Source organism: Asterias rubens, chromosome 9 (genome assembly GCF_902459465.1).
Source record: "Asterias rubens chromosome 9, eAstRub1.3, whole genome shotgun sequence".
NCBI classification, from domain to species: domain Eukaryota; kingdom Metazoa; phylum Echinodermata; class Asteroidea; order Forcipulatida; family Asteriidae; genus Asterias; species Asterias rubens.
The window spans coordinates 15,698,502-15,770,590 of record NC_047070.1 but is presented as its reverse complement, the minus strand read 5'-3'; the positions used below and the strand labels follow the sequence as shown (position 1 = coordinate 15,770,590).

Genomic DNA, 72,089 nt, shown 5'->3' with positions numbered 1-72,089 from the left:
GATAAGAACATAACAAAGACCTGGTGTACTGTAGTAAACCTTAGAACCAAAATAAGAAAGACAACATCACAATCGCATGAAGACAAAGGGAACAACGATAACCATTTTCATATTGATCCCCCTGCCACATTCAAAAGAGACAAGAACACACCCATGTTATAAAGGTAAGCCCTGTGGTATTATCCAACAAATTATACCCGTTCTGATTGATCTGTGAAAAGTAAGAGAGATGTTGGACACTTTATTAAAGACTCGCAAGCCATACATCGCTACTGAATGGAAATCTCATCAGAACGGTAGATGAAGCGCTGTGTTTGGCTGGTTCTTCCGGAGGAGGGGGGGGGGGCATCCAAAGTACAGGCTGCCATTGAATATCGCGGAACCTTGAGCAAACAGAAACAGAGCGACTTGAGCTGAAGACTACGCGCCCATCCCTCGTGATGGATGGTCTGCACGAACTCCGTAATGAGTTAAGAATACTACAGGATGTCTTGGGTCAATATTTCCACACTTGAGAGAATAACAAGAAGTTGGATTGCCAGTGACACAACAATCTTGCAAACTATTTCTGGTTTTAACTATCAGAGATACAAGTAAGATGCGTCATTCCAAGCCACCATTACATTAAATGAGAATTAGATTTGAGAAGTAAGATTTGATATTATTTGTTGATTTAGTATTAATTTCAATCAAACTCGAGGATCAGGAGCTAGTTCTAGATCAGGATGATTACAATCAGATACAAGAGATCAAGATCTTGGTAAGGTTCAGTGACTGACCAGTGCTGTGTTTTTAGTTGATTGGTTGTTTTTGTTTCGTGTTCGCAAATTACCTTATGTTACATACGGGTCAAGATTCGTGCTATTTTAATGTAGGGTTTTTACTTCTTATACAAATCTAGCTATCCCTTTGTTTCATTACCGGAACCAGAAATATTTGAAATGAATAAATAATTTAAATTACAATAATATGCTGATATCAGAAGTCTTTGTCTACGGTGAATACTAGATTATAATGCAAAATCACAACAAACCTGTTATCAATTGACAATAAGGACGGACAAAACATAATGTAGAATCATTTCATAAATTAAGCAAATTTATGGATAACTTTCCGTATGGCGCCACCACTTTTTCACTCATTTTTACAAAAAGGGATATATCAATCAGGTAAATAAGTTCCTATATTATTTTATATCGAATGAAAAAGTGGTGGCGCCATACGGAAACTTTTCCAAATTTATAATTAAATTCCACACAAGTACAACAAGAATGTGCCATCTGAATAGCACGCTATGGTTCAAAGCCCGGGGTTATTAAATTCACACACTCCAATGAGTGTATGCTGTAGATATAGTCTTTCATTGCATACACGTTATGGTCGCACTGAGCAAAAAAATATATTTGATTTTATTGCAGCGAAGTCTAAGTCAGTTACTTCAGGGTTCCTGAGCATTTCTGCAGGTTCATTTCTCTTTCAACCGAGCATTTCTTTTGTATACGCAATATAATGTAATTAGAGAGAATTACATGTTGGGTGATGCAAGGTCGGTCTTTACCATTGAGAAGCTTATATGCAGTTCAGTGGGACTAAAGTTAAAAACACTGAGTAGATTATTAAACCCATCGATAGTTGATTGGTTTCCTGTTAATACTTTGTACATTCCTAACAAGCCGGATGATAACCAACGTACCGTTAATCGATGGAATCAAAAACTCGTTTCTGAGTATACCTGGATGTTTGCTTAAGAATCCAGCTACAATTTGGGCATTTAAAGGCACCGTTTACCTTTGGTAATTGTCAAAGACATTTTTTTTACTTGGTTCATCCCAACAGTATGGATCAAATAACACGTCATTGACAATTTTGACTTAGTTGGTCATCGAAGTTGCAAGAGAGAATATTAAAAGAAAAGAACAGCCTCGTAGCACAAATTAATTTATGCGTTTTTCAGATGCCGAAAAAGTCGCTTTCAGATGCCGAAAAAAGGCTTCGGGTTTAAAGTTTCGATTTTCTACCACCATATCGTAACACATATGTAGGGCTACACCTGAACTTAATCCATTTCGCCAATGACGACGTCACAGACACCTCACACATGGGGCTCCAATAAGAAGTTATACAAATCTCTACGGTACAAACAAGTTCGATGAATCGGATTTAAGTTTAAACTGTTTATAATCTTGTCCTTTTATTTCGTGACGGATGACTACTATATCAACGTGGAAAGAAATTGTATCAAACAATTCAAATTTCATACCTACAGGTGAAAAACATAAATGCCTTTTGGTTATTTCTCCATAAATATTCAGCCTACATCTTGAATTCTTTTGTTTTTCTTATCGATAGAGTAACCATCTTGAACAAGTTCTTAATTGCGATTATTTAAGCAACACGTGTCAAGCTTGTCTCATCCGTGCCCCGATCGTCAGCTCCTGCCCGATATTGTAAAGTTCATCCGTACCCTCACAGCATACACATGGAAAATACCTTCTTAATAGTCCCACAAAACTAGACTATTTGCAAAGAAAAATAGCGGTTTGCAAAAACCCTGTCAGCGTTTTACTGAATTGGATCCTGATGCCCATTTACAAGCTTCTCATTCGGATGTGAAAGCAGGGACGATGTACTGCTCGAGGGGCAACCACAATACAGGTACAAACGAGCCGACGTTAGGGCAGGGCGAACCTTTAATCAGGTATCCTCATCTTATGAAGATTGCTCCCAGGGCAGACCGGCCGGAGATGGGTTCAGGATGAGTAAGATCCTCGCTCTACACAGCTGGCTTGTCCTGTATATTACACCACTAGATAGTACCCAATCCAGGTTTTTATTCGTGTTAGTTTAATTTTGACTCTATATAGCTCTAGGGTATCTGTTTTGGTCTAAAGGACCAACACAAAAACACATCATGTGGGGGATGGGGGAAGGGGCGGGGGCGTACTGCCCCCGATGGACAGCTTGATCCCCGTGGGAAATCTTGCCTCACTGTATAGCCGCAGGAGCAGAGAATTGCATCTTCTTTTTATGGATTGTTTTTTAGATTGAAATCTGAAGATGTTGTGCTCCAATCTCATATCCGATTAATGGTGCTGGGATAATTTGTGTGGTCGTTCCCCGAAAGTTGGCGAAAAGTACGTGGTATTCATGTGATTTATTTCAAGATTTCGTAAAGGGGAGCGTTATTTATTATTCACATATAATCTTAAAGGGTTAATCCATGAGTATAACTTGAACTGTTGGAAATTGACTTATCTTAGAAATGTTCGCCTTATTATCTCATCAGAGTAACGTGATGTGACGTCATCAGGGACGAGACGAAAACTCAGTTCGCGGACAGAATGATATGGATATGAAATAAAAAAATAAAAATCTGATGCCTCACTTTGTGATAACTTCCGAACAAGATAGATCAGTTTACTACAAATCAAAAGGAAGTGTGTAGTGAAGCATCATGAGATGCAATGGTAGTAGTTTTTGCTACGAAAGCTTATGCAGTTTTTTGTATGTACTTAAGTTATTTTGTTCAGTGCTCTACTACCTTTTGTTCTTATACTATCTATCATACTAATACGGCTATCAGTTACTCATCGATGAGTACTCTGTTTTGCTATTCTACCATAATAATTTCTTAAAATGAAGTTTTATTTACTACTAGTTCCATAGGGGATGATTTTTGTTGAAGCATCGACGTGTTCGAAATAATTATATGAGTAAACAAAACAAACCCCCTGCGGGTTGAGTTATTTTCGCAGACAATATTTCGTGGTAAGTGAATAGGAAAGAATTAATCAATGTACAACTTCACAATTAAATGGTACATTATGGAATCATAGCCGATGTGTTGTATTAATGAAACTTCCGCAAGTGAACAATTAAGACATTTAATTGATTTATACAGTTCGATATACGCCAATTTATAACCGATGTATTAGTCTGGACTGAAAAAACATCACCGAGAATAACTAGGATTTGTCTTTTTTTATATTAATATTTTACAGGTTTGTATCAACTTGTTTTGGTTCATAACTCTAATTGGTTCCTTTTCACAGATGGACAAGTTTGATAAAACGCATGAGTGCTCCGATTCGCCAACACGCTGTGAAATTACTCAGTTATAAAAACACGCTAGGGACGGCAGCAATCCTTGGGATTTACAGATCACTGCTCACTTCCTTGGCGATCGATGGGCAACCCCTACAGAGGTGCAACTATAAGTTATACAAAGTCTTCTTCCTCTGACTGTATGTTTGATCAAAATTGGGAAGTTTGTGAACATTTAACTGGAGAATATTTCCGGTTTGACCTTGTAGGTCTGTGTCTCAAACTAAAAGTGTTAGTTAAATATTGCCTTCTTAAGAAAATACCTATTTAAATTGTCAAATTGAAAAAAACAAAATGGAGCCCCAACATGTACAAATGAAGCAACCATAACCCCGATTCACTATCATATAGCCATAAATAGTCGCTGCGTAACAGCAACAACATCACAGCAGCAACACACCGCAGCATCCATCTAAACACTTCGCAAAGAATTGAGAAATGAGTGTTGGTAGGAAACAAGTTGGAAAGATACCTTAGAAGATGTAGAGCCCAGTTGATTCGTTGACAGAGAAATAAGGTCTTATTAGGGGGTCAACGGTAATGTCATCAAATTGTGCTGTTTTTCATGTAGTTCATGAGCTACACACCACAGTGATCTGACAAACATCAACACCATTTCATGTTCTGGATAGTCTACTCTTTATCAGTCAATGGCAGTTCTGGGTTAGTGGTCTGAGACTCATCATACCTCGCAGATCAACAAACATCGCAATAAGGCATTCTATTAAAAAACACTGAAAATGTTACCCTACGATGGAGAGTGACAATTGAACAACATGGGTGATAACTCATTGTCACGTTACCTATCCATGGTCATACTACGCAAGCATGAAGGTACTGGGCGATCTTCCTTTATCATTAAACCCAGGGGGCTGTTCAAAGCCTGCCAATATGACAAATGTCACTATTTTATATTAACCGTGGTAAACGAGGCAATAAATATGTCAACAAGGGGGGATATTATGTAGCAATGCGCGCCAACAACGGAAGAGTTGCGTCTTTGGCCGGTGGGGGCTGCGGATATAAATCTCGGCTGTTGTCTCATGATGAAGACGATCATGTAAGGAGTAAGGAAGAAACAAAGTCTCAATAAGAGTGGCCCACACGACTCCAGACATCTCTGACCTCCTTTTCCGTGCGGTGGAAATACTCAGGTATCCAATATTGAGAAATAGCAAAAGAGACGGACGTCTAAATATAGGTTATTCTTGTAAAACGCCACATAAATTTGAAAGGAACACATCACAGATGTTTATAAGAACATTTTGTTGTTTTGCTTGCTTAAATGTGTTAACCAACTAAAGAGACGTGCACGTTATTAAAACGACACAATAACATCTACTTCATGAAAAATGGAGACTTTGGTTGAACCTGTTTTAATCATAGTTTGATGAACAACCCTGAACAAGTTTCACGTGAGGGGTTAACTGTTATCTTTGAAAGGACAAGACAATTTTCATTTGTTTCATAGGGCACTCCAACGGATTTCTTGAAGTATACGGGAACATTTAAGGGGCACCAAGGCCAATACTATGGGACAACAGCCATTGTCTCTGTGTTACAGTGTTCCCAATAAGTCTGATAACTCAACATAATATTTTGGATGAACCGAGAAAAATGTACTACAGCGGGAAGTGAACCTGCCAACGTATTAATTGACGTTCCGGTGTTCTCCGCAACCGGACTCTCTAGCCCCATTGTGGCAGTCTCCGTATTCATGTACATTGTTCGAGGTGCCAGAAAAAGAAGAAGATATCACTTGACATGCGCTGCAAATAATAACGTGGCAAGAATTCCCACAGTGAGTTTGGCACAAACTTTGAAGTCTTAATCATCCAGCCAAGCCAGTTGTCACATCGACTTAATTAACTCCTCCCAACAACAATTTGTATGGCTAAGAAAAAAAACCTGCAGGGGCGAACTACCAATAGCTTCTGTGTATGCCTCGTTATTAGTTTAGGCAGAGAGAGGACTGGATTGCGAGTCCTGGTAATTACACATTTCCTTCCGGAACTATCCCAGTATTAAATATTTGGAGTTGGGATGGGGGTTGGTTTGTGGATTGGGTTGTGAAAGGGCAGCGTTGATACCGTCCAGTCAGCGCATGGGCCCCGCTGTTAATATGGCTCGGTTTGGTACTCGTCCGAATCAATAATTCGTGAAGCCAATTTCTATCGCGATACCCCCTGGTATTTATTAGCGAGGCCTTCGTCAGATTGGTGATCACCGGATTATTGATGTGGTATTTGATGGGGGAAATGGGCTTTGTTTCCATCTATGGGTTGAGAAGGGAATGCTCATGAAAGTAATTGTTAATTAGTCTTTGTTGGCCAATGACATTTGCTTGTTCTCCACGAAGGCTAAATCCACACAACATTTGGTTGAGAATATTCACACTACAACACTAGGGTGTTAAAATTGACACCACGTATAAACATGAATCAATGGCTAAAACAGAGAGTGTTGAAGTAACACTAGGTTCGGCCAATAAAATTAGCACCATTCTTTGATATTAATATAAACATGGAATTATTAAGCGGTTAGATCTTTTTAAAGAGTAGGCCTATATGGCCCTCAGAAACAATGCACTTGATTCAGATGATAATTGGTTTGCATGTTGGTCGTTACCGATCGCTTGGCGGTCTTGTTTACATATAGACTGATTATACATACAACATGCGATCCTATGATATTGGTAATAATTGCAAGTGTTATAGGGACATGAACACAATTAAATAATACCTTAGTACTACATTTCATTCAATATCTCATCTTGATTTAAAGGTGCAGCTTTTCCTCCACAATTTATAGGCCTATCCGAACAAAACTCAAAGGGCTGTTTTCAAACCTGACGATCTTTCTCATTTTCTTTCGTTTCGAGAAGTGAACGCTGACGAACGGTAAAAGGCAAAGATCTCATTCACTGATGGATGCCACGAGCAAATTTCGAGCACGAAACAACTTTGAAAATGTGAGCACCAGAATTAGAATGAAATCGCTTTAGTATTGGTTCAATGCTTTTTTTCCAACGGCAAACATCCGTGCCAAATGCTGATCCTCTAAAAACAATAAACCACGTTACATTCACATAGTCCTGCGCTAAATCCCTCCACGTGCCGCCGATATAAAGACACACAGTGTGAGTATTTTCCCGCGCGCGTGAGATGATTAAATATTGTTCAAGACAAAGTGGACTCTTGAGGTGAGGTTGATACTGCTCTGTAACGCATTAATAATCCACAGAATGAAGCTAAATTGACATGGCGTGTTCTCAAGCACTAGAAATTTATCAGAGTTGTAAGTCCTCTGTCCGTTTTTGACAATAATGGACGCGACGGAAGAGGCAAAGATCATTCGATGATAGGTTCACTGGTCCGCAAAATGTGATTCGTTCAGTAAAATCATTTTAAAAACATGGATTGAACATGATGGAGGGGCTGTCAAGCAGTACACGCAACGCACCATGGGGTGACAATATTATTTTATCACATTAGAGCATTCATGTGCGAGGGGGTGAATACCGTGAATAGGAAAATTGACCGGGCGTGAACCAGTACTTCCAGAAGAGAGAGAAAAGATGCCGCAATCTTCGTGAGTGGATTGTCATGCTTTTCCGGGTTTCCGATCGAATGGGCTGTGAAACAATAACTTCGATTATGCAAAAATTGAAATTTGCATTTCAATATAGATATAGTGCTTTTACAAGAGGCCTGGCTCTATTCAGTGTAAACAAACCACAGTAGAAATTATGACCAGATACTGCATAATGCACAATTCAAGCGCAACTGGTTTGCTCAATATATAAACACAGCTCTTGGTTGTTTTCTCTGCTTAATTTCATTTTAAAATGTTGTTCTTAATTTCATTTCAACATGTTCTTAAAACATGAATGGAGTCAAGGTGTCTCCTCTCTAAACATAGTTATCTTGCCTCAAGGAAATAATCAAATCAATGAACAGCCCGTGGCTTTTCAGATCTATTCTTTAGTCTAACTGTCAAAAAGAAGACATTACAGCAGGTGGTTCAGTCAACAACAACAATTGTAAAGGTTTTTTGCTTTCTTTTTGGTGGCCCAAATATATCTGCCAGTTGAGGCATCGTAACCTTTCACTAATATGTGCCTTTTTTTTAGTTCCTGAATGGTTAAAATCTTTTCGACAATGATTAATTCCAGTGTAGTTGTCATCAGCCACGTACACACCACAACCAAACAGACACATTGAATAATGCGTAGGAGGTCGCGATGAAAAACTAGCCCAAAACTGGCTGAAATCACATGTCATCGGTTTTGGTGGCGTCAACCGACCTCCAGTCTGCAACATCAAATAACACCCGTTGTTTGGACCAATCAGACGGTAGGGACTGGTCACTATAACACGGTGAACGATCGAACAACGGGCTCTTACAATAGAACAGTCTCACAATCATAATTCAATTTGGAGTCCATTTATAGTTTTTAAAATGGGGCTTCAAAGAGTCTCTATGATAATTTGAAAAAAGGAATATTGCATGAGAAAAGTCAAATAGAGGGTGTTGTGATAAACAACCCCTTTGAGCATTGATATGCACAGTTGGTTGTGTCTGAATGAAACACAGTTAATATAACCCCAAATTATTTCTCAGTAATTCATAAAGTGCTTCTTCAAATTAAATTTCAATCAAATTTGTCTGGATATTTCAATCAAAATTGTCTGGGTATCAAACTCAGAATATTTTCAATTAGACACATCCTCACCAAGATAATACATTGACTGCAATGCAATGGTATGGAACATCAATCTCCATTATTTTTTGTTTATGAACAACAACTAAATGTATGCATATAAATGTAACCCAGCTTTGCTGGAAATGTTGCCCATATACTGTGGCACCGAGGCCCATATCAAATACACCTGTTTTCATGATACCTACATAATGAGCCAAATAGATATTATTTAAAATCCTAACGTATAGGACATAAATGACACTAACAACATCAGTGTCGTTCAGGTTTAATGTCGCTGGCTGAGCACACTCGACTATGGGTTGAGAGGTATATGCGCCATTTACAGTAACAGTAATATCAGTAGTAAGATCTATACCTCCTTAGAAGTGACAGGTGGTGATTAATATCACTTACATCTTGTCTATAGGTTAGGTCCTTTCTCTATGGTAAGCCGTACAGAAAGTTGATCACAACATCATCACATATGGTTTTACTGAATCTATTTACTTTCTACATGGGTTTTCGTGCATGTGATTTGAGCGGTGTGTGAGCAAGGGTTCAGGTTTGTAACGCAGGGATTCAGTCGATATTTATACTAGACTACATTAAATACTGGAATCGAACGGTCATTTAACGACCTGATGGGTCTTTATTACAAGGGTTTTCTGAATGAAGTGCTGGCCTTAATTTGAGATCATTGGATGTACTGTTATCATCTGATGTGTAAGAAAGCAAGAGCGTTCATATTCAAATCCAGTTATTCCATCAAATTCATTTAAATGAGTATGTTGGATGGACTCATATCTAAATTAAATTTTTCATTCAACTTACTCATTAAGATTCAAACCCTCGATGACATGTCCCCAGTTTCTTAAAGTGCCACCACATCGTTTACAAACGCGGTTATCAAAAAGTAAAAAATGAAGCATTACTTGACGCAATCCTTTTTAGATTTTTGTCATAGATGGAGTAATTCAAAAGTAGTCTGTAAGTAAATTACATGTTTTCGTCCATCACTCCGAGGTCTGGTGTCAGATCGTTGAAAGTCGGCTATAGCATTTTGAAGGACGTTCAAACAACGGTCGAAACTTACGGTTAACCGTAGGTTACCTGTCTCTATAGCAACGCCTCTCGCTCACCTGTTTTTTGTTTTAACTGCCACAAAAACAGACCCAGTTCCCGCCAAGAATCGGAAAAAACGCGGGAGCAATCCATAAATGTGCATTCAAATACGTAACATCATTTGATTTTTATGTGGATGTTTCTTTGTTAAACCTCGTATTGTATACGCCTGGTGGAACGAGAGCACCACGCATGCTGCTGCAATTACGTTTTGTTCGCTGCACCGAATTCGATCGGGACTGGTTGCTAATAATTACTCGGTATCGTTCTATTGGGAGTCACAAAACGGGGAGTATCGACCCCCATCATTATTGAACATGTCATCACGACTGATTGGTCAAACTAAACGAATAGCAGTTTATTGCGTTGAGACCCAGTTTAGGGAGACTTTTTGGAGGCAAACTGAACAACCCTGAAAGTTACAGCCGCGACTGACGTAATATGCGACGTCATACCTGGTAGTTTTAGAAGAGTATGCAATTTTAACTTCAATAAGTTCTTAGAATATCATTGGTAAACCAATATGACCAATAAATAAATGAATGGTGCAAAAACTGAGTTTTTAGTAACGTATTACACAAAGCAATCACTATACAGTACTTAAACAAAATTGTGTTTTTATTGGTAGCATAACATTGTCTTTACAAACCCAAGTAATAAGAATCTGTACAGTCATTGTCACTGTGTGTATACAGGTAACCCGACGATGGCTGTCACACCGTGATTAAGGTATGGTTATCCACAACTGAATGACGAACATGCAGTAACTTCCACCGGATTACTTTTCAGTTCCGTGAATCGTAAATGTCCGGAACTCACCGACCTGTGATTAATAAACCAACTTTAAAATGACGTCACTGCCAAAACCAATGACGTCACCTGAAGATGCTTTACTTGCTTGAACACATCTTCACTGTCTTACAGATATAAGAAAAGAAGTGTAAAGATATCTGCTGTATCTTTAGAGAACTCGCATTTTAAGTCACCCATGAAAACAAGTCCTTTTAATCTTTGCATCATCAAGACTTTCAACCCGAATCTCGCCCCGAAAACCCTTCGTACTACGTCACCTTCTAAATTGGATCCGGTTCGTCACATTTCCTTCTTATTCGATTTTCCTGTCATTGTTTCCGCCCTTGCACCTCTTATTTTCCTCAGAAGTTTGGGTGAGGAAAAAAGGAGCCCACAACCGAGTAATTATAAAGGATTGGAATGATTTAAAGCTAGGTATGTATACAGTTCACCCCTCGGTATAGCGTATCGGCAGCGTCTCACACGCTGTTCCGAGGAGTGACAGTTAAATCGAAGGAAATCCATCAGAAGAAGTCTTTGACATAGATATGACACCTTGTCCTATATGTGATGATCGTGACATGGGTAGTTCTACTCATGAACTGCAGATCGCTCTAGCCGTCAAAGACACTCAACATCCGTCGAGGATATCATTGTCTTCAGTTTCTTTAGAAAGGTTGACAAAAACAATGGGGAGTTTTAGAAGAATACATTTTGTTCAGGTCAAATTTTATTTAAATTGAGGGTCTTGCAAAACTGTATGCTTCGTTTTTTAAAGGTCACCAAGGTATTTTCTCCTTAAAGGGAAATTGTAAATTTCTACTGGAACATCTCAAAGGCACCAAGGTAATGACATGGGGCATTGAGGCAACCGCCTTCATTGCCTCCGTGAAGTGTCAGGCCTTGTCTTGTCTTTAAGAAAACAAATGAGTTCGTGCCTAATTTGATTTATGAGGGCGACTCTTCATTTCAACTGGGATTGATTTGTTTTCGTGTCAATCCAGTTATGACACCTTAGCTGTAAAACAAATCATCAAATATAGATCGACTCCAGGAGTGAAATTTATCGACAAAAACTGCCACAGGGCTCGAGAGAATGAAGCTGTCATTGATACAGCTATCTCGAGTTATAATAGCTTTACTGACTGTATGAGGAACTGACAGGCCTAGGCTCTCATCAATGTGAAGCACGAACAGTTTACTGTGTTATATTTTATGAGCTTTGACACGTAGATCTACCTGTTTGTAATAATTGACTAGATGGTAAAGTAATTAATTATCAATTGATTCAGTGTTTCATTGGATGACAAGAGTCTGTGATGGGAATTCATCAAAGGTCACAACTTGGTTTCACGATTCATAAAGACTGAAATATTAAAGCTACGATAATAAGGTGGTTTAAATGAAGGAGAAGAATGTATCCTTTGTTTGTTTTATTTTAATGTTTAGAAAAACAAGTTGAAGCGAATTAAGGTTTGAAGTCTCGACTGATTTTGATGAAGATTTTTTTCTGTATGAGGCAAACTCTTAAATATTAATCGATATCCGAAAATATTTCTTTCAGCAGTCAGCAGTCAGCAGTCTTTATGGAGTTAATGTCAGTCGTTTTCACCATTTTGTTCGTCAACAGCTTAAGGAATTACTGTCAGTCGTGGTCGGTATTTTTGTTCACCGTCAACAACATTTAATGTCACTCATCCCAGACGAAAGTAATGGTTCCATGTTTCTTATAAAACTCCGGTATTAAGACAGGACTTTCAAACATAATTTATGTGTAATAGGCCCAAGGTCAGACAGGATACGAATCTTGGACGGTAGCTGACTATTAAACACACAGAATAAATTGAAAAGTAAGGGGGAAAAAAGATTGTGTAAAGTATAGTGTGTAAGCATAATATTATACTTTTATACAACTTTTGTCAAGTTTACTTTGATAATAAAAGTATAAATAACAGAATGATTGGGTATAGAGATAAGCCACATACGTGATAAGAAAGAGGTAAAACGCTTCACATCGAAACTGCACTCGCGCTAAGACAAGAAGTTATACTCTTAGATTCCTTTTTATTGAAGCGTCCAGGGTGTATCAACGAGAGACAATGTACACTCGCTTATGACCAATACCTTTTACTGTTTCATATTCTGTCTTTAGCTTCTTTAGGGAGCCTCATTTGACTTCGTGGCCCCCGGAGCTGGATGCATCTTAGAGATGTTTCCATTCAAAGTGTTATTTGAAGTTTGCCATGTTTAATTCTGTTGGGAAATTTGGCAAGCGGTATTTTGGATACGTAGTTGAAGTCATGGTGCCAAAGTAGAAATTCGGACGTGAAATAAACGTTTAAGAATAATTATTCACATTATGCAGATCTTAAGTGTAACTTTATACTCTACCAACAATTTGCATAATGTGAATAATTATTCTAAGACGTTTACTTCACGTTCGATTTCTGCAAACTGCTTGCATACCATGACTTCAACTACGTCCCCAAAATACCACCTTGGTCAAATATTCTGCAATAGTAATAATTCTTTATTTTGAATCGGAACATCTCAATAAGATAACTCCAATCCCCGGGAGCCACGAAGAACAAAATGGCTCTCTAAAAAAGCTAAAGATAGATGAAGAAAATGTTTACGACAGCTTATAGTAAACTAACAAGCATTTTAACCTTCTCTCGTTTAAAGCACCACACAAAAGGCAATGATAAGAAAAATACTTAGAAATAAAAAGTAAATAACTGGCTGTTTCGCATGAGAAGAAAACTTTGCTAATTAGTTGTTGCGAACTTTATCGCTTACGCTCGCTTTCGCAAGTAGTACAAACTGGGCTTTACTCGTTTGGTTCAAATTGTCAAATAATACCCTTCGCAGGGGGGTTATCCAGTAAATGCTCTAGTCTTATAGGCATATTGATGATCAGTCGATACAGTGAAGAAGTTTACCGAGACGCAATCAACGTTTTATCTAAGACAATACACTACATTCTGCCCACCTCACATTGCGTTCAACACGAGAAAAAAGATCTACATTAAGAGGACGTTAAGACCGTTACGGCCAGGCAACCCTCAGGGGGCCGGGGCCAGCTGTTCGTACCCAGGCAATTAACCAAATATTGGACCAATAAAAATAACTTGGATGCACTTTAGTTACAGTTACAAAATGTCGGTTGAAAAATGTTCGCTTAGAGTAAAATCAATATAACGACGAGATTATAGTTACGAGCGGAACATGAGAAAGATGAGGGGGAAAAAAGTAGGTGCGTTGGAGACGGATTGATTCATGTGAACGTGAGATGATAACAAGATAATTTTGTTTGATAATTCGGACAGATAAAAGTATTGGGAATATTATCCTTTATTAAGATATTTACCGAAGGGTATCTTTCTCCATCAAAGCACACGGCACGGTATCCTTTGGTTTATTTATACATGCTTGACTAACACACAAAGTGCAAAATGCGATTTGCTTGTTTTCTTAAAGGAATCTACATCCAGATACTGAGAGATACCAGTGCAGAGATGCAGCCCGAGACTTTAAGATGATCGCAGAGACAACAGGAAGGAAGGTTTTGGATTCAGTGTAGCATCAATACACCCAATGTACATCACCTAGGTATAATACCCAGCAGTAACTGAACCAAAAACACAAGATTAAATTCCCTAGAATTAATTGATTCTACCTTTGACTAATGGAGTTTTGATCTATAACTCCTACCCATGTTTTCTTACTGCGGTCTCTTCGTCCGATAGCGGCAGAGTCAATGTTTTCAAAGGGTGTAGAAACTACGAAATAAACCCACAATATGCTGCTATTTGATCAGTTATCGCAGTTTAAAACAGGTCTTATTTCCCAATCTTCAAGGTAAAAGCGCGAGTGATTTTACACCCATAGGGTTTGAGGATAGCACACAAAACCAACTGGTATCCCAAGGATGTCTACGTTACTTGATACGCGTTACGGAGTTCCAGCCCACTTTACATTAAACCATCAAATGTCAGAGAGCTCTATTTATTTTTCCTCTTTACATAAATTACAAAGCCTTCTGTTTTTTGGAAAGACTCCCTAAAGGGTGGAAATGGTAAGATTTTTATTCGTCATCTGACACCGAGAATCGAATGCAAAATATACAATAAAATGATAGCGGGAACATCTTAATTGCGTGCGGCCGCAATGCGACAATGAAGTAATTATTACCCTGCGTGTCTTGTTACTTCGTCATCTGATGTAGGAAGCGTGTAAAATAGGCCGGTAGGTTATCATGTGTTGTAGATATAAACTATCTTTTAGCGATATTATTTTCACATTTATTGCCAAAGCTACCATCGCGCTGGCTTACTTCTGCAGTGAGGTTTAAAAAAAACACGATTTAAAGGAATTCCTAATACGGTTCAATGGGTCGCGTTTGTTTTAAAAAGGAATAACAAAATGGCGACCGTGAGTGAAGCGTGTGAGATGAGGTCACTGAATTAGGCTGGCGCCCATGAGCTTTGCGGTCTAATCTAAGCATCAGAGAGGCTAGGTACCGATTGCTCTGATGGGGTGGAAGGACACCTGCAATGTACGTCATAATTTATGTAGATCTTTAAGAAGGTTCTCACTGGATTAACGCTACGTGATTTAGATACCATCCAACATCTACATTCAAATATTTACATGTTCAGTGGAATACATTCTTTAAAACCTACAGAAAAATGTTTTTAAAACAGTATACGACTTAATATTCAAAATGACTACGTTAATACCGCGATCGATGCACAAAAGCTCTACTCAGGAAAGATATAATTTAACTGAGGACGCAACTGGGTTCAAAATTATGGTTCTGCTTGCCGTGGAATTCTTCTGTTTATCTTTGCGCAGAAGAAAATTAATCAACAACATTCTTACAAAAAGCGTAGTACACAGATTTGAAAATAATAAAACACGACAAACCTAGGAAACGAAAACCAAACAACATAATATCTAAATATTTTAGATCACATTGACACATTTAAAAATGTCACATGTGACCCTTTTTATAAGTTGAAAGTGTAAAATATGGGTAAAATATCTTACCATAAACGAATAAACTGAGTACAACCATTTGTTACCTACAAATCTATTCCTCATTACTGGGTAGCAATTGTGCGCATTTCTCCATTACGGTGATGGAAAATGCGGGAAGTTTCTTCCAGAGGGTTAACTTAATTTATTCATCTAAAATTGTCCGTCGCATTTGACATGCCCTCGGTACAGAGCCAACCGGGCATGGTATTATGGAAGATATTGGTAAAGCAGCATCTATATCAATAACTGGAAAACCGAAATTATTGCAGTTTCACGACGACATAAATCTCAATAAAAATACAATTTTGTGTATGCCTTTGTGCTGCGAGGACTCTTTTTGATAGACCATTTTATCTATATAGAATGAATGTACAATTATTTGTCTCTCATTCGTGTTCAAGTTCCGTTTGATCTGAAAGTTATCTTGAAACTTTTCTAGCAATTGCCAAGAGCAACTTATCAGACAAAAGACATTTATCTAAAAGGGGCTGACACAGTTTCATAGTGTTGTCAATGACGTCCTTTGACGGACCCCCTCGAAGATGTTCACAACGAGTGGGCCCCCTCAGGTAACCCATCTTGTTTCATTCTACCAATTACCCATGATGCTTCGCGCTGTCAGGCAACATTAATCCTCGGTGTACAACACAGATCTCAGATGAGGCTACCTTAACGTGTCCCTAGGGACAAAGTGCATTAAAATGGCCAACGATGATGTTTGCCTTTAAGTCCCCATCGCGTGAAATATAGAAAGAATCAATTGCATTTTGGTCGTCTTAGGGTGTTTGGTGTATCGACCTGGTGTGGCTAATGCAATGGCGTAATGGTCTCTCTTAATGCATTTAACTCTAATTGAAACATCAATTATAATAACGTTAACACCAAATGTAACTGACAATTTGGGACGTGACATAGAAACCCAACGGCTATTCCGTGCACGGCTTGTATACTGTGAAGAGCAATGAGAGAGGTGAGTTGTAGGCTACGTTAACAGTAAACAGCAGTTGGCTTGAACGCTCCTTAGGGATTGAGGTATTCTTTGTGACAATCTCCCTCCCTCTGGTGATGGTATATCTTTCTTTCTAAAGCAGGTGAGGCACTTAGATGCATCTCGTGTTAATGGTTGTTAATTCATATCACATACTAAGCGAACCTAAAGGCCTACACAATAACCGTGAATAGTAGAAACAGCCAGTTGTCATGTATTGTTGGTTATTGGTAATCATGTCACATACAATAAAGATACCGCCATACTTAGTGCCCAAACAAGAAGTTGATATTAAAGACACTGGACACTATTGGTAATTGTCAAAGACCAGTCTTCTCACTTGGTGTATCTCAACATATGCATAAAATAACCAACCTGTGAAAATTTGAGCTCGATTGGTCGCCGGAGTTGCGAGATAACTATGAAAGAAAAAACACCATTGTCACACGAAGTTGTGTGCTTTCAGTTGCTTGATTTCGAGACCTCAAGTTTGTTAACTTGAGGTCTCGAAATCAAGTTCGTGGAAAATTACTTCTTTCTCGAAAACTATGTTACTTCAGAGGGAGCCAATTCTCACAATGTTTTATACTATCAACCTCTCCCCATTACTCGTTACCAAATGAGGTTTTATGCTAATAATTATTTTGAGTAATTACCAATAGTGTCCATTGCCTTTAACTACCCGAAGAAAAATACACGGGCTGCATTCAATAAGTTTAGTGCCAGATACAAAACTAAGAAAGATCCAAAATATCATGCTTAATAATATCTCCAAAACATGATTAAAAAACACCAAGGAAGGAAGCGAGTACAAAACACCAAGGAAAAGAAAAGAGTACAACAACACCAGTAACCAAAAACACAAAATAAAATAGTTTAGAAAAACAGATAAAAACTAGAAAGATCCAAGATATAGGCCTGAGTAGGCCTAATAATATTTCAAAACACGAAGGAAAGAAGCGAGTATCAAAACACCAATATCAGCAACAAAACACGAAGGAAAGAAGCGAGTATCAAAACACCAATATCAGCAACAAAACACGAAGGAAAGAAGCGAGTATCAAAACACCAATATCAGCAACAAAACACGAAGGAAAGAAGCGAGTATCAAAACACCAATATCAGCAACAAAACACGAAGGAAAGAAGCGAGTATCAAAACACCAATATCAGCAACAAAACACGAAGGAAAGAAGCGAGTATCAAAACACCAATATCAGCAACAAAACACGAAGGAAAGAAGCGAGTATCAAAACACCAATATCAGCAACAAAACACGAAGGAAAGAAGCGAGTATCAAAACACCAATATCAGCAAACCTAAAAAAAAAAAAATTAGAAAACACAAAACAAAACAAAAACTAGCAAAATAACAAACAAACATATGCAAATGACACTCCCAAACTTAAACTATTTTCAAATTGGAGATCAAAACCAACAACATTTTTCCGACAGCGGATTGACGTCTAACTGATTACCCTGAAAAGAGAGACAATTTAACTGGAGTCTTCTTGTCCAAAATATCGATTCCAGACAGGATTGTTTGCAGGAAAATACCGGACTGTTACCCAAAACTGATTTAGGTTTAGAAACACAATACCGAACCTAATAAGACTCAAGTCCAGTCGTATTACAGTCACTTTTTTTCTTATCCTGAATAAATACATGGTCTGACTGTCAATAAGTGCTATGTTGTTTAAATACGTTTAGAAAACTACACAGCTCACGAGCCTTTGTGTTTGCATACTGAACACAAAATGGACATCTCTCTCTCTCTCTCGTTGACCGAGGTCGGAATCATGTCGAGATTTGCTCATTCTTGATTTCTCATGAAGTTGGGAAGGAGGAGCATCCACCACAAAGGAAACACACAGAATGTCTTTCTAGAAATCTCCAAGATCGCAAGACTTAATGACTGACATGCACTATGTTTCGTTCTTCTAATTTAAAGGCAAAGTTTTGGAACCGTGCGATTGTTTTAACTTATGTACACAACAACACTGACCTTTTAATGAAACTTAGTTTCGCCGAAAATCCGTAGTGAATGCTACCCAGGAAGAATAATCCCTAAAAGCAATACACAATCTGAAAAACTTTACTGACAGTAACGCTTCTCAGATTCATATTTTTGGGCTAAACAACTGATATCATTTCACATGTACATGAATTCGAAGCGAAATATTTCTCAAAATGTTTTGTATCGAAGTCTGCTATAGGCTTGTAACCAAAAGTTGTTATTGCTAGTAATTTTAAGAGTCATTAGCAAACGTAAACCTTTGATCAAAGACAAATTTGTGACTTGTAATTACAAGTGTACCATTATGACTTAAAGGATTTGGGTACCTGTTCAAAATGTCCATAATATTTACATTAAACTTACAGGATTTGAAGATAATGAGAGTGGAAAGCTTCCCTTCAAATTTTACGTACTGAGGTGCTGTAGTTTTTGAGAAATGAGTAAAACAATGTCATGAAATTACGTTTGTAAATGATTAAAATAATTTTCGTCTCATGAGACGAAAATTATTTTCATGACATTGTTTTACTCATTTTCCAAAAACTACAGCACCTCAGCACGTAATATTTTCAGGGCAGCTTTCTACTGTCATTGTCTTCAAACTGTGTAAGTTTAGTGTAAATCTGTGGACATTGTGTTTTTTGTCCTACAAAAGTTACATAGATCCTTTAAATATAGACTGGATTAATATTGATGTACCAAAAAGAAAAACAAACATATGATTTGAGTTGTGACCACTTGACATATTAAACTAACTTGACATTTTCACTTTAAAATCCACAAACAGCTGAAACAGACAATTCTGTTCCGTTTCTCTTGATTGGTAAAAAGAAAGAAAAGGGAGATGGATTTGGAGTTCTTTGACTAAATAGACATCCCTGCCTACGGGTATTAATGTCTACCATGATGAAAGCTTCTTGAGCATCGAGAATACATCTCAAGACACAGGGGGTTTGCGGAATGCTTTTTGTTCGAGTGCATTACAATACTCAACTACACCATTTAGCGATCATTCAATCGGAACAAATATTAAGAGTTGTTTTTTGGAGCTGCATTTAGCTTCCGTTGCTTGAGTTTTCTGTGGTTTGGATGTAGGCAGGTTATGATAGTCGCTATAGTATAGTTTATAAAAAAATATGCCCTGGTTCAAAGAAACTACCGATTCGAATATAGATCAATAATTGACCCTTAATGAAAAACATTTCAAGATCTTATAAAATGCGACAGTAAATTTTTTACTTTCCAGTGATGTTGCTGAGAACAACTCAAACAATCCTTATTTTATTTGCAAGACCTACTATACCCCAGTGTTTAAGGAAATCAATAAGTACAATCATTTGTCAATTGTTTTGTTCGGTTCCCCACCTAAAACATAGTTTAAGAGAATAAAATCAAATACAAATAAGATGGTGAATTCAAAACTCTCTTGATATGTCCTAGTAATTTCATTTATAAGTGTTTGATAAACAGCAGAATGCCCCCCCCCCCCCAATTTTTAATATTTAGGTTCATTTAAAATCTTGTTTAACTGTCAGTATATTCTCGATAATAAGTGATTAAAACAGCATGTAGGCCTTTATTAAAATACATTTAAACTGCCAATTATGTTAACGAACAAACCACGGGTTAAGTGAACTGTTTCGAAAATTGTTTTCCTAACCCTTCAAGTCACTACTTAATCACTTGACAGTTCAGCAAAGGTTTCTTCTTACAGCAGCCACACCATGTTCTTGAGGGCATTATTTTTCTTCGCCCAAAATGCCCAAACCTCCAGAGATGTTCCCCAATGTTTAGTTTCATCTCCACCGCTGCATTTCTACACAAACTCTAACGAAATGCTAACAATACCGGAAACCTAAAACCAGAAACACCGATCATCAGCTCAACCGCCGTTCAGGACTTCTACACTCTAAGGTGGATTGATTCAGAACTCGGAAATTACTTATAGTGTCAAATATTCTTTAACACAATTCCTTTTTTCTTTTTCTTAAGGCCTTTGACCGAGGTAACATTCGGAAGACCGAAGCTTGAGATTTCTGCAGCTTGAGTTGAGAGCTTTTGACCATCTGACCTGATTTTGGAAGACCTAATATCGAGACAGTGTCTGCTAACTTTATTAATTTATCCTGTTGCAGCGTTTCTCTTGTGCCTTATAACTATACACAAACCAATATTGAGCCTCTTATGAACAATCTGCATTCTTTAGTCCCTTTTAACACTAGAGCTAGACCAGGAGCAATATCTATATACCATACTCAATTTTTAGATTGTTGCATTTTTGTTTTTACAAAGTGCACCTCGTGTGTTAGGGCAATATGGTTTTCCTGTACGAAGTCCCCTGTGAAATATTCTCAACAAAAATTTCCCCTTGAGTTTAATAGATAGTGTCAAGATAAAGTATGATGTGTATGGATTAGGGACAACATCTGGGCATGAAAAGAAAGACCCATGCCTCAAAATAACAATAATTATAATTTAAAAAACCTTAGAAAAAACCTGCAGGTATTATTTTGAAAACAACCCCCAAACTGTGACATCTGAATACTAATTTCTGTTCCATGTTTTTCATTTTCATAATGATATTTATAGTAGGCCCTATACTGTTTTGGAAATTTACGATTTTTTTTACCCCTATGAGCAAAGGTTCCTTCAATCAACCTAGTTGTCTCGATGATGACATTTCCACTCCACAAATGTCATAATTCGAGTTCCTTCCATTTGAATGCATTATAATTGACCACGCCGAACTTCTTTAAACTGAGATGTATTTCACCAGTTAGAGCTAATTGCTCTGAACGAAGAAGTTCAGTAATGAAGTATATTCATCTTTCAATAAGGACCAGTCAGTCTAAAATGTAGGTTGAAAATGGTTTCAATCTAGGTTTAAAACCATTTGGAGAGAGTATAATTTTATTTTGTAGAGTCAGTTAATACAAAATAGAGCAGAAATTAGGCCCTACCACTTTCTAAGCAACTACTCCTATAATCCTGCCCAAATTTTACCCCTTTCACGATTGACAAATCGCAACACCTTTTATTTTTATTTTATTTAAGAATTTCAAGACGAAACACAGCAGAAATTCCCGTTTCATTAGCCCACAGTCCTCCCGTCCGGCCCCATTTTACCCTCTTTTATAATTGATAAATCGGCACCTGCCCCATTTTACCCCCTTTTATAATTGGTAAATCGGCACCTTAATACCAAAGTTCAATCGTCAACGAGTTAACCATGTACTCATTGAAACACAATCACAATTTGTATACAGCTTCAACCAAAACGAAAAAGAAACATTTTACAAAACATCCCGTATATAAAAACAACTTATTGGCTCACATCCTGTTAATTTCTATTAAAGTCACGTTGGCCTTTATTGCAGCACAACATTAAATGCCAAGTGCTGTTCTATTTTTATTAGAGATATTGTTCGTCTTCTGTTTTCGGATTTCCTTCCGTATTCAGCATACGAAGCAGTCAGAAACAAAAAGAGAAATTCTTTTGAGGTCAAAATTTTAAGACTTAATGCTTGACCAAATCAACCCTCACGAGAGCGTTATCAAGGCTCAATTGATGGTGTTTAAGATGATTGTGAAATCGAGCAACTAAAATTTAAAACACGGGAGAGAATTAAGCATTTGACGTTAATTACTTCTTATTAACTCCACACTAGGTTTTCTCCAGGGAGAGCGGACCAACGGCAATATGCTGGGCACCAATTGTCCGCCACTGTTTGATTTGGGGTTGACAGTTTAAAAGGTTTACTCAATCCAATTAGTGTATTTGTGTCCAACATATCTCAAAATGGCTTATTAATTTGTATGCACTAATTCTAGACTGTGGTTGTTTCAATATAGTTTAGATAACCGAGAGTCATGTTTCCCCTATGTCACACATCAGATGCATAGAACCGGCAACAGTTACAGGGTTAGGGGTACACGGGGCGATTTGACGAGGAGAGACAATGATGCAGGTACAGTTACAGGGTTAGGGGTACACGGGGCGATTTGACGAGGAGAGACAATGATGCAGGTACAGTTACAGGGTTAGGGGTACACGGGGCGATTTGACGAGGAGAGACAATGATGCAGGTACAGTTACAGGGTTAGGGGTACACGGGGCGATTCGACGAGGAGAGACAATGATGCAGGTACAGTTACAGGGTTAGGGGTACACGGGGCGATTTGACGAGGAGAGACAATGATGCAGGTACAGTTACAGGGTTAGGGGTACACGGGGCGATTTGACGAGGGGAGACAATGATGCAGGTACAGTTACAGGGTTAGGGGTACACGGGGCGATTTGACGAGGAGAGACAATGATGCAGGTACAGTTACAGGGTTAGGGGTACACGGGGCGATTTGACGAGGAGAGACAATGATGCAGGTACAGTTACAGGGTTAGGGGTACACGGGGCGATTTGACGAGGAGAGACAATGATGCAGGTACAGTTACAGGGTTAGGGGTACACGGGGCGATTTGACGAGGAGAGACAATGATGCAGGTACAGTTACAGGGTTAGGGGTACACGGGGCGATTTGACGAGGAGATAAAATGATGCAGGTACAGTTAAAGAAGAGGCTTCAAGGACAGAATTTTGTCGATTTTCTGTTATCAAAATTATGCAAATATTACAGTATAAATGATATATATCAACTAAAACATGTGTAACTCTTAGTATCACATACAAACAAAACGTCATGCATAACAAGTATCATCATATTAATGTTCTGGCCAGCCCAGCAGTTTTGTACAACAGAATAAGAGTCCAGTTGTTAATAACAAACATTATTTTCATCATTAGAAGTCAGAAAAGAAAGAAGCCAATTGTCTTTGACACAATTTTGACAGCCAACCTCCATTCGATGTCTCGTAGAGAACGTCTTTGTTACTACCACCAAAGGACAGAGCCTTCTCCCTGATATCACCTTCTGTAACTGCATTCATGTACAATGGGAAATCGGTCACGGCTGACCCTTGAACATAAGTCCCGAAGCTCAATTACCAGCAATTAAAGGGTAATCAAAATACTCACAAATAAATCTGTCATTTAAACAAGATGGATGTTTTAGAACTGCCGTAAGAATACAGAATCCCAACTGAGCTCCATTTGTGTATAGAACTACCCTAGAAATTATTAGAACTAAAGAGCAATCTTTGACGAAGGAGGAGTCAAGAAACTCACATGTCCCTTAAATATATTACTCCATGTCAATGAAACCAATAGCTGTCAGACGAATACACATGGGGATAGTTTGGGTTTCACAAACAAGCTCGCCCCTCGAATAACAGTTACGGAACAATTCTCCATCTGCCAATCCTGGTTGGTGATTATTAGAAGTGATTGGGTTCCCCTACTCGGCCAGGACCTCAAGGGGAGCACTGAGGGTAAGGAGGTTGGACTTTCAGGATAACGCACTTCGGGAAAAAAGTATGTCACTCTAAGAAAGATATCATCTTAGGTTGTGAGTATCAAGTTGTATGACGCCTTAAAGATTGTTGAGGATCTTAGGAGATGGTTTCCCTTGAGGGAAGTAGAGGCAATACTTCTTATTTACAGAGGCAAATCTTCTATCAAATACTTCATATCCAAGTGTGTTATTTAACAATTCTAAGATTTATTTTCACAGTACTTTTTGATATTGAAATAAAAATGTGCAATAGTGTCAACTATATGACGAAGTTTAGTTTAAAAAAATATCTAGTTCTATACAGTCTATAAAAAAAAGACGGAACATCCTTGCTCCATTTACGTGGTTTTCGTTATGTTTTTGTAGTTGTTTTAATTTTATTTCCCATTTTCAATGCGTAATATTTAATGTCGTTCGAAGTCAACCTTGGAATCACAAAAAAATGCTTTACAACAAGATTTCACATGAACAAAATACAACTCTAATGACCCTGAAAGTTCCAAAGTTGGTTTAAATTTTCTTTCGTTAAAAAGTCGGAAAATAATGAAAACTCAGAAAAAGTGAAAAACAGCCGACTAGAACAAGATGCTAAATTGCACGCTATGGTTTGGTGTCTTCAAAGACATGGCACGGTGAATTTAATCTTTCCACAATTTAATTCAAACGACCTCCTTCCATTGCAAAGTAATACTTTAAACCAACCACATGGACCATTACGTCTGAAGAATGTAGCTGCGAGAAACTCATGTTGTTCACGACATAGATTGAAATAGATTGACATCATTTTATGCGTTACACGGTGTTTGATCACCAAAGTTACCGACAAGATTAACGAAGGAGATTTGCAGATCAGAAAGTACAACTCTTGATGAGCATAGAGGGGGGAACGAATGATGTAGAGTACACTAGTAATAAGTATTGAGACCATAGCCTACATTTCATGTAAGGGGAACATTGATACTACGGTATACATGGTGTTCAGAAATATTTGGTGAACAAAGGGGGAGCAAGTTATCGCTATAGTTCAGAAGACAGTCGGAGCACACTGGTCGAAACGTCGAGCAGTACAAACCGGCTCTTCTCAGCGCCAACATTACTCACAACAAAAATTTCTTTCATGGTGTCACCGCAAATCTTACTTATACTTATTTTCCCACCACGTTATGAATCTCAACTGGGATTGGTAACGGAAAACACTCGCATCTTCAAATCGCTGGAAATTCGTTACAAGGATCAAGCCAACAGGAAACCTACAAACACGCGTCTCTCATTCTTTGGTATTGTTTCCCTACCACCTTTATATTGGACATTTTGTTTTACTGAGATAGTCAAGGACAAAAAAGCTGACCAGCTTTTGTGATGGAAACTTTTAGAAATAATGATCATGTTTACGACTTTATGGCACCAGACGAAACTAAAGTGAACTCGATACCAAAAAGAACATCCTAACAGGAAGAAAAAAACTAACAAAACACATATTTATCTATTCCTTGTTTACTTATTCGTCTTACCATTGGAGCTAGACTATTTTAAATATAAATTTTAGCCTGTAAAGGTTCAGTTTAGTGTGAGTAAAACAGTATTCATTTAAAATAGAAAAAAAGAAAGAAATTGTGCAATCTTACCTTGTTGATGTTTCCAAATGAGCGATATTCCACTTGTAATTGATTGTAAACTAAGGAGTGTTCTTGCTGATAGAAAATGAATTCCCACCTGAGCGCCAGGTAAAGTAACTCAAGCTCTTCTCGATGGTCCTCTCTAAGCCTATAAGGTCTTCTTTGCTTGTCCGTTGTCGCCAATCTATGAAATACCTCGTGTTGGAAACAATAATCGCACAGCCCAGGTGCGCTAGTAGTCTGTTCGCAACGAGAAAGTTACGCCTCCTCGTGGCTACGTCACGCTGCATTACCGTGCAATCACTGCGTGTAGTTCTATCGGTATGTTGTGTATTGGATGGTATATTAAAATACAGGTGAACGTCTATAGCAAACCCACCATTGATTACGCGTGCATTATGATAATTAGTGAGTAAATAATGATTTTAGCGTGTAAAAAAAGTTACTACGTATATTCTGTTGTGTTGAGTTTTGCATGTAGGCGTAATCTGGTATTGTTGGCTAGGCGCACACCGTATTGAGTACGGTTGTAAGCGAATTATGGTAACGGCAAATCGGAAGTAACAAAGAGGACGGATGTAAAGACGTAACTCTGCGCACGCAAGTTCCTGCAGTTTACGTTTTTAAAAAACAACGAACTGGAATAATAATTCAGAGCGAAGTATTATTATCAATTAATGTATACGAACTAATATGACGTATGTCCGGATTTACATGTGGAATTGATTTTACATCCTTCGAATCTATCAGATGGATTTCGAGGTGGGCCTTTATGAGAGGGACACCATTACTTTTAGCAAGCGTATGGCACTGAGGTTACAATACACACATTCAATGTTGTATATCTCCGTGGAGACATCTTTTGTTCTTTCCTTATTCCCTGTAGACATCCTCCCGTCGTACACGAAACTCCTTGTGGAGAACCCCAGTCTTTCGAACTCCCTTATGGAGGAGACCTTTTGTTTTCCCTTTTATGACCCAATTTTGTTTATCGAAATTGCAAGAGAAGTAAGAAACAACACCCTTTGTGAGATTTCAGATGCCTAAAAAAGGGCTTCAGGCTTGAAGTCGTTTAATATTTGAGTGTGCAATTACCCCTTTCCCAGAAACTACGTTACTTCAGAGGGAGCCGTTTCTCACAATGTTTCATACTATCAACAGCTCCCCATTGCTCGTTACCAAGTACGTTCTTCTTCTAACAATTATTTTGAGTAATAACCAATAGTGTCCAGTGCCTTCAAACGCAATGTGTGTCTTGATGAAGATCAGTAGACAAGAATTCTGGTGATGTGATTATGTTCTAGTCCTGTTACAATCTGTGTTTGAATTTGAGAGGGGTGAGTAATGGCTTTATTATGCCCCGCCCCCTTTGGCAGTGTTTGATACTTCCGTTTAGTTCGGAAGTAGCCTGGAAACTACGATATAATTGTAATTATAAAAGGTTTATAGTGTCTTCTGAGGGTTAGGTTTTGTATTGAGACAAATTGAACTCTTCAGCTACTGAGGTTTGGGTCGCTATTACAAACGATGACATCTTTAGATTCCGTCATTTCTTACGAAAATCCTTACATTTTACTCATGTTTACGGTGGTCACTTTGTGATCTCAATGTCAGTGTTAGTAACACTCGTGTGTCAATATTTCTTGATAGTTGCGTGGGATAATTTTCCTACCCTCAGTGTATTCTGAAATATGTTTTTTTATTTGCCCAAAACCCATCCTTACAGGAAATGAAGAATGTTCTCTACCTTCACTCTAAATTGACCCAGATACTCGACCAATAGGTTTAATTGAATAATTCTGACGTAAGGAAGACGTCAAATCGACCTAGTTCATCTGGACAAATGACTCATAATGTGAGTAAAATGCACTTTGAGTGAAATTGTGGCTCATTTTGATCCTTTAGGTTTTGATTTTAGTGTACTATTTGGGCTCTATTTTGGGTCAATACTTTCTACTTAATATCGGGAAGGTGGGGTGGTGCTATCGTGTGATTTCCTGTTAATAGTTTTGATGTGTTTTTTGTTGCAGCGTAAATCATAACGCTATGTTTCAATACAGATGTAAAAACTGCATAAAGGAATGTTATGTTTTATACCGATGTAGATGTTTTATAGACTGATGAAAATGTTTGATACCAATGTTGTGTATGATGTATGATAACCGCTATAGACTCAATGCCTTCGGAGTAAAGAGTCCAGCTAAAAACACTTTCACAAAATATGCATAACTGTTTTATCTGCTCGGTGTCATAAGAGGGTCATGGGTTCCAACCCCATCTGAGTATTCTGTTGGGTGGAACACACTGAGCGAAATGGTCTCTCTTGTTTTCTATGCAATATTTGTTTGCTATATTTTCACTCTTGTTAGAATTTACATCAGCACCATTCGTTGTTCAGAGAATAGTTTTATCCCACAATGTAACAGATTCTTTTATGGAACGTGACTTTAGGATATTCTAGTAGCGTTTATCAAGCTTGTATAAGGAAACCAAACCAAATGTATTGGTTCCGTGTACCACTTCACAAAGCACCCGTCTAAATAATTCATCGAGCTGTTTGCGTTGGTAAATGACTGTTGATATGACAACAGCTCAAAGACTAAATCAAGTCTAATGAATCAGTTCAAAATCATAATCAAAATGGTGGAGACGTTCTAAACGGTAGAATTGACTTCAAGTCTTTAAAGCCAATCCGGATATAGTCTAACAGTACAGCAGTTATTATTAAACTCATTGTTTTCTTTAAAAAGATGTCTTCCATAATCAAAGTCGAAGTATTAATGTGCCGAGTATCTCTTGCTGTCAACCGCCCGTCACAGACAAACCTCTGTCGACCGGTCAGTGGGGGAAATAACCAGCTTAAAGGCTGATCAATGAAATCTCAGACCCGATGCTTGCTGTCTCAAAATGGCATATTTCTACCTGACCTCTGATTTATATTTGCCTAAATACTTTCCGACTTTGTGTCCCACAGGTAGGAAATACACCATTAAGGATAAAATGGAATAAAATGATAGATATTAACTTGCCTCGGTCCTGACGAGGTGCAGTGATGTTATATTCTAGGAAACGTTTCTATGTTCCGTCTGAGTACCTCAATATTGCAGATCTTGTGTTGCCAGCTGTGATCCTCTTGCCGTCTTACATTCACGCCTGAAAAATCATTGAAAAACAAATCTCAAACATAAGTTAATATTTCTCTTTAATTTGCGAACATTACAGAGAACTAGATTGAAAAGTTTTCCTAGTAACACATCTGGGCCAAATTTCATAGAGCTGCTTAAGAACAAAAATCGTCTAAATAGTAACAAAATGATGCTCAACAGGTTAAAGGTACCAGCCAAAGTACGACGTCACAAGTACAGTCCGTGACTGGTATCCTTCTCATTTCTGTTTAGAAGAAAATGTGTAAGCAATATTTTCTGCTTCAGCAGCTCTGTGAAATTGGGCACTTATAGTGAATCAAAATAAATGATTTTTTGTTTTAAAATCAGACGGAAAACAATCCTAACAATAGAATGATCAAGGATCAGTCGTATACCAGGGCAAAAAACTCTTTAATACAAGAAATGAGTGAAGTAAGACATTGTGACAGTCGTCAAAATGGTTTTAAGAGTTCATTGAGTATGACAGAGAATTAAAGATGTGTAGGGAGCATTTAGCAAAATGATACTTCAAACATAATTTAAAGTTCAATCCATTTTGGCACACCACGCAAGAATCCCTTCTGGCAAGATTCTTTGGCCCAGAATGAAGAAAAGATGCTTTCCCCTTTCGAATAAAACCCAACAATAATGAATCATTATGAATCAATTATAACTATGTACACCATTTATTACAACATGACAATTATAAAACTGGCTTTGAATGTTGCTTCAAAACACAAGTTCTTTCGCAGCGTTGCTGACGAAAAATAATTTGTAACAAAAAGAAACCTGTTTTGATTGTTGACTGCAGGTGTAGTGTTTACGGAGCAAGGGTCAGTTAAAACTATGTCTGAACAACAATCAAAGACTATAGCTTGTGAAATAGAGGCCTTCATTTATTGACACAGTATTCGTCTTTAACACTAAGTGAATAATATGGTCTATACACGAACAGTTTGCAAATTCGGAATTAATCTGAGAGGGAAATTGTGAAATGACTACATTTGGTTTTGTTTTTGTTGTTTAAAGAATCCAATATACACGAGGGGTTATTTTTAATATCGGATCCTAATTTTGACGTCTATCCCGAGGCTAACATAATACGAATGAAATTCGTTTTTGTACCCGCGGGGATAAAATGTTATTTACTTTATTTAGTCATGTATTTGAAGTTGGTTGATTTTGTCCGCAGGAAAGACAGAGGTTCTTAGATTAAATTTCGGCCCTCTCTAGGTAACCTATTGCATCTCAGAATGTCCATAAGAAGTCTTTTCACTTCGTTGTATCTTCCCGTGTCTCAACCACGCAGGGGGATTTTGTATTTCTGCTGTTAAATTATAACTGGTGCATGAACTGATCAATGATGACGTTGTACCTAAACAACGCTTACTCCATAACGATGCTCGTCTTATCCATCCAATAGAGAGGCACACAACTCAGTCATTAGTCCTAGCCCACAAAATGACATTTGTGCATTATCAAAACGCAGGCTTTAATCAAGCCAATAATGGCAGCGGTTTTGTTACGGAAGAGACAAATTATTAGCCTCTATTTGCCCAACGAGAGCAATAAATGATTTCTTTTGTGACTGACTTTAAGTACGAGAGGGGAACTGTCGGGCGTTTAATGAAATCATCCATACTCACCGCCTTCAAATATCAATTATTTTCAATAGAGTTCTTTTCCAAGGATAAACCTTAGTGCGCGTAATGAATGTGGCTACAGAGCAGTAGGGTTTGGTTGACTCAAAAGGCCATTTTATGTAAAAGTGTGACATTGCGTCGTTGGTTTTTACTCAGTACTTTCCCGAGTCCTGTGAAAACATATCACAGGCATAATACTCGGGTGGGACTCGAGCCCACGACCGTGGCAATTCTAGAGCATTGCTTACTAAAAAGTGTGAGTTGGACAAACTGATATAGATTTAAGATCTAGTATGGTTTGCGGTAACACCCTGTAGGGCCTAATGATAATCTCTAATTGAGTTGGGGTGGTTCTGAGGTGGAGTGGTTTCTATCGGTATGCTCTGAGTTCAAATCCTCCTGATATAGATTTGTAGAATAGAGGAGCCCATATTATGGACACAACATTGAGGTTAATTTGTAGTCGTCCTTGTTTATTTGAATTCACAATAGTCTGTGGATATTATTTACAACATGAATGACCCAAATATCTCACCATAGATTGCAATTTACGGCTGTGGTTAGATGAGTTTGTAGACGGATACATCCCTAGACAATACATTCATCTCGACATCAAATGAACAATGTACTGCTGTATAGTGACATCTTTTAATAGTCACACCAAATTCTTTAGATTGTGTTTTCATTTTGACTTCGAGCGAAGACTCTGCTAGGAGGGTCGAAATTAGCTTTTTTCCAATTCGTATTCACCTATGAGATGATTTACACATCGTAACAAGCATACGGGCATATGGAAGGTCAAGACGACCAGTCTTGACAAGTTTCTAGACCTGATATTCCCCAATGGCTGAGATTTGACTGGATGGCCTGGAAATCAAGATTACAGAGTTGTTTGCGATTGAACGAAGATGTGCTTTCCCAACAAAGGCTACCAATAACCATAACACCTTTTTTTTTTCATTTGCAAGTTCCTCACAAAAAATGATAGGCCTAATCATATTTGAAATCAAAGTATTTACTGGCACCAAGTTGTCTACTGCTTACTATAATTCAGCCAAGGAGAAAAAACACAATGAACCCGACAAAGACAATTTGCTGAAAATAACATGTAATCAAGTTTCTGGGGGTAAATACTAATTGTACGAGTTGATATTGGTAGGTTACCAAAAACTGAACACACGGAAAGACACCGATCATTTCAATTCAAGAAAAATGAATATCAACAGAACGCAACTAAACTTAGAAATTCTCATGGGGTTGTTGTAATTTATAAAACATGTTGAATGGTTCAGTTACTTTGATTGGCAGGAAACCACGATTCTAAAACCAAGTGACGGTTGTTTCTCTTACCCTTGATATAACACGGTTGATAATGACTGGACTAACCTCTATTGGACCGGTCAATATTGAATTATAGACCGGTCAATAATGAATTATCGCCCGGTATTCAAATGGACAAGTAAAGCGGAGTTCACTGTTTGAATTGTGGTACATAAATATGTGTGTAGCAGTGTTTTACTGGGCTGCAATTGTCTATGGGTTCATAATGACACAAAACACCCTGTGTATCGGAGTATCAAGTTTAATAAACAGAATACTTCAATGAAGCAGGGAAAAACTACATAGGGTACAAAACAAAAAACACCTACTGAGCGTTTGTTAAAAAAGATCAAGTACATACAAGTATTACTTTAATTCCCAATTGCAGAAGTGTTTCATGTAACTATTTGAAAATTGCAGAAAACATTGACTTCTCCTAGTTCCACCAACGACATGCCAATGTTCCCTGTATTTTGCACACAATATTTGTAAACCATCATCTGCTGGTGTTTTATAAGGGAGTGACTGAAACCAAGTCTCGTGAAGATTAATTTATTACACCAGTGCAACCAACTTTCAATACAGCATGGGTCTATCATTTACAAAATGAGTAGCTTTTTACGAAGAGAGTTTATAGAAAGGTCTCTTTTTAACTCTCTACGTGCCTAGAGTTGGATATTCTTAGAGAAGTTGCTTGTCCTTTTAATCCTGCTCTTCAATCTTATCATAAATGATGAGGTGCTTCATTTCCTCACCAATCCCAAAAGAAGAAATCCTTTAGAGGTTGCTCCCGTATAGTACAACAAGCTACCATCCATCACTCGCTGCTTACATCTACTGCTAAGTAATTGTCCAGTTGTGTTTACTTGCAGTACAAGATTATTGCAGCGCTGATGCGAGTTCTCGTCGCGGCCTAGGAGAAAGCACGTGCAACCCTCGGTTATTTGAATGTAAAAACCGTTGGTTTCTGTTTAGCGTGTAATGGATGGATGTAGTGAATGGGTTTGGTGAAATATTGCCAGGGGTTGGCGTAGTCGGGTTCCACCTCGTGGGTTGGTTAACGATACTTTGACTAATTACGGAGTTACAATTGAATAAACGTTAATGCCACGCTGGAGAGGTGTTCTCAACTTAATGTCCGTGCCGCGAGTCAGATTCTTACTCTTTGGGGGAATGTTTGCTGTACATAAGTTACCTATTCTAATAAGATTGATAGTGTAGTTATTAAACAAACAATGTGACTTATTGTACAAAGTTATTAGAAAGGCACAAAGGAGTATATTATTGCATTGGATTAAACGTGGGGGGGGGGATAGAAAAATGCAAAAGAGAGGGAGATAATAATTTTAGATTTTTAAGTATGTTGCAAAATCTAGTTAATGGCCTGACATTTCGACCATTAACAGGGTCTTTCTCGAATGCAAACAAAAAATAAGCAAAATGTTTTGCACAAACTGTTTGCTTGCAATTGAACAATCACTTGTTCGAAAAACCAACAATGTTTTGGTGTTCAATGTTTTAACAGCGATAAACAACCATTCACCGTTTATAGAATCAGGTGTTTCATTAGAGTAATTACTTAACGAAAACAATGGCATCAAATTGTTTTAAAGATTATAAACGCATCTGATACTATTACGATAATACAAAATAGGCACGTCAAATTTCGAGAAAATACCTCCGATTTTGTAGACTAAATGAAGATTTTTTCTTCGTTCACATTATATAAAATAAAAAAACTCCCAAAACTAAAAAAATAAATACAAATTGAAGATTCAACTTCGTACCCAATCTGCACCACCCCCACGCTGGTCGCTTCAATCATCTACCTACGCGTAAAACTGTTTTTGTATCCATTAATAAAAAATGATACAAATAGCCTTATCCAAGGTGATGCGTGGACACAAATATATTCTTCGTTAAAGGCACTGAATACCTTTGGTAGCTGTCAAAGACTCTCACTTGGTGCATCCAAATAATATTACGTAAACAAATAACAAATCTGTGCAAGTTTTGACTCAACTGGTCATCGAAGTTGCAAGCAATAAAAAGCTTCAGACCTGAAGTCTTTTAATATTTGAGTGAGAAATTGCCTCTCTCAAAAACTACATTGCTTCAGAGGGGGCCGTTTCTTACAATGTGTTCTATACAAATTAAGTAGTTTATAATGCTAACAGTTTATTTGAGTTATTACCAATAGTGTCTAGTGCCTTTAATGTGGCCTATTTGCTACTTGTCAGGAAAACAAACCATTTTAATTGTTTATACTTGGAGCAGGCGCTCCATACTCTTTGACACATTGGTGATGATACCTTCCAACCTATATTTAGTGTGATATTATTCGTATACACAGCAGGTGTAATGTTGTATTAAACCCGAAGCAACCAGGGTTGACAAACACCAGCTTGTCTGTCAGACCACTCAAGCTCTAGCCCCCGCGGGGTTATTTACATTAGAAATCGTCGGCAAGCTCTTTTTCAGGCTGTATTTAGTTTAATGAGTACGGCCTAAAGGTTGGGGCGAACCATTCCAATGTAATTTCCGACTATCAACAAGTCTGTCAATGTTGAGGGTTCTGATCGTGACAATCGGCAGAGATGACAATCAAGTGAGAAAATTCACCAAAGAGGAAATAGTCAAATATTTAACAAACACGCCTATTCAATTGCTGACATACAGCAACCGAAATAAAGTATATAGATTATTTAGAACGTTCCGAATACGGCTCGTCATACAGCACCGAGTAACTGTTTTCACTTAGGTGAAATTGTGTGAAACAAACTGACTTATTCATAACAGGCATACATCATTTATTTAATTGAGTTCATTTGGGATTACTTTCTCATATCTGGAAAATTGTGTCTTGGAGATTGCTTTTTCATATCTGGATTTTTCTTGTATTACAGTTTAAAGGCAGTGGACACTATTGGTAATTACTTAAAATGATTATTAGCATGAAACCTTTCTTGGGGACGAGTAATGGGGAGAGGTTGATGGTATAAAACATTGTGAGAAACGGCTCCCTCTGAAGTGCCATAGTTTTCGAGAAAGAAGTAATTTTCCACAAATTTGATTTCGAGACCTCAGATTTAGAACTTGAGGTCTCGAAATCAACCATCTAAACGCACACAACTTTGTGTGACTAGGGTGTTTTTTCTTTCATTATTATCTCGTAAGTTCGGTGACCGATTGAGCTCAAATTTTCACAGGTTTGTTATTTTATGCATATGTTAAGATACACCAACTGTGAAGGATTGTCTTTGACAATTACCAATAGTGTCCACTGTCTTTAAACCAGAGTATATTCCTTCAACACAATGGGATTATCGTTACTTAATTTCGTTTTACTTGCTTTGAAATGCACACAAATTAAAACCTTAACACCATATTAGATTCACCTTTGTATAACTTATATTATAGTTGAACTTAATTGTTCATTCTGTCATAGTCACAATATTGTCCATTTAAATACGTGGGATGATCTTTAGAAGATTTGAATTATAAGAGACGTTGTCCAAACTGATCAATGTCTCGTGAGATCACAACGTAGATATTATTTTCTCTGGAGATGAGTTTTGTTGACGTCGGCATCTCATCAAAGGAAACTTTCAACAGACGAGGAAAGACAACAGCGATCGATCAGTATATAATACCACCACTGTCTTTAAATTCGATTGGACGTTTACCGAATAATCAGTTCATTTTAGGAGAACCAAAGCACCGAGCCCTCGAAATCGATCCCGATCTAGGTGAGGGAAATCGAAGTGTCCAAACCGAGAACGTCATTATGGAAACTGTTGGACGCCGTCCTACTGATTATAAAGCGTGACATATTTTATTACTGGGCGATTGGTTGTTATATTTAGCTCTCTATTGAGTCTCGCACAGACAACAATAATAACATCTATATTAACCAAAGATGCGTTTCATACAAAAGAATGGTGCAATGTAATGCATGTATTGAGTATCATTGCCGGCAGTTGACTGTCGGTTGCTTTGACTGCCAATGCTAAAAATCCTGATAAAAATTTAAATTAAAATTGCCTCTCAATTTATATCTCTCCTGAACAAGTGAAGAACATTTCGCGTGATACTCTACTTCATACTTGCAGCAAATCTAGACTGAACTATGGTTATGACATAACAAACATTACTACATTTTAAGAACTCATTTCGTCAGAGAGGGCTTAATCCACCAGAGTCATCTATTGAACAGCTTCATTGTTGTTGTTAAACATGAGCATGCATTCAAGGACATGATTGAGGGCGGTCTTCCTAATAACAAGTAAGCTGTTATTCAAGCCGAGCCTGAGCATCTGACGTCACATTTCAAGGCTCATGAGTAACGCCAGATACCTGCCTTAAGCACCTGGCCGGATCCTGCCAGATGTACCTTTGACCTCGCGTCCATTTCACATGGAAATTCGCAGTCAATTCATACGTATATGAACACAACAGTTACGTAGTCCATACAACGACATTACAGGCATGTACGAACAATGGGTGCGTTCGATAAGCTTCCCTGGGTCGACCCCGGGGTGCTCACTCGGGTAAGCCCTCTCGTAGTGACGTCATGCACCTGGGGCCACCCCCAAGTGACCCACTCCACAAGCAGGGCACTGGGGCTGACCCGGGTGAGCCCCTGGAATGACGTCAAAGCTATTCGAACGCACCGGGGGCAGACCGGGGTCGACCCAGGGAAGCTAATCGAACGCACCCATTAAGCAAGACCAAACTTGTAAGCTGACAAACCATATCACCCTAGACGAATCAAAACACAGATATGGAAAGCCCATGTCACTGCACGTATATCGTTTACCCAATGAAATCATTGGACATGTAAGACCAGTGCCTTTCTACAACAACAAGTCATCCTAACCAATGGTCCCGCAGAAGAGGGCAGCATCATAACTAAATGGGTGCACGGGACTAGCTTCGCATAGCAACAGACGCTGAAACAATACTAAACAATATATGGAAGTCCCTCAGTTCAGCCTCTTGAAATAGACGGGTGAACTAGACTAAAAGCTTCCCATAGCATGCAACCGATGGTGAATGCTAATACCCCAATACTAAGACAAATATGTCAAAGTCTCCCAACCTCTTGGAAAACCCCCAAATATATTTCCCTACAACTAAATATAATTCATCTTGATAGGTTTTCTGTACTCTTTTGAGCTTGGGTCATGCAAAACAAGAACATATATCTGAACAAATAAACCAGCAAGACCACTTCTTCCAAAAAAGGAACAATTTTAGAGAACCGGTGAACCCCAAAATTAGGGGTTCCTGCGCCAGGAGTGTCACCTGTGACAGGGCGCATTTCAAGTTTCCTTTATTATTAAAATGCAGGCTGAGTTATCCACCAAATAGGCGCAATCTTGTATTATTAATCCATAAAAGCCATCACCTTCAATCAGTACTTTGATTGTCAGAAAAAGTCACTTGAGTCTTGGCGCATGATTTTGTTCCTGTTTATATTTGATGCACCCCCACAAACACACCCACTCTTTCTTTTACTGATTACGTTTCGCGAATTGCGTGGACAATTAATTGAGCAGTCATTATTGGTACCATTGTTCACTGTTTATTTCTGCTTCATACCGATTAGATTGAAGGAAAATGTTCATTCAGGCTGTTGTGCAAACATGAAACCACGTAAAGCCACGTAAAGCTATTAGCGGCCATCTTAACACTCATGGAAGATGAACGACTTTATCATTCAACAGAAGGGCCTCGAATTAGCCCATGTTGCCCCTTACAAGGTTTCAATACAAATGTACAGGTTTTAATATAGAAGTGCCCCTTATAACAGAGGATAATTGCTGTAGGCCTACCCTACCCTTTCAAGAAAGAAGGTCAAGGCCTGCAATAGTGTAGACTTGGTTCAAAGTCTTTGATCGTGGCTTTGGTAGCCGCTACAAACAGTGCCCTCTTATGATCGACCCTCGTCATTTAGCCTACGATCAGATTGCGAGATAAGGTGCGTGATAGCTAATAATGTGGGGCGTTTTCGTGGCTGAGATGCGGAAGAATAACCGCGATCTTAGACTTGAATCAAGTCTAGCAATAGTGGTGTAAGAGAACTAGAACCACATTGAAGGTAACTCCAAATTCATTTCAATCAATTTAATCAATGTGACATGTATTTACCTCTTGCTTTAAAAGTAGAAGACGTGCCCTTTTTTTATATACTTTGTAAGGGGGCATTTTAAGCTTTATCATTGTTTTGAATGCAAGGCTTACACAACGCAGTTTTTATTAGTAACGACAGCAACATTGATAAACTCAACTGTGAGGGCGCTATGTCGAGTCTTAGACGACCACATAGTCCGGTTTCATGACGCTGGTAAACGCTTAGCACAGCGAGACAGTCTTGCTTAGTGGAAACTAGGTTTCCATCCAAACTACAGTACAATGAAGCATTGTTTTGACTGGTACTCAGTTGCTGTTTTGCTAAGTAACATTATTTGCTAAACAGATTATGTAATTGACTGATGACACATCTCATGTAGCTTGTAAACGCTCAGCACAGACAACTTTGCTTTAGTGGAAACTGGTTTCCAGCAAAACTACAATACAATGAAACATTGTTATGACTTGTACTCAGTTGCTGTGTTGCCAAGTTATATTATCTGCTTAACAGACTATGACCAATTATTTTCCAGGCTACTAAACACACTCTATTGTCAATATTATAGTTTATGACAATATTCAATGTAATGGGTGTGTGTTATTAATGAGCACTTTGGCACATGATCATAAAACGACAGTTTTTTTATTAGCAAATGAGCGTTCAAAATTAAAGCTTTAATGTATTATTATCATTTTAAGTGTTTTCCTGTACATACATAACAAAGGTTGTACTAATAAGTTTTTTCCAAATACTGCAAAGCTTTGGATTTAAATAAACAAATTTCCTGTACACAAAGCTATATTATCGGGTACCCTGAGAATCTAGAACAAATTCTAAAACGGTGTTCTTGTATGTAAAACATGAAAGTCTGCGGGGGTTCCTTTTTGTGAGGGATTCTGAAGGAGACAAGTAAAATATTTACCAGTCGGTGCTGTAGGTACTTGCCTTCAGCTAAAACGTTACATGCTTGATAAAACATGTCGCTACGTTTCACGCAATATTAAGCCCATTCATTATAACTGGGTATATGATATGTCCATAATAGATCTGCCGTCAATAAAATATAACATACACTATCATTGTTAACATCGATAAACATGTCCAAATTGTTGGAGGTTCTGAGGAAATTAACACCGAACATTAAGTTACTTTGTGACTTAAACAATACTATATTCAGTTGGAAAATTATTGACAATATAGACTGGGATCATGAAATCTCAATTTTTTGAAAATGCCAAATCTTAGAATTTATCATTGACAGTTTTTTTGTAAGTTGAATTGTCAAAATGTACGGTGTCTAATGTTTTCGTTTGGAGAGTTTTGCTGTAATTGATAGGACAGTGTTATGAGCAGACTTTTCGACACAAACATTATTCCGCCCTCTTGTGAGGATAGTTCAGATCGAACGGCTTGGCAACATAGTTAGAGCAAGTTCGGTATGCTGACCTTTTATTTTGTCAACTTGCGATTTCACTGGTCAAAAAAATTAGTCTACAATCATTAAACCTTAATCCAGTCAGTTTCCCTTGTGTGTTTTATTATTTTGATGGCAATATGAATTTGTGAACACGCGACATGATTAACGGATTATACGAGAACGGAACGACATTTTATTTGTTACGTTCTATTATTTTCTCTACTGCTTTTGTCAATTAATGTTTTCACTGTAAAGAAAAAAAACCTAGCCCCGGGCTGATCCAGTTGGACTAGCTTGTCAAACCACACAACATTCAAGTGACAAAATAGATCGACTATGGTAAAGGCGTTGGTCACCATGGTAATTACTTATACAGATCGTGGGCATAAAAACTTACTTGATAACAAGCAATGGAGAGTTGTTGATAGTATCAAACATTGTGAGAAACGGCTCACTCTAAGTAAAGTAGTTTCTCACTCAAATAACTATTAAAAGACTTCTGGCCTAAAACCTTTTACCGGGCATCTGAAATCACACCAATCTGTGCACCAATGGTGTTTTATTCTCTTGCACCTTCGACGACCAATTGAGTCATATTTTCCCAGATTTATTTTTTATGCATATTTTGGATGGGATACACTCTAGTCACTCACCCTAGCATGCTCGAGGAGGCTGTTACAAGTTTAATGGTAAATACGTTGTTGGGGTGGTGTAGGGGTTGTCTCGTTGTATTACGTCAGATATTGACATAACCGTGTCTATGGCAGCCTTTTACTGAATACATAAATATGAATTATTAACTTGCAACCACCGAGAACCTTCATTCATTTGTTAACGACCCCACCCCTTTCTCACACACGACGGGCTACCACTTTAAGGTTATTTGAATAAATAATGCATCGTGATTTTTTTTTTTACATTTATAATTTATGCCAATCCACTTGTTTTCAATACACATGTACACTGACATAAAACAAGGAGCACCATGTCGATTAAAGTTCAAAATAATACCTTAAGTTCGTTTATTTCGATTTTTTACTCTTTTTTTTATAGAGATTGAGATTTGGAATAGTACAGTGAATGGGACAGAGTTTTTTTCTTCTCATTATTATCTCGCAAATTTAACGACCAATTAACTCCACATTTGTACAGGGCTCAATATCATAGAGCTGCTTAGCACAAAAATTTGCTTAGCATGAAATTTCTTTCTTGATAAAAACAGGATTACCAACCAAATTTTCATTTGTTACACATTGCTTGTTACTGGTATTCAGCTGTTCTTTGCGTATCCTGAAAATCACGTGAACATTTTGTTGGTAATCCTGTTTTTATCAAGGCAAAATTTTATGCTAAGCAAACTTTTGTGCTTAACAGCTCTATGAAATTGGGCCCAGGTTTGTTTTTGTGTGCATATTTTTATGTTGAGAGACACTAAGTGAGACTGGTCTTTTACAATAACCAATAGTGTCCAGTGTCTTTAAGGTGATTCAACCTGAGGATGTAAAACGCCATAAGGAAATAATATTAGAGTTTGGTCAATGACCTGCTATAGCTACTAAGATGGGATTCAGACCCAAATCCCAACAGTGGGCTGAACAAATACAATCCTTCGATCGGACCTTTTGTTCGCAAATCGCCAAAACACATTTGCCTCGGCTCTCAATAAAACAATTATCATACGAAATCCGCTTGTTCTGATTCCTATGGGGTTTGCTTCCCTTCGGTAAAAGGATCTCCCAATTAAATCCAATGGTAAAAGGATTTAAAGTCAGCGCTGTGACAGTAAATGTGTCTATACATGATAGTGACAATGAAAACTAATGCTAAGATTCGCAGCCGAAACCCGTAAGGGAATAGTCGATTTGATATGACCATTTTTTGAGTGACAGAAACAGAAAGTTGAGTTATTATTTCTGCAATGTGCTTGAAGCAAACAACATGTCACAGCATGTTTTCATATAAAGCTAGATTTGTCCTGATCAAACCCAATGGTTATCGATGATTAATATTTGATATTTCATTTCTATAAAAGCAGTTTGTCCGTACCCAACTGGCTGTCTGTTTGTTTTTCAAACGCGTCACTGACTCAGCCCCTTCCTTTCCTGAACGCCTACACTTGATAGAGATCCTTGCAACTGCAGTATACACAATGTTTTAACAGCTAAATGATTTGAACAATAGAAGTGTAGATGAATGGAGAAGGGGGTCTAAGCAGACAATCATAACTCAGACGTGACCTTGATAAAGAAGCCCCAGAGGATATTAATAAAAACGTAGTTTCCTACAAGGTAGATCTTGTAGCTTTTTGATAGGACATTACTCACAAATCGATTGACGTGGCTCTTCGGAGTCGAAAAGTCTTTTGTGTGTGCTCACGAAGTCGTCCTAATATAGCGTGGAAGCTAATATCAAAATATTGGTCATAAAGGACGTGGTGGTTGAATTAGACATGCTTATTTGAACAAGTTAATTACCATGAAAACCTAATGCTGGCGAAAATCCAACATAATTTTGGGTATATTAGGAGGAGAGCCTGACCACTCCGAATATTAAGCCTATTAAAGATAGGTGATCATCATGTAATGAACGAAGTCCAATCAATTTCGCACAGGCAAAAGTTATACTAATATTTGCAGAACTTAAGCTATTATTTCAGAGTATTTTGATGCCATATATTTTGAACTATTTTCAAAACACTTCATTATGTAACGAACAATTTCGAATAAATTTAGCATAGGCTTAGATGATATTTAATATTTCAAGAGCTTAAGCAAATATTTCAGAATATTTTGAAGCTATATATTTTGAACACCTTTTAAAATATTTAGGCATATTTTCTGCCAAACTAAAAAATATTTTATTTGAGTTTATTGTGCTTTTTTATCAACTTCGTTTTATTAACACGTGTTTCACATCTCCAAATTCAATTACCAGCGACAGAAATCTCCAATTGCAATGACATATCTTTAATCGGAATTTGTATATGTAGTTCACGACTTTGTTTCACGTATAGATTCTTTAAATTGATAATTATAAACTTAAGTTACAGATCTATAATTATTTAGGAAGTTGTAATTATCAATGTACAAAAACAAGACACTATTTTAAACACACAATTTTAAAGAAGTCCGTAACGTAAATGAACGTTTGTTTTATTTGTCAATGAAGGTAAAATTAATTAAGATAAATTACAGTTTTTATAAATTTCAAAATTCTATGATAAAGTAAACTACAATTTAAAAGAAATATATAAAGCCTTTTCTAAATATTTCACGAGTCATTTGAGTCTCTGAGGTTTTAACCAAAATTAGTTGTTGTGCCTTTCGTTTATCAATTAAAGATCATCTATCATTCGTATAATAAGTTCAAATAACACTGCTCAATTATTACACATATTAAAGATTGGTTCAAATATTTGGATGTATAGTTGATATGTAAATGAAGGGATGAACCTCTCCGTCATGTGAGAGTTTGTTAAAAAAAAAACCTTATGCAGTATTAGACTCTGTATAAACACAGTTTTTGTTTACACAACGTAAACCTGTAAACCTTCAATCCATCGTTACACTAATGTTTTCATAAATACTAATGCCTGGTGTACAAGACATGCATTTTGGGGTCAAACAAACCCTCAAGGGTCATGAACTATTTTTTAGTGTTTAATCGGAACATATAAATAAGGTGCTCAAGCATCTTTTGGGGTAAGTTATGCCAAGTTGTTCTTGAAAGACTTGACCAGGTTACTCTGAATTGACTCTTATATGGACAGACTCCCCTATGACCAAAGTGAGTCAAGAATATCCTTCATTTGACCCAGTCTGAGTCAGGCTAAATCTATAAAGGGGCACTGATTTTTTTGTAGAGCTATATTTTAAAGTCAATATATACAGTCTGACAAACAATTTGTAACTTATTATGGGAAAACAATCAGAAATAGATCTCTCAACACAATCTGATTCCTTTTTTGAAATATTAAAATAAAAACAGTAGCACCTCGGACCGAAAGCAACGTGAATGTTTTTTTGCTCGGTTTAAGTTGTGTTTAAAGACCGGGTGAAGAACAATTACATTGTATTTGGTCTAGGTACATGTTTAGGTCAGGCTACATTTACGGCTCGGGCTACATTTAGGTGCCGCACACGCGTCAGTTAAAATAAAATAAATTTCGGACTTGTAGCCCATCCATCGTATGAATACAAGTTTTATCACAATTTTTTTTTTCATTACAGGACACCAGAAACCCGTGGGCCTTGTTTCAAAACAACCGCCATTTATCATCAGCCGGTCATATACTCTACTTGGGGAACACACCCCTTATCTAAGTCGCTTCCGGGTAAAAAAGTGTAGTGTGGTAAAAGTGGACACAGATTCATAGATAGAAAGTTATGATAGTTACTGAAAAGACCCGTGGCGACCATGTGTAAAGTTCTGCACTAGACCTCTTATAATGGATACAAAACTGATAAGCTTTTTATGGGTGTTATGAGATGTGGGAAGGGTGAATGCACGGTGTGTCATCCGCTGTAGCATTCGGAGTGGGGAATTAAATAATAAAAAAAAAAAAAAAAAAAAAAAAAAAACCGGAGTGGAATATATTTACAAAAAAATGACAAAGGGGTAATGAGAAAGCGTCTTCGACAGATTGAATTATATGCGATGATAAATTCATTTGCTGTGTTTGCTCGACTGGAGATGTGTAGACAAAAGAGTACCGTTGAGAGATGTAATTGGACATGACATCCATTTAGGTATCATTGACCTATTGGGAATAACAGGTTAGGATTCATGACAGACTTATATGATAGATTTCGGATATGTTTACTTCTCTGTCTTATTCTTTTACAAGTTCACTCGTCGAAACATTGACACGGAACAAACCCAAGTCTGTAAACTGGTCAATGTACTTCATCATGTCACTACGAATCGTATTAATTACTGTGTAAAACTAGCAACAACAATACTGGAAGGTGAGCGAAGGGCTCCGGAGTGTTGGCTTTGGGAGTGGGCTAGGTAACTTGAGTTTGAGCAGGGTGCTAGGGGGCTGGGCTAGATGGCTAGAGGTAGCTTGGGTTTGAGGAGTGGGCTAATTGAGTGGGTTTGAGAGTTGGCTAGGGTGGGCTTGGCTTGGGCACAGGGATTGGGCTAGAGATTTGGGCTTAGGAAAAGGATAAATGAGTGGGCTATGGGAACGTGGGCTAGAGGATGTGGCTGGACAAGTGGTCTCTGAGGAGTGGGCTCTGGTGGGGGATTGAGGTAGCTTCGGGGAGTGGGCGAAGGGTGTGGCTAGAGGACTGGAGTTGGAATGTGCTTTAGAAGTAGTATAGGGGATGGGTAAGGTGGGGGTGGGGTGGGGGTATTGACAGTACAAACAAGCTCATCATAGAATCGCCACTACTCACAAAAGACCTTATCTATTAGCATTAAAGATGAATAATTTTGCAATGTCTTCGGCATAGTGCAGTTAGGTGAAGAGGAACACTCGCTCCAATTTGTATTAGTTTCAATTTCAGATAAACAATTAATTTATTTAAGGTCTGTTCCATTGACCTCATTATTAATCCCGATAATTCAGCAGAGAGAAAACAGGTTCCAAATTTACCATGTTTCTCATGTTATAAATAATTGCACGCATTAATAAGTCTCAGAACGCGGCATCTTGTCTACCATTGAGTTGTTCTTCAGATGTCGATAGTCGCAATAAGTAGAAATACGACAGTGAAAGATACACCCACCCTAGAAGGTTATATTATAAATGTATTATTTATTAAAACACAAAGCCGGGGGAGTTAAGGATACAGTTTCAAGCAAAGGGTGATACATGATTCCTTCAAATCACACCCAGACATACTTTCTTCCTTTTTGTCTTCATGTTTAAGATAACGATACAATAATATTGCTTCTCCTGGAGGAGAGTGGAATCATTTTAATTTGAGTACCGTGGATTTTGATTCAGGTAGAGAGAAACAAAAGACGTCAGGAGATTCTGAGAACTGTTATTGTTACTTACTGAGCACCGGGGTATTGCTGTTGTTAGAGATTTTGAATTGATTTAAGACGGACAGTCTGTCCTTCTATTTAGATTGACTAAGATTATTCTGGTTTTTATTTAGGTCATTTTGAGGAATGTCATTATATTTTAAATACATATATTTTGTACAGCTTTATCTTGTTTAGTTGTTTGGGGCTAAACGACAGCATATCCTTATATTACGATCTTGTTCTTAATAGTTTCTAAAGAATTGAGAGTTATTGAAAACTTAAAATTATATTTTTAAATAATGAAAATAACATGGTACCTGGTATATAATCTAAGCAGTATTCTTCTATTGATTTAAGACGGACAGTCTGTCCTTCTATTTAGATTGACTAAGATTATTCTGGTTTTTATTTAGGTCATTTTGAGGAATGTCATTATATTTTAAATACATATATTTTGTACAGCTTTATCTTGTTTAGTTGTTTGGGGCTAAACGACAGCATATCCTTCTATTACGATCTTGTTCTTAATAGTTTCTAAAGAATTGAGAGTTATTGAAAACTTAAAATTATATTTTTAAATAATGAAAATAACATGGTACCTGGTATATAATCTAAGCAGTATTCTTCTATAGTTAAATCAGCCACATATTAATTAAATTGTCTTATAGAATAAGAGTCGTATTTGAACTTTCGATTAGTGCATTTAAAACAATTAATTATTTTTGATTCTGATTATCATTGACCAGATCGTTACTTATGAATATTATGGTCCATAATAAACTGTCAATAAATTTGTTTAGTAAACTTGTTACCATGGCGGTGTTTATTTTACGGTTTTCAACCAGAAAACCCCTTCAGGTGATTTTCGTTCCAGCTTGGTAAATCAGCATTCAGAACTTCCATGTTTGTGTTGCGTGTGCGTCAGATAATTGTAATTATCAAATCCGTTATTAATCACGAGGGGACACTTAACGTTTCAGTCAGAAATTTTGCTTAAAATCGAGTTACATTTATTCGATTCAGATTGCACATTCGCATAAATAGTTATTGTACATTTCAATACCCCCAAAGAACCTATACACCTTGTGCTTGGTGTACGTTTCTTTGTAGAGCTAATAATGATGATTAAATAAGATGCTACAAGAAGAGGAAAAATAATTCAAATCTTAACTGGCATGCTTGCAGTATTATTATTTACTACTACACAATTCTCTGATCAATAATATTGATGGTACGGTACCGGCCGGGTGGTAAAATGCAGAGAAACTTTCATTAAACCCCCAGCGATTGAGAATCGAAAAATCATTCTTCAATAGTTATAATTCCTTCAGTTGTTGTAATATACAGACAAGGCTCGTTAATCCAAAAATGGGTCGGCCGTTATCAGGGGGTCATTTAGAACTAAAAATGTTTTTCTATTTCACGCCAACCTTCGATGTCAACAACTTTTCTTTGCATATTATCTCTTCAATTTAATTTTATTGTTTAGGTTTTCAATTATATTTAGTGAACCAACCAATATTTTCGAGAAATATGGCAAAATGGTTAAACATTGATAATTCAGACTGGCCCCCGTTTTAAAATATTGATCTTGAAATTCATGTAAAATTAAGAAAAATATTCAATGCACTAGTTGGCCCGAAGCATGTAAACTGAAGTAAACAATTAAAATGCACTAAAAAACTACAAACTTAACGATAATTACACAGCACGCCGGCATTACTAAACAACCAAGTATTTATACTGCGCTCTTTCATTGCCAATCTCAACCTTTCAACAAATCAATGTTCATTCCCCTCATGGAATGAAATTAACATCTTAACAAAAATGTCAAATGAGAGTTCTTAAACTCCTGGTCTATTTCTTACAATATATTCCGCAACACCCATAACGTTTGAAGAAAAAAGAAAGCAATACAAACACATATGAACCTGTATCAAGTTGTTCAGTTCTTCCTGATTCTAAATAATTGTTGTCAAATTTCAGAGCTTTTCCCGCTTAATTCCAACCGTTGTCATTTATCTCGTCTGCTTCCTGCCGCCATTGGTCGACCGTTAATTGGTCCAGGACTGTGTCGTCCTCACTCGTTGGTACTACCAGTTGCTTTGCCTGTTTGAAAGACACAGAGAGGTACAAAATTAACTCATGTTTAAAGTATAAAGTTAGAGTTAGAATTGGTTTATTTGCCAATGATTCAAAACAATTACATAAATGGTAAAGATACCGAATACAACATTGCATAAAAGAACAAATCTGTGAAAACTTGGGCTCAACTGGTCATCGAAGTTGCTAAAAAATAATGAAAGAGAAAACACCGTTGTTGCACAAATTTATGCATAATAAAAGGCTTCATATCAGGCCTGAAGTATTTTTTATATAAGTTGAGTGAATTATCATTCTCAAAAACTATGTTACTTCAGAGGGAGCTGTTTCTCACACTTGTGATACTTTCAAAAGCTCTCCATTTCTCATTACCAATTGCTCATGTTTATGCTAGTAAATATTTGGAGTAATTACCAACAGTAACATTGAAACAAAAACAGACTTCATGCACAATGAGGGTATATATGTAAACTGCACATGGTTGTCTTCTAAAGGTTATAGTGAAATTTATTGCATTACTCAAGACTGCGCAACGGCAACTGATCAAGTCCCTTTTCGTCATGTGAATATCAGTAAAGTTTAATATTAGTACCGTATAATTACGTTTCATATCTTGACGCAATTGAGTCAAGCCTACCAGTCATTGATCATTGAATATTGTATGTCTTCCTTTGAGACAAAGCTCACAATACATCTTTCTTATAAATGCTGTTAACTGAATGCCAAGAATATATTTAGTTGTTGATAATTCGATCAGAATTTTGAGAATAATTCAAATCTAAGAAGTCGTTTCTGCAATTACGCTGCTTCATTTTTAATATAATATTATTTTATATTTTGTTGGTATTTTATATTTACATGGTAATACTGTTCCGAGCTTCTGCTTTCGTATCGTTTGTGCTCGGTTATTCACACGCGCAGTCCTTTTACCAAAACATTTTTAGGTTGAAGTTATCGACCATATTAAGGAAAAAACAGTGATAGATCTGCACGGATATTTAAGCAGTTACATATAGTACTTGAAGTATGGTTTTGAAGTAATATAAATTCAATTATTCTCTTTTCATTTTTTCATACTCTCACACAAGAAAAAAACCCGTAAAGAATCAAAAACAAAGTAAGGTTACCATACAGTCATTGAAACTGGATAGTAAAACAAGGCGTAAAGAATTAAGTGAACACTTGTAGAAATCGGCCCTATAGGACAAGACATACATACAGACAGCCCGACAGACAAACAGACATAGACAAGAAAGACATTGGACTACACAGACAATTATAATTACATAAAGAAAACAACCACAGCATTATTGTTTATGATAACAGAGATAGTTCAAACCAACTCACCAAAGATTTTGCAATTTCTTGAAGCATGATCAAGTTTCGTTCTTTCTGCATGCTGTCTGTACCCATCTGATCAGATTCCACGCGCCAATGCCGTTTCTACAAATAAACAAAAAGATAAAACAAGATGAAGACTTCAAACTATTGAAATTTTAACTTGTCAGGGCTAGAGATTAGCAATTAGTGTTTGCCATGCATGGATGTATGATACATACTGTATACTCAATTCAATGAGACTACCGTTTTATAATTGAATTCAATTGAATTACACTACAGACCAAGTAATAAACCACAAAGGAAACTCAATGGGTAAATTCAAGTAACCTATTATAAAAAGCCTCAAACTAAAGTATTTAATTACAGAAGGACGAGCTGAAATGTTAAATCGAACCCTTGACACGCTTGATGTTGAAAAACTGGCGACAAGAATATAAAACAGATTTATTTTGAAATTCCTACGCTAGGATTTTTGTTTTGCAATCCTTGAACTTGTTTTGTTTTCTCATAAACCGATGACCGATGATTAATGACATGTGGGTGTTTTTAAAAGTAACAAATTGCATTCATATAGATGTTTACTGAGACCTTTTATAGTCGATGTTTGATGGTATGATATTTTTCCGGACTTAGGCGCCGGGGAAAGTCAAGACCGAGCCGGTACTCGCGGCAGGTGTGGCCGGTCTATTAGGCAACAAACACGGCACTCGGGTACGGATACGTACACCGGAATCCCGGCATAACACCTGCTCTTAACGAATACACCTCGTAGATCGGTTACAGTTTATGGATAGGCGATCGGGCAGTAAAGAAGGTTGGAGGAAGGGTGGACTTTTTTCTTTTGGAAAATGACACAGTCAGTTCCGGGTGGAGTGTCTCCTTTAGGCAAGCAGTGATCCAGTTTTCCATCACACCATTGATTTCATGTCAGTTAATTGAATACTGTTCAGTGGAAGTCGACCCTTAAGCACAAAACGTGTTGTCAGAATTGTAAATTGTAACAAGATCAGAATGATTAGGGAGGTATACTCTGTTTTGGATGGCAAGTCACACCTTACAGGCTTTAAAGAACTGTTTCTTAAAGAATTGTTTCTATGGTAATATTGCTGCTAGAATCCAAAGGTTGCATTTGAGGGAGCGTTCAGTGATTACATTACGCCTTCAAATTAGCAACTTAGCTGAAAAGATAACACAGAAATGCCACGCGCAGTTATTAGCGCTGGATCAAGCCGTATTAACCCCAAAGTGGTTGAACCGTGGTTGTATTAAATGTTTGTCTGTCCATAGGTTTGGGGAAAAAAGCAAATTCTCGCTTAACCTTATACCTAAATACTGTCTTTAAATAGCTGCTTATAATTGAATCATTGTGTACATGTAACATATCTCATAATATATTACTTTCGTAATTTCAAGATAAATGAGTGTGCATTATTGTATTGAATGACAGCATTGACATACATGTTACTGATTGAATTAAATCCTGGAAGCACTACCGACAATGGCGTACGGGTACGTTACACACACGTCACTAAATTGATCTCAAATTGATGATGTCCGAAAATTCAAAAATCACCAAACCGTTCTTCCAAGACTGAAACTTCTCACATCAGTTACCAAACCCGCAGTCAACCATGTACGTATATAAAACAAAACCTCCAGCAATAAGTTATAAGTAAACGTTATATTAATTTGATCAAATTACTACTCATCATCCTTCCATTTATCGAGCCAGTAGGTAAGCAATACGGATTGGTTAGCAGTGAAGGTCGATCGTCAAGTAGTAATAAATGTATGTACATCAAAATTGCCACTATCGTAGTGCTTTCAATGTCGATTTTGTTCCTTTTCCTAAATCGATTCAAAAAATGAATAAGTGCTTTTCAATGTTGATTTTTCTTTTTCTTGTCTTATTAATATAAATCGATAAAAAAATGGAATACTTGAAAAAAATCAAGAATTTTTTTGAGAATGGCAGTTCAAAACAATAAATGCCACCGGACCGTCCTCTTCATAAGTTTGCAGCCTGATAACTCTAGAGTCAATATCTTGACTGGAGGCAGTTCACCTGTTGGTATTTCCACATCTGTGGAGTTTTAAATCAACCCGAACATCCTCCTCCCAATCGACGTACATCATGTCACATTGATTTCCCAAGGTACAGGTTGTTGACGGCCAATTGATAAAACTTGATTTTCAAGGGCTTGGTCTTCAGAGGAAAAGGTGATCCAAGATAAAGACGTCTGAAATCACACTATAAGTGTGTTTTTTGGTAAAAACAAAAAACAATTCTTAGAAAATTATTTTGAGAATTACAACGGTGCTTTTTCACCGTTTCCTAATCCCATTATTCTTATTCAAACCCACTTTCTTAATTGGCAGAAGAAAACAAATGAGAAGCATGCCCACAGTGAGATAAAAACCCACAAGAAATGCTCTTATATGTTTTGCAAAATTTGTGTCACCAATACCTCCACCTGTTATGGTCTGCATTTCGGCATAGAAAGTTTATACACGATAAGTCGAATTTAACAAGTGTCCCGAACGCACAATAGCTAAAAGGGTATAAGCACATAATGATACGACAAATGTGTTAAACAACCCAAAATCACCGAATGATAATACGTCATAATGACGTCATATGTTTGTATAAGCGTCATTATAATAAACGATATCCGTCAGTGTAATGAGTCAAAACATTAGATCATCCTTGGCGAGGAAGAATGTTTTTGTGGAACTCCAGTTGTCTGTTATCAACCACCTTGATAAATATCATATTTGTTCTGTTTTTCTAATTTCAAATATTCCCTTTAAAGGTACACGTTGCCTTGGATCGGACGAGTTGGTCTATAAAAAAGCGTTTGTAACCGTTTGTCATAAAATGCATATGGTTGGAAAGATAATTGCAAAGTAGATAAAATGATCAACACAAGTTTGCCTCGAAATTAAGTGGTTTTCCTTTTACTGTGCGAACTAACACGGTCGGCCATTTATGGGAGTCAAAAATTTGACTCCCATAAATGGCCGACCGTGTTATTCGACGAGGTAAAAGGAAAACCGTGCAATTTCGAGGCATGTTTGTGTGGATCATTGTATTATACTTTTACAGCATCTTTCTACCAATATGCATATTATAACAAACGCTTTTCAAAGACCAACTCGACCGATCCAAGGCAACGTGTTCCTTTAATTTTATACCCATAATATGAAAAGTTCGTAACAAATTGAAGTATATTTTAGTATGTGTAGAGCATGTTCTAATTGTGGAGACTTTGACTTCTGAAAAAAAAACGTTTCGTCATTAGTTAAATAGAAGTACCTCCCCAATAGTTAATATTAAACTTTGTTTCCAAATAATTAAGTCAATGATCATTAGTTTTAAATAATTTAAAACTGTGGTAATTACGATTCTACCAAAAACTGCCCCATTCATATTACGTCATTAACTCAATTTTGCGCCAGGAATATCGATTGACACATTACTGCGTGGTCAGTTACATCAGGAAAGCGTTTTCAACTGTCATGATTAATTAAGGTTGAGTCATAGTGAAATCAATTGATATGAATAAAATAAACCACATCATGGAGACTTCAGTCGATAAATACATCCCCTAGGTCAAATAAGAAAAGGGTAAGGGCGTAAGCCTATTTGTATTTTGAAGGGAACAAACTCTAAGTTTTCCCACACAGCTACCTCAATGCAAAAGGCAGCATACTACAAAATGATTGCGTCAGTTTTCCATAATGTAGACGTGTGTTTGTTTGTTGTCATACTGTGCGTTCTGATTGCTACTGGTCATTCGGTTATAATATTCATTGCCAATTATAGATAATAGACTAGAGTATGTTTACAGCAAGACACGACGAGTACAAACAAATGCTGCGTATTTTCATTGTTGAAGGGTTTGGACAACAAACAATTTCATCTTTCAATTTCATAAATTGCAATACTCATACCCAGTGAGTCCATTGTAGAATTTCTGTGGGCACAATGGGAGCGCAATGATTTGTAAACCATATCTCGAAAGGGCTTTATATGAAGTTCAAATTTGCATGGAAGCGAACATGAACGAACACAGTTTTCCAAGACACAAACTTTAGCACAACATATCTGTATACAAAATATTACCTTTGTTATAATGTGACCACCTAAAAAGAATTTTGTGTTTTTCATTGGTTTGCAAAAAAGCTCTTTCTTTGATTGCAGCAAAAAAAACAAAGTGGTCGGTCACTTGGGGGTAGATACTCGGTAAACGCATGCGTTAGCCGTGGATTGAGGTGCATGCTGGTCTAGCTAGCGATCAATTTTTATCACTAGCTAGACCAGCATGCACCTTATTCACGAGTAAGCGCTTGCGCAATGAGCATTTGCGAAAAGATCTATGTGACATGTCTAGTTTCTTGACTTACCCTTAATACATTGCTACCAGTCATGTGTGAACTCCTTTTACCACCAGGTCCCCATCCAGGATTCTTGTAATGTATCTGCCCTTGGCATCTTTGAATTTCTGCCATGAAGAGTAGAGAGACTAATACGCTAGTGAGTGTTAACATCCTCATATCGGCCATCTGTACAAAATTACCTGCAAGCAACAAAAGTCCAGGTTAGATTTCGAGCAAACTTCTCCATACATTGAGGGTAACACAAACTACTCACTTCTTCCGATGAATAATCTATTTAACCGGTTTATTGATAATTTATATTTTTATAGAACTATTCTTTGTGTGCGTGCATTTGATGAATGCTTTAATCCTGAAATTGTATACATAATCTAGGCCTAAATTCTCCTAAAGAATGACAATAACTACAAAAATATGTTACTAATAATTTGACAACTAATTCCAAAACATTTCCACAAGAAAATTTCAGAGCAAAGAAAATCTATAGTTTTCAAAGCCATAGGGCGAAAAACGGACAGAGAGAAAATAAATAAAACATTGCGACTTAGCAATGATATCTGATACGGAAATCATGTTCAGGTTGATCAACCATTCGCTAAATTAAAACCGCCGTGAGGATCAGATCCAATGCAGAGATATTCAATAGAGGCTAAATTGAAATAAAAGGGCACGCACTTAGGGAAGGGATTCAATAATGATACATAGGCCTATTTAAGATGTCCTTCATTCCATGCAAGTTGGTCAAGCAATTCAAAATATTAAGGTAAAGTACCAGAACAGTCCATCTCAATGAATGGATCTATAAAACAACAGAGGTTTAAGAGTTCGTTTTTCTGTTTTGTACTCAGTAAAATGCTTTCAGCGCGCTGTCGCATTAGTAGTAAACATGTTTTAAAAAGCTGAAAAATATATTCAAAGATACAATTGTGTCAAGTGGAATTAACGACCAAGGCTTTCCAATAAGCAAATTAAAGGCACGTCAATATCTAGTTAGACTCTAAACACCATCCGGTCAGATTTGACTCGGATTTGGGGAACCAGGGGGCCTGACCCTATTTTGGGTCAGACTGACCCTCAAAGCGATTTAAATGTAGGCTTTTACGTCAGATTCTGTGTCAGTTTGACTTTTGTTTCTGGGTCACATATTGACTAATAACCGGGTCAGGCTGTAACAGGACCCTGACCCGAGTCAATTCTGAACCGGGTGCAGCTTGAATCCAAGACTCCTATTACTCTGCCGTTGAAACCCAGAATATTAGAAATATTCTGAACACGTTTTGATCATCAAAGAGTTTGTACTAATTAGACTACTACAAATAGATTTGAGAATAAATAGTCAATAATAATTTAAACAATCTTGAAACATAGAACCCGCCATAACAGGTACCCAAGGTGCTTCACACATACAATAAAACTAAGAAAAAAGGATGAACTAGTGTATAGCTTTAACTACTGAGCAAAAGCGTTAGTTAAAAGTACAGTAATTATGTAAAATGCAAGACTGACTTGCACAATAATGTGCGGTCTATTTGCACTCTCGTTTTCTGATAAACATTGTATGATTCGATTACTAAAACCTAATCGAAGAGACCATTAGAGCACGAAACCTGATTACCGTACTTTACATGACAATTTCACTTCGACAGAAATAATAATAAATTTCCGTGAACGAAGCAAGATATTTTTTAAGTGTTGGTAGCTCTCGGATTGTTTATGCATGCATTGTAGATCAGCACTAATCCACACTCTGAAGGTTATATATTACACTGGATTTGTAAGAATATGACAACTTAGAACAGGCAATACGTTTTGAAGTCACGACATCATTTCAAAGACATGTGACCGTTGAAATGGTAAAGAAAGAAATGTGCTTCAAATGATCCCGAAGGGATGAGCGTGAAACAAAGTAAAATAAGTGAATGTTTTGTTGTTGCCAAAATCAACAGCACAATATTTGTTAACGAAGAAATGTTCAAGTGGATTAAATGGATACGAAAGCCTTGTAAAAGTAATGTGGTGTCAGAAACGAAAATTGGGCGAGGTTCATGGAAAGGACTATGCAGTCCAGTGTACCGGCTTCACATTGTTTACAACTTTCACCTTTGACCCAGAATATTTAGAGGCATTATTAGATTCCAAAGCAACCTCGAAGAACCAATGAAATCTAGTACGAGTCCCACCCGAAGCGGGATCTAGATGTAAAGGTAGTACTAGCTTGTAGTGCCCTTAAAACAACAACACTTAACTAATTTAGATATACATGCTCTGAGCAGCGGTAATCGGAAGTTATAATTATCTGATCAAGTACGTCATTCTATCCAACTCTTAATAAATGCCGACAGCAGAATAAGTCCACTTTGCTTGAATTTTATATCAAACAGACTGTTTATAAAACTTTGTAATTGAAGTGATGTTTGAAGCTTTGAATGGTGTAAGTAATATATGTTGGGTCTGAAGAAAAGAGCCGGTTTGGTCTCGACGTTTCAGAGCCAACACTTACATGGTTGTATGCACGCAAGTTAACTATTATGTTTATTGTTTGGGATCAAAGTTACGTTGGTGGGAAATGAAAACCAAGAAGCACCATTAAGACCATAATAAAACAATCATGTAATTGTGTCAAGGGTATTGTTCATCTAATGATTATAATATTTTGTCTTTAACTTTCGATAGGTCTGGATGATGTTGACACATCAAGAAACAATTATCCATCTGCTTGAAACAAATATACATCTTCCATTATAAGTAGGTACTCTGACTAAACTAGTTATATAGGCTTAACTGTAAGCATAGGTCTATATGTAAATATGCTTTCGAATACTTTCAGGAAGAATGATAGAAACAGAGGGTCGCTTAGCAAATTACCAGCTGAAATACCAAGAAAGTGATGTGTATAAGTTCTACAACTGGTTCAGTCAATCTCGCTAAGCGATAAACTTCTGCTTAAACTTCTGCTCAGAATGCCGATGGTGTTTACGCTTACCTTGCATAAACTTTAATTTCCTAAATATTCAGTATAGTAAATTTGGACACCATGGGATATACCACGCTATCTACTTCGATGGACCCAGCTTTAATCCCAATTCAAATCCTAGGCACGACAAGTGGATGTGCTTTTGATTCCCCTATCCAATTACGTGGGTTTCCAGCAATCAGGAAACGAGAACACGTCTTTCATTTTGATCTTTCTCGGACATTATGGACTCTAGTGTAATAAGAAGCACTTTTGAAGATGACCAAGTTTTATAACCGAAAACATCTTTAACTTGACAAGTAAAATAAAAGTACACTTTTTCGGATTCCCCGTCATTACAAGGATTGAGTGTGATTAGATTGACAAACTACGCGGCTGGCAACACTAGTGCAACCAATAACACACCCCAGTCAAACCGCTCTTGGGACGTCTCTGACTATTTCACCGGTGATTGGCCGACTGTAAAGTGCAAGTAACAAGGTCTGAAACCTAGACTCGACCGAGATTCTAACACAATTATTGTTTGATGAACAAAATGCGATCGAAAAGTTCAGTTTGAGATCGCTAACTACTTTATGTTGTAACAACCACCCAAGCAGTACAATGTCAATGAAGAACCCATTCACTCATTTCCAAACCTCCACGACTGACTGCAATCTGCCACGGCCAGTTAGACACTTTCAGGAGCCCTTCCGGCAAGTATTTTAAGTGAAATCTTTACCTCACAGTCCCATGCTCTTTAAGACTTGGCCATGAGTACTTTCTGTGCATATCCAAGGTGTCATAATTAACTTAATTTCTTTAGCAACTGAAATATCTGCGAGTTTAACATGTGTTTACCGTGCACTCTTGTGTGTTTCTCAGAGCACTTACTGGAAATGTCTTGGAAGTAGGAATTGAACTTAAAGGAACTCTCTGATCGCACTTTCAGTCAGTATTTTTTTTAAAGTAGAATCAAGTATACTGCTTTGTTTGGTACTCGGGGCACAGAATCAAAATGTTATGCTTGTGGAACAATATGTAAGGACAGTTTAATAATAGACAATCATCGTCACAAAAGGCTGAAGTGACAATCATTGTCACAAAAGCCTGAAGTGACAATCGCTGTCACAAACGCCTGAAGTGACATTGATATTGACAATAATGATAGTAGCTTCCAGCGACAAGAAATAAGGCAAGTTTGTAAATCAAAACAAAGAGTAAGACATACAATAAGAACAACTGCACCTCAATTCATAATTATGTATTGTTTTAAAGCGCGTTTTGTTTTGCCTGTAATATTTAATATGGAAGGTTAAAGAACTCGGGAAGGTGCTGAGTCTTTTTCTCAGTTTATGGTATTTCAGGCATAAGTCATATTCTATCTTCAAGGCATAAACAGTTAACACGTTACTTGACCCCTAGGAGAACATTCTCCATCGACACTAATCGATATCAATTGATCAATTGAGATCAATCCATTACTATAAAATAGGGAAGATTGGGTTTCAATAACTTATTGTTCTTACAATGAGTCTTTTTATCTCTTCATCCTCTAGTGGGAGATTCGACACAACAATAGACAGAACCCATGGATCTGTAAGTCATTCAATCTATATTTGCTTATGTTTTCCTAAAATTGACATTGATATCTCTCATAATAACAACATAAGCACCATTGGACGGACCGTTATATATAAACCGTAACCTGATATCTACCAATCTTCTCCGTCTATTATACACATAGTGCAATATCTTCAACCTCGAGTCTATTGTCAACATATGTTGTCCTAAATTTATTAAAAGTCAGTAACTTCTAGTGAAGGGGTCGATGTATTGTGTGATCTTTTCAGACCCCGCTATGGCCTGCTCGTGTATAAGCCGCGACCAGGGAGCTATTAGATTTCTCGTAAGAATATTGAAGCATCAAAAGACAGCAGGTTAAAGATTTCATTGACTTTCCTCTAAACGATGAAGATTAAAATGACATTTGCTTATTTGGTACGGGGAACTCGTTTTTATTCATTTGGAAATTTCTTTTCATGTCACCGTTGTAATTTAATATTCGTTTCGACGTAGGTAGGGAGAGATAACAACATTAAAGTGTAAAGTAGGTAACACGTCACACCATTTCTTTTTTTAATACTATTAAATATTATTCCCCCACGACAATTTTATGATTTGTTTTACTGTACTTTTACAATTCATCGACTTAATAAAAACAACAGAGGTCGATTTAATAAAAACTTTAACCACACGAACAGTAACGAAGCGACACCGTATAAACGTTTCTTAGATTGTGTATTCATATCTTATTTTCCTGCGTTGACATATCATGGTTTTCGGCTATATCTTTCATACGTTAGTTGTATCACAAACATCTACATTTGAATAGGATTAAAATAAGCGAACCCTTCCCAAAACAGAAATGCAAACTATGCCTTTAAAGCCGATACTGCCGTGAGTGCTGCGATAGCGGTTACAAGTCCATCAGTGATTTTACAGGTTAACTGTCTCCTTGAGTTAAAGTTGATTTCTTTATTGCGTTTGGTAAATTAATCTATCGATGTCACAGTGTACATGTCACGGTGACTACTGAGGCAACTCAAGGATTGGATATCAACAAACCATGGTAATGTAGAAACGATATCAGTTTCCATGACCACAGATTTGAACCAAAGAAGCGTTACTGTTAGAAACGTTTTTATCAGATTGTGTACTCATGTTATTTTCCTGCGTTGACATTGTTCACTCCTTAGTCAATTAGTTTTTATAATGTATTTTTATGTAACTACAATTTAATTTTGTTGATGTGTTTGTAGTTGCTGGGCACCTTTAAAAAACTGTGTTTCATATCAATAAAAATTTGAACTCGCGGTGGAGTTAACTTATTTTGCGTTCTTGCTTTTTCAAATGAATTTGTCTCTCATTGAAATAAAAAAAACTATTCCGTTGTTTTCAAAATAGAGCTCATATTGTTCAGGAAATACGATTAGAAACTATTTTGTTTTTATAAATTTAAGTCACGGACCATGGTCCTAGTCTGCCATTACGGTTGCATAGTGCACATTCTTCAAGCCATAGCTAAAGACTACACGTACTGCATTAACAATTTCTATTTCTCCTTCAATGTAAACACTGGTTATTTGAATAAAAGAAGCTTGTTATATATGATAGTAATTTAAAGTTAAGTAGATACTTCCATGAAAGAAACACTCTGTGATTCTGGTTTTTGTCTCAATATAAAAATTTAGATTTTGTTTTTAAATTAAAAAGGTAAATTATATCTGATCACACGTTAATTAGCATCAATAATTGTTTTAAGTTGAGTTGATGAATTGTTGAATTGTTGAATTGTTGAATCGGCTAGTCTTCAATTATTCTCATCTGGACGGTGACTGCGGCTATTTATCAATCCTAGAAACGAAGAGAGTAGAATGATACCGGCAGTTTCTGTAATTAACCCTTGGTTTTAACTTTGGAAATAAATCCACGTCTTGACTGGCAGACTAGCTTAATTAAATGTCTCTGTACATAATTGCAACTTTCTGATATATTCTGTGAAGTGTTGTCTTTGTATGTTCTTTGTTGCTAATTGAAAATAAAAACTTTCTCAAACGGGTTTGTGGGTTTGAGAACAGGAATCTTTTCGATTTAGAGGTGAATTATGTGACACAGCTTTCTTATCAGTCCAGCTCATGCCATCAGCCATTTGCTTCAGCCCTGCTATTTTTTTTGCATAGTTCTCTCATAGCAACCAAGTCTGTGTTTTATTTAGATTTGTGTTTTATTGTTAGTTCTGTATCCTTGTTTGTATGTCTTCTACAAGCCTTGACTTAATCTGAAAGCCTCATAATCTTTTTAATTTGGTTAACATATAGGCTACTAACTTTTTTCCTCCATCATCTACGCTTATTAATTTGCTTATCGTTTTAATATTTTGTACATCTGTTATATCTTTAGGAGAATGGCAAGGAATGAACATCGTAAACAATAATTCGAAATGAATAATTTAACAGAGAGAAAGTGAAGGGGATAGAAAGAAGAAAACAAGTGGAATGAAATGCTCAATTTGGTTATCCATCTACTCCCACAATCACAGTACTATGACTCAATCAACTGCCAGTACAATGCCATCCACTGTATTCACAAAATGCGAACGGAACCCCTTGTATTGAAGTATAGATGGGGGTATATGATTAAGGTATCTTGTACTTCATCTACAGACCTAGGACGTCAATCTGGTAGAAGTGAACTCACCAGGGACGTTAAAGTATATAAAATGCAAGTCGCTACCCAAGGGTTGGTTCCGGTTTCCCCTACATATCAAGGTCTTAGCCCGTAGAATCCCCCAAGCTGTGTCACCATTAGATTCCCTATGGTTGTATTATACCGGATTATATACAATCAGATGACTTTAAAACAATCTCGTAGTCAGACTCTCTATATACGTGAATACACTCATCGACACTGACTACTTTGAGCTTCTATAAAGGTTTGATTAAATATCTATTAACATTGCTTGTAGCTATGCTATATGTAAAAGGGACTGAACGTAAATAATATGTATGAGTTGATTTCAGAAGTATGGACCCCTGACCCACATAGCCCTGTGGTCATCTATGAAGTACTCCTCTTTATGTATAAGATCTAAAGCAAAAGGACACTTAAGATGTTATCCACACCTTAGCGAGGTTGTCGTCATTTTATCAAGGTGTTTTGTAGCATTGAGGTGACGAAGTGACAAACAAACCTACCCACGTGTTATAGGTGAAACACTCTCAATCATTATCTTATAGTTATTATTCAGGGGAGGTTGGGGGTTATCCCAAACAGGACCGGCAATTTGCCCCCCCCCCCCGAATTGTCTGAATTGTCCCAACATCTATATAGGATCACATTGTGGAAAACGGGTTGTGATATGCGTCAGCTATTTTCATAGCAATCGCTTTGTCTTAGGGGTGTCATTTTAAAAGTATTTTCACCCTTTTTCCGAAAGTGGTAGTGCTGTGTCGTATGACCATATCCGGTCGCCATGATCTCGAATTAAGTGTTTTCAGTATATTTTAAGGGGCTTAAGTATTGACTAAATTGTCAAGTTTGCAAAAACAAATTATGGAAAATTTCATTTTTTTACCAAAAATATTTGCAACAAAAGTACACACTAATTTATAATGATATGTGTGTGTAAATAGATCATACACTATTCGATACAACTTGGTGAAATTAGCATATTTTGTTGCAAGTTTTATAAAAAATCGTGAGAAAAATAGGTTAGGTCAGAACATTGTAGATACAATTGCCCTTATGTCCATTGACCTCATTTCTGATGTAAATTAGGTTTGTGTCCGTTTCCTAGGTCACATGCTGAATGATGGGGGTGATAATGGCCCGATAAAACCGGTCACTTCTGGCATGAGATCAACAACTCGATCTTATCGCACGATTGAATTCCTAGTCGGCATGAATTGTCATACAAATAGCGTTCACTGTAACAAACTTGTAACGATATCAAGCAATACAATGTAGTGTCTTCAGTTTTAACACATACAGCAATTTGGGTTCTTCAATTTTAACACATCTTATTAGCAATTTTTATAGGAGTATTACAGCTCACTACTTGATATATTTAAGATTCAGTTATTCATCAGCATTTCTAATGAGAAATCATAAACACAATACACCTTTAACTGTTTCCAGTTATTGAACCTTTCGAATACGTGAGTAATATACAACTATAAAGTCAATTTAGAAAATGGATTGACTTTATTGTACTTTGGCTATTGCGGGCTGGCCACGAGCACGTCATTGGTTTAGTGCATACACACATCATGGACAGTTGGAAATAATAAACGACTCGTGGTACATAGTGACAAGTTATAACGAACCGGAGCTGTGATATTTCAGTTACGCATTGAAATGCGCAGACTTGAACTTAATCGAGTTGGTTATGTATGTATCTTAATAATGTATATATTTATAATAAGGCCTGAACTTTAAATGAATAACCGAATTAAAACGGACAGCTTTAAGCCTATTTGCACATCATTTGTAGACTAATGTGTTACATCAATTGATCCTGACACTTGTGCACCATGGAAACGAGGTTAAAGTCGTTGAATGGTGAAATTAAGTATCGACTCCGCAAGCTCGTCACATTGCGTCAATAACAAAATATCAAGTACAGACTCTGGCACATTCTTCACAATGCCGTGATAAATAATATTAAGTATCGACTCTTGTAAATTGGTTACAATGGCGTGATTAATTAAGTATCGACTCTGGCAAAATCTTCACAATAGTGTGATTAAGTATCGACTCTGCAGCCAAGGCCGTGTCCGAATTAGCGGCTACAGCTACGGCTAGACTTCCGTGTCATCTTGCGTTGAAGTATAGGACGTCCTTGGCAACACACTTAGCGACAGTCGTAGCTGAAACTGCAAACTCGGATACGGACCTACACTTTATTGGCGAGACAGCGCAAAGGAAAGACAGTTATATGAATATACACGAGACCATAGAGTAGACGACAGAGAGACGAAAGCCTGGCAGTGGCAGGGTACATCAACAACTAGTGGACCAATGGGACAAACAAAGAAATGTAGTGGGGATGACGACGATTTGGTGACTTAATATGTGAATGTTTGAATAATTATCTTAACTGAAACAAGATATCTCAAGAGTCATCGTATTGTTTTTGCAAGTTAAATTGTTGGTTGTAACTTATATAGAGCTGACAAAATTAATCAGTTTACATTACGTTATTCAGAGGCAGCCGTTTCTCACAACAGCTCTCCATTGCTAGCTCGTTACCAAGTAATTGTTTATGCTAACAATTATTTTGAGTTATCACTAGTAGTGACCAGTGCCTTTAAGCTAATAGGCTATGTAACTAAATTGTAAACTAAGTAAGAAGAAACAAAATTGAACACAAATTCTTGTCGAGTCCAGGCAAGGTGTTACCGGATGCAATTGATGTGAAGGTATTAAATATAAAACAAACACCTGTTCATCACACATCGCTGTTGGTTTCTTTAAATATGAATAATACAGCACGAGGTTTAAACTGCACTCAACCCAATTAGGAAGATGTGAAGGCTGTAGTTAAACACCTCCTCCCGTCACATCTTGGCTCAACCATCATTCATTGTCATTCAAGGAAGGAAAACACTTCAAATTGGGTTGGTGGCCAACAATTTACAGAGTTCAATTGCGAGAGGGTTATAAGCCTGTTGCCATTTCATCGAGAAGACGGGGATTAATGGGGTGCTGGGTTAAAGTGTGCAAGTTATCCATCAAAGTGGTGGAGTACACAAACAATGCGTCAGATGCAGGTACAACAGAAAGGCATGTTAAAGTAGCGTAATGAAATGTTTTACATCTCGAGCAAAGACTATAGATGAAAGTATTGCGAATTTATCACTTGTTTTTTCTTGGAGGTCCGTTGACCCCAACCTATACCTGATGTCCAAAAACATATATTTCAAAACCACTCGAAACCACATCGACTTTACCGTATAACTGAACTTCACTCAACTGCGTGCAGGCTTATCCCCAAAACGATCCAACCTAAATATAACACATTGCAATCGATAACCCAACCCAACCCGAAACCTTCCTAAAACCTATACCTGAACAAAACCAAAGCAAAAATCTAACCGATCCGACCTATACTCAAACACAAACCAAACTAAACCCAGCCCAACCAAACCCGACCCTAAATCAACACAAATTAAACTTATTCACACCCGAACTAAAATCGAGCACAACTCAATTCCTGACCCACAGCTCTTTTAACGAAATCGAACCAATCCCATACAAACTGCGACTACTACCACTAACCTCAAACTCATCGCATTGCAAACAATTTGTAACTAAATTCACCCCAAAGTAAAAGAAAAATGTGTTCAAAAGAGTAGTGTGCCTACTACCATCCTTTCCACCATCTAGCCTACATGCCATAACATCATTAACATCAAATCCAGTCTACGCCATATGTCTGTGTAGGATTCACACCTGGTAAAACAATGACATCTCGTTATAAACAACACCAAATCCACTTGTTTGTGTGGGATTCGAACCAAGCTAAACCACTGAGAAAGACAGTACATGACGTCAAAACAAACACTTAATCCACACATCACATGTCTGAGTGGAATTCGAACCTAGGTACACCCAGAAGAACAAAATGACAAAACGTCAAAGCATACACCAACTCCACTCATTAGATGTATGAGTGGAATTCGAACCTAGGTACACCCAGAAGAACAAAATGACAAGACGTCAAAGCATACACCAACTCCACTCATTAGATGTCTGAGTGGAATTCGAACCTAGGTACACCCAGAAAAACAAAATGACAAGACGTCAAAGCATACACCAACTCCACTCATTAGATGTCTGAGTGGAATTCGAACCTAGGTACACCCAGAAGAACAAAATGACAAGACGTCAAAGCATACACCAACTCCACTCATTAGATGTCTGAGTGGAGTTCGAACCTAGGTACACACATAAGAACAAAATGACAAGACTTCAAAGCATACACCAACTCCACTCATTAGATGTCTGAGTGGAATTAGAACCTCGGTACACACATAAGAACAAAATGACAAGACGTCAAAGCATACGCCAACTCCACTCATTAGATGTCTGAGTGGAATTCGAACCTAGGTACACCCGGAAGAACAAAATGACAAGACGTCAAAGCATACACCAACTCCACTCATTAGATGTCTGAGTGGAATTAGAACCTAGGTACACACATAAGAACAAAATGACAAGACGTCAAAGCATACACCAACTCCACTCATTAGATGTCTGAGTGGAATTCGAAACTAGGTACACCCAGAAGAACAAAATGACAAGACGTCAAAGCATACACCAACTCCACTCATTAGATGTCTGTGTGGAATTCGAACCTAGGTACACACATAAGAACAAAATGACAAGACGTCAAAGCATACACCAACTCCACTCATTAGATGTCTGTGTGGAATTCGAACCTAGGTACACACATAAGAACAAAATGACAAGACGTCAAAGCATACACCAACTCCACTCATTAGATGTCTCAGTGGAATTCGAACCTAGGTACACACATAACAACAAAATGACAAGACGTCAAAGCATACAACAACTCCACTCATCAGATGTCTGTGTGGAATTCGAACCTAGGTACACACATAAGAACAAAATGACAAGACGTCAAAGCATACACCAACTCCACTCATTAGATGTCTGTGTGGTGAGATTCGAACCTAGGTACACCCAGGAAAAAGACACAACACGACTTCACAAAGAATCCACTAAATCCACTCTAAACCATGTCTGTGTGGGTTTGAACCTAGGTACACAACTAGAGATGTTCTATGGGTCTATTCCACCAGGTAAAGCAATCAAACTTCAGATGTAGTGAGAGTGGAGCACCCACATTTTTGGGGGTCCGTGCTCCTAGTCTAAATATGTAGCACCACAAGAAGCAATTGGATAACCTTGTTGCGAAGCTCTCCAAAATAAAGTGCACCGATAAAGTCATTAATGTAGCCACCATTCCCCATTCCATCTTAATTCCACTCTGCTCGTTTGACCTCCTTATTTCAAGTGAACAATGTCTGCAGTGTATCCCCATAAGGACGGCCTAACATCTTCAAAGCCGACAGGATTGGTTGTTTACGATTGCTGGATCGATTTCCCTTGTGAGTGCTGGTAGTTTTTTTGATGGGAGCTGTGTCGACCCAAAACCTATCAAATCAAACTGGAGTACAGCAGTTTAATGAGCGGCACAGGTTGAAGTGTTACTATGGATTTATATTTCTACTTTCCACTCAAGTGGAGAGATCGAAAAAAGGCGTTGTAAATGGCTTTACACCTACACGCTTTCAAGCTGATACTCAAGTCATAATTCAAAGTCAAAGTACGCGATGGGAAACTTTCAAAATTAAACCTTGAGAATCGAGGAGGCAGGCGATTTCACGAAACGCTAGTTGGGACAAGTTAACTAGTTCTATTCCTTGCTCTATGTTCTAACCTAGGATGGGTTCAATGCGTCATATCGTCAATGGATACGGAACTTAACTCGTCCCAAGTCCTAAGATTAAACCTAAGAGTTTGGTGAAATCGACGACAGGGCTTTGACAATGAAAACCCTGTGAATGCACAATGAAGTGGTTCTGTATATATTCACAACTTCCTCAACTGTTTTGCTCAAAGCCAACCGTATATCTCCTTTGAGGTATTGATATTTGAAATAAATCTTGACACATTTTTTTTTGCATTCAGCAATCTTTAGAATAAATACTTATGTAAGTTCTTCGGGGCTTTTCTCTATAGTCTATATAATCAAGATCAGTCTACGCTACACTCGCCGAGGCTTGTCAGACTCTTTGCAGTACCATTTCCTCCGCCTCTTGTTCTTTAAGACACGAGTAGAAAATGCCAAACACTGTGTGTTGCCAGTATCAATAGAACAACCTGGGGCACAAATTTCCGTTCCAAAATATGAAATAGCCTCATGTTTGTTCTCTACAGCTTTCCCGTGGGTTGGGCAAAGTGGTTACGGCAGGATTGAATGGTTTTCACTCAATGTACATAACCAGAATTAAGAGGGTTTTCAATTTCAACCCGTCTACAGCTGCTTACGAGCAATCGAAAAGTGCATTGGTTCTTGATTTGATTTCTTGAAAGGTGGTGCGAGCTTATTTGTATGACTTGAACGAGTACAAAAGTGGTTATTTTATCGCAGCAGTATTGGAGTCCAAACTATATAACTTGTAACCATAGCAAGGACTTATCAATAGAAGGTGAATGGCTACGTCATTTCATACAGAGTGGGAGTTTTCAACGCTATGATTGACATCTCTTAATTACATCCAAGGTGGTATTGTTCGAGAATTTCAGCAACAATAGTCCTCACTGACCTCAAACCGGAAGCTCAGGGTCGGATATCCGGTGACACGAAGTCATTATTAAAACTGCTTTTCAATTAAAGTGTTTACGCAGCTAGGTGTTCGTAATTAGCCTCGAGAAAAAAATTATGTTAATTTGTTTTAGAGAGAGAGTTCCCATTTCATAGGTGGGGAATTTCTAAGAATTGACTTGATACTTTCGCAATGAAATTCGTGAAACGTTTATAGTAAAGGCAAACTCTGAGAACGGAGACATCATGATTCATAATTTTGAACAAAATATGTTTCATTGGTATCTTGAAAATTACCGAAATATGAAATACTCCAGATTTATTGGCTGACCTTTATCTTGTTTTTGGTTGACGTTGATAGACTTAAAACAGTTAAGCAAACAAATAAATTACGTAGTTTATAAACTACCTTTACTCAATGTATAATTGAAGTTACTCAGCCACAAACTAATTTATAGAGAGTACTAAAATGCTTTAAAACGCTACATTGACTTCTTAAAGCTTCATTTCAGACTTCTTTGAAATTAAATTTTACTGTATTTGTCTTCTACTTATGCTGTATTTATTCAGCAGTTAACACACAGTAGATTTATAAAATTGTATAAATATATGCTTGTGGTATTTTGTAGACAGACGATTTCAGGCATTCCTTATATATATACAATCGAACAACCGTCTGGATGACGGATTTATGAGCGTGTGCAGAGGGCTTGAAAATTGTACGCAGGTAAAATAATAAATACCAATTTACAATATTTTATTAAAAAAGTGTTTATTTTCACTACCAGTCCATTCTCTCATTCTTGCTTTAGGCAGGAATTTCTCCTCTGTGTTTAGGGACGGGCAGTCTCCATTTTCTCTCGGATAGTTCTCTTTCTTTTCGTCTCCATTTTTGACGAATTTAGTTAATGGTATTTAGCTTGTGTGCGTTCCTTCTTTTTAAACTATGAACGTGCGTTTCTGTTACAAAATGTTAACAACATTTAGAGCATCTATATTCTATATACTTCAATTTTCAGGCAAAAACTGAGCTGCTATTTGCCTTGCCTTCTCCGTGAATTGAAATTCCTTGATTGTTACATGGGCCAGTGCAAGAACCGCAATCTTATAAAGGAAATCGGGGCAAAGTACTCGCCCAAAAGAATTCTTCACAAATCTTTATACAAACTGTCCCTATTTACAGTCTTTTTCCCGTTTCAGAACTGGAGGAGAGGGACAAACTGAGTTTATAAAATGGTGCGGCTTGATAATAGATTCCCGTACAAATGTAGAATTGAATATAAAAAAAAGCAGGGCACATTTCACTTTCTTAGCATTTTCAAGGCTGGTTGAGATTAAGAAAATACATGCATGTTTTTATGATTCTAATAAATGCTGTTGCTACAGTAACTTTTATTTTACATAGTATTCGTTGTGATGGTAACAATAGACTTTTTTACTGATCTTGCCCCCTGCGTCCAACAAAACTATAAATACTAATATTTGTTTTTCAAAACCTGAGGGCCTGACGTTTTTACTCATCAAAGAGTCTTTCTCGAAACCTATATTTATTATTCAAGCCAAAAGGAACCTGTTTTACATGCTCAGTTCTTATAAAGAATATGTTTATTAGGTTTTTTTGAGCAAACTATTTCTTCATTTTGCTCGTTGCAAAATAACTGTCAAATTTAAAGGGTGCAGTTTCTTTAACGCCCCGGCGAAATACTTCTTTCACGAGTAAAGCATTATTAACTTACAAAAAAGTGTCCAAGTCTTTACAAGAATGATGCCGATCAATGCTTGACGAGTAGTGAGTTTAAGATTGCCCGATTTATTTATTTTGTATTGGGGGGGGGGGGGATATTCAAAAGAGTGTATTTTTAATGGTCCTTTCTGACATTGATTTATATATTTTTACGTTCCTCATTTGAAACTATTATGTGCATTTCTTTGTAACTGCTTGTGTGGGTCAACAAATAATCAACAACACAATACATATCAAGCTTCTTAAACACAATACGCTTCGAGTACGCACCCTATGCAAAATGCTGTAATTTGGATCCAGAAAAAAAATCGTTTCCAAAAACGTTACAGTCGTAAACATTATTTTAGGCTCAATAAATTGTTGGTTAACTTGATTCAATATTTTAGGCAGTTGCCCTGGAAACGGAACAATTCCTGTGAGTTAAACAACGAATTTCTTGTAATCCTCTACAGCGTTTGCTTGCCGATGGGTGCAACGAAACTATGAAGTCCAAACACGATAAACAGCATAAGCTGAACCAAACACAACTGCCCTAAGCACAGGCATGATTTGACTAAATACTACAATGATTACAAGATTTGATATAGTGGATGACTTCTTTCCCCCCAATTTATTCCTGAAAATTCTCTCTGCAAATAACACACAATGCACTGGATCTGATCCATTCTAGCTACCGCACAAGCAGCGCGCGTATAGCGTGCAATTATACATCGCCGTTGGTCAACAATCTAATTTCACCTCTATTGTGAAATTGTAATCATGCGAGAGCAATTATAAATGCAAGTTGTACTGTACAATGACATGATGATGAGCTGTGTAGAGTTTAGATTACAAAAAATAAGATTTGTATGATAGGAGATATCAATGATAACAGAGACAATATTTTAACATCTGAAGCATTTAAAGTTCTTTTGGTTTCCATCCATGTTTCCACATTGTTACATACTAAAACTGAGCTCGTTGTTGGCTTAAAGTAAAATGAGTTAATACGGACAATTAGAACTAAGAATGATGATGATAATCTTACCTTATAAGGTGACTTGGGCTTCTTAACTCCAGTGACTCTCCTGTGTTCTTCTCTTACAGTTTTCCTTATGAAGCGCTTACACTATTTCTTGGTTGCTAACTGAGAACGAACTGAGACTTGCACGCTGTGTCGCGTGCGCATAAATGTATGGCAGGCAATCTCCACCTAATGGTTACCGGTATAACAGATAGCTGGGCTTGGGAGTGTTACGCGGATCTATAGATGGGTGTTAATGTAGCCCAGTGGTCGTGACGTGAACTATTAACGATGACTATAAACGTAAATACTGTGTGAAAAATCACTCTGACGGTCTTTATCTGCTGAAATAATGAGTTGACACTGAACATATAAAGCTCTTTTTGATCAATCTCAAGAGGTCACGTCTGATGCTTTAAAACAAGGAACCGAAATGAGTGAAAAGGGGACAGTTGACGGTATTATCACGTGAGCTGAGCAACAGTGCGCCATTGGCTAAAAAGTCTAGCAACTAATCGGCGTGCACGCATTTGTCGACTCCAGTGACATCAATTGACGTCTCAGCGTATAATAATAATAATAATAATGATTACATTTATATAGCGTATCCGTAACCTTCATCACACGTGGATTGATCTTAATACAGAGTAATGTCTCCGAAGAATGAACTGGGACAGGTTCATCTTTCAAGACAATCGATCAATATTTTGTTACTTCCAGCTTAAGCAACGCAGTTTTTGTCCCGTACAGAATTGTCACCGACGTCTGAACTGAGGCAAGGCGTAAGCGATACCTTTGAGGGTAGGGGAACAAAGCGGTCTTTTCTTTGCCCATGCACGTCCAATCCTGTCCACTCAGGTTTCATAATGCTATGAATTTCTTAAACTGCCCATATCAAATTTGAAAGATTTATTGAATTACATGGTACGTAAGTACAAGTGATTGTGCCCATCATCAAAAACAAGCGACTTGCAAAACATTCTTATGCTTAACTTCCTTTCCTTTTGGTTAAATTAAAAGGTGGTTGGAAGTTGTTATGTTGAGAAATAGTCTCTAAATGCCGGTTTAGGTTTCTAACATCTTTAAAATGTCCTTATCTGAATTCAGGTTGTTGTGATGATTTAATACAAAGAAACGGAACACGTAACCTTTTCCCATTTGAAACAATGTTTGACTTTTGAAATCCCACCTCAACTTTATTGATGTATGACCCGTCTAGGTTCCGCTTTGACAGATTCACACAACAGGCGGGTGGGTGTAGCTTTGGCTCAATCTCACAAATTGTTTCAATACTTGGAAATAATATGTAAAGCTATTTTTAGAAAAGATTGTCTGCTTTTTTAAGAACTTGTCGGACGATTTCAAAGAAACCAAAGAAATAGCTGAATAAAAAGATAACCTTTGCCCAAAACTGACACGTTCGCGTGATAATAACCCCCTTAGGTTACCCCACCCACACGGGCCGGTTAATTTCCTCAAACGGCCCGAGGTGAAGAGCTCATTCGTGTTTTTTTCTTTTGCATCATTCCTTAGAAGAAGAAAAAAATCAGCATAATCCAACACTTGTTGTTACAAGTAATACACCTCACGGGAAACTGACTTGGTAAGTTTCAAGTAATTTTGTAAAACTACTAGAACGGGATTTGAACACGCGACCTCAGAATTAAACGTGCCGCACAAATCTGATGGCTAAAATATTGATTATATATAAATCGTGGATCTTTCGTTTAAAGCTCTCTGCAGCCATGAAATAAGACATCGTTGGGTTTAACAGACGCAAGATATCCTTCCACATTGAGTCATATCCTTCCACATTTGTCATATACATGGCAACCCCTTAGAAAGCATCTTTAGCGTCACATCGTGTGTTTGCTTAACCAGAGAATGGTATTTGTATTGCTCTTGTCTGTTTGACCTTCCAAGTAGGTCATGTCAAAGTTAATTTATTATAAAGCCTTCTTATCTGAACGTTATGACAGCATTGCTTTTGTGATAACATTGACCATACTTTACATAACATGCTTCATGTGAGAGTGATGTAGACATTAACATTCAATTTTAAGGGATTCAATACATAAAACCTCGGATTAAATTCTTTAAATTTAAGTACGACTATGCGACTTGATTTGTACGAATTATAATCGCGCATAAAATTATATAGGTTCTCGATTGGAGCACTCCACAATTAACTCGACTG

At 37.3% G+C, this 72,089-nt stretch overlaps 1 protein-coding gene across 1 annotated transcript; it reads right to left on the bottom strand.

Moving 5' to 3' along the window:
• Positions 1-42,398: 42,398 nt before the first annotated feature.
• On the bottom strand, positions 42,399-70,461 carry LOC117294620. Its single transcript, XM_033777115.1, has 4 exons — positions 69,917-70,461; positions 53,284-53,456; positions 48,883-48,978; positions 42,399-47,541 (listed from the first exon to the last, which is right to left on the bottom strand). The coding sequence occupies exons 2-4, from the start codon at positions 53,440-53,442 to the stop codon at positions 47,431-47,433; spliced, it is 366 nt and encodes a 121-aa protein (XP_033633006.1). The 5' UTR covers positions 53,443-53,456; positions 69,917-70,461; the 3' UTR covers positions 42,399-47,430.
• Between the last annotated feature and the right edge of the window lie 1,628 nt (positions 70,462-72,089).

Bases quoted from the DNA above. Each gene is read 5' to 3' on its own strand.
- LOC117294620 (XM_033777115.1), bottom strand. From the start codon at position 53,442: ATGGCCGATATGAGGATGTTAACACTCACTAGCGTATTAGTCTCTCTA. The intron at 48,979-53,283 runs GTAAGTCAAGAA...GTTTATTTGTAG, and splicing joins CTGGTAGCAATGTATTAAGG to AAACGGCATTGGCGCGTGGA. The intron at 47,542-48,882 runs GTGAGTTGGTTT...TCTTTCAAACAG, and splicing joins AAGAAATTGCAAAATCTTTG to GCAAAGCAACTGGTAGTACC.